Source organism: Hippopotamus amphibius, chromosome 12 (genome assembly GCF_030028045.1).
Source record: "Hippopotamus amphibius kiboko isolate mHipAmp2 chromosome 12, mHipAmp2.hap2, whole genome shotgun sequence".
NCBI lineage: Eukaryota > Metazoa > Chordata > Mammalia > Artiodactyla > Hippopotamidae > Hippopotamus > Hippopotamus amphibius.
In genome coordinates, this window is record NC_080197.1 from 62,884,452 (window position 1) to 62,945,399 (window position 60,948).

A 60,948-nucleotide genomic window follows, 5' to 3' on the forward strand; every position below is an offset into this window, starting at 1 on the left:
GGCTCTAGGTGCACAGGATTCAATAGTTGCAGCACTTGGGCTCATTAGTTGTGACGTGTGGGCCCTAGAGCACACGGGCTTCAGTAGTTACGGCTTGCAGGCTCTAGAGCGCAGACTCAGTAGTTGTGGTGCACAGGCTTAGCTGCTCCAAGGCATGAGGGCTCTTCCTGGACCAGGGATTGAACCTGTGTCCCCTGCATTGGCAGGCAGATTTTTAAGCACTGTGATACTAGGGAAATCCCAATTCCCTCTATTGTAGTTTTCATTTTTTTTTTTTCAACTCTGGCTGGTTCTTTTTTATATTTTCTAGTTTGGGGTTAAAATTCTCACTGGATTAGTCTATTCTTTCCTCAAGTTCAATTAGCATTCTTATTACTATTATTTTGAATACATTATCAGGTAAATTATCTTGGTTTCATTAGGATTTTTTTTCCTTGTTCTTTCATTTGAAATATATTCCTCTGTCTTCTCATTTTAACTTTCTCTGTCTCTATGAAATTAGGAGAACCAGTTAGCCTATCCCATTCTTGAATGTGCATTCTTGTGTGGGAACACCCCTATGCAGTCTGTATGTGCCTAATATGTGGCTTGAATCCCTCAGTACCAGGGAGGATCCCTGAACCTGTGATTTCCCCTCATCTTCTGTATCCCCTGCTAGGGGTGCAGGTCCTGGATAAATCTCTGCTTATCTCTCTCTCTTTTTTTTTTTGGCACACGGGCTTAGTTGCTCCGCGGCATGTGGGATCTTCCTGGAGCAGGGATCGAACTCATGTCCTCTGCATTGGCAGGCAGACTCCCAACCACTGCGCCACTTAGGAAGCCCCTCTGCTTATCTCTTAATACCAGACTTTGTGTGGCTCTTCCTTCATATCTTTGGCTGTATAAAAGCCATCCTGCTAGTCCCCAGGTCAATTTCAGCAAGAGTTGCTCTTTATGTAGTTGTTGTTTTGATGTGTTTGTGATGGGAGGTAGGCCAGTGTCCATCTACTCTGCTATCTTAATCTCTTTTGAACATTTTTATAAATTAAAAATATTTATTTAAAAATAGATGATTCTACCTAAAATGTTTTACTTTAGATCAGTACGTTTGTAGACAGTTATAAACTTTATGATACTTGGTAGTACTAAGTAGAAGGCAAATTTTTTGTCATATATATCATGTAATTTAACATGTGATACACACTACTTATTTTAAATTAATTAAATTAATATTGAGAAAAAAGCATGACCTGTTAAAAAATAAATTCAAAAATGACATTATGTTGTATTTGGCTTCAGAGAGTCATACGTTAAAATGTAGATTGGTGTTTAACTACTATTTGTATTAAAGTGCTAAAATAAGAAAAAACCTGATATAATGTTTGGAAGTTTTACACTTAGAATTTAAAAGAATCTTAAAAATCAATAAACTTAGTATTATACTGTTTGTGTTTTCTTTAGAACTGAAGAAATAAGATAATGGGTTTTATGTCATTATTTGCAGATATTTCTATCTAGAGTGAAAAAGAGCATCTAGATACCATTCTTCATTTTATTCTTTCTTTGCAAGAATTGGTTTTGATACAATGGAATCATAAAATGAGGTACTATGTTGTTGGAGGATGGAGGGAATGAAAAGTGCCCACTGAACTGAGAAGCTGTTTTGAGACTGAAAAACAAGGCAACGTTTTTAAAGAATCAATTCCAATGACGCTTGTTCTTTTTCCCTATAATTTTGTAATTGAAAAAAATATATATTGATCCTTGTAGGAAACAGCACATTAATTTCCAATGGAAAAACAAAACAAAATCAATCATAACCCTACCCAGATGTAACCACTTTAATATTCTAGTTTCGGTCCTTCAGTATTTTATCTAAGTGAATACAACAGTGAACATACATGCCACATCAGTGGAGAGGCAGCTGAGGGTACTGGATAATATCTAGAGCCAGACTGCCTGGATCTGAATCCTGGCTCTGACACAAGCTGTGTGACCTTGCACAAGTTACTTGATTTCTCTGTGCTTTAATGCCCACATCTTCCAAGTTAGAATAAGATTATTTATGTCATAAAGTTTTATGATGACTAAATGAATTGGCAAATCTAAAACTTCTAAAACTGTGTCTGGACTATAGAAAGTAGTATATAATGTGTATATTTTTTATTATCTCCAATTATATATAGTTTGACAAAAATGATATCACATTGTATGTAAAATATTAGGGCTTGTGTTTTTGTAATCTGGTCATAGCCCTCTAGGGCAATCTGCTTCTTCATGCTTTTCTTGTATGTTGGAGTCTTTGAGAGTGCCCAATCAATAAATACCAATGAATATCAGTGGCCCCCCCCATCCTAACTGTGAACTGATTGAAAAATAAGAGACACGTATGACACACGGAGTCTAAAACAGCACTTCTAGCACTGACCAAGCTGATGTGAGAGAACGTGACTTTTTCCTGTTGGCAAGCAGGCTTTCTTACAGTTAACCTCCAAATAGATCAACCTTCCCACGTAATCACTGGACCATGTCAGCCTTCTCTATGTGGAGGGAGTGGGGGTATGGAGAGGAAAGACATGTCATGCTCATCAAATTCCATCTATATAGAAGGAAATAAGAAGAATGAAGAATAATAATATTATCCTTTTCCCTTTTTCTCCTTCCACAATGGAAAAATTTTCCTTCTGACTTTAATGTACTGTTTTTACTCTGCTTGCTGAAGCATTTTAGTGGTAAATTGAGACTATGTATCTGGAATTTCTTTGGATATTTTCCCCACATATACCTTAAATAAAGCTGGATATACCTTGGTAAGTGAAGATTTGGTGACAATGGCTGTGTTCAGCTAATACAAAAGTAGTTGGTTAATATATGTGGCCAGTTAAAAATCAGTTGATTTGATGACAAAATCTCGTTTGGTATCACATAGAGATTGCAGGGTCTGCATATGTAATGTTGAGAGCTGGCCAATTACGCAAACTAGTTAAATCTCCTGAATCTTCTATTACTGAGAATAAAAAGAACATTAAGGATTGAAGGTATAATATCAATAACATCAATAGCTACCCTTCACTGGATGTTGATTGTATGTTAGCATCATATTACACATTGACTATGTATGATCTTATTTAATTTTATTGCAACTGATTGTGGTTGTGTTGGTTGCTTGCATCTGTCTCTCCCGAATCCTCTGATCCATTCTGTTCTCCATGTGACTGACTTTGGAAAACTAAAATTTCCAGGTTCCCTTGCATCTAATTTCCAGTTAGGTTGTCAATGGGAAGTATTGGAGTGAGACTGGGGTTGTAGAGTGGAAAAGCCATTTTCCTGCTCCCTACGTTAAGTGGTGCCCCTGGCAGTGGCTGTGTGTCCCTAAGGGCTCAAGCTCCTACAACTCAGCCCTCTTCCTTTCCTAATACATCTCAGGAGTGAGAGAGACTTGCCACTGACATAAATCTCTGGGTTGCCCACCATCTGCCCAGCTTGACTTTTTAACTCTTCTGATGCTCCTAGAACTAGCTTCCCATAATCAAACCCTGAGTTGAACTACTTATCATAGGTTCTGTATTGTTGTCTGAACCTTGACTTATACAGAGATCATCTTCATTGTATGGGTAGATTAAATGACTTGTACAAAATCACACAGCTAGTTTAAAAACAGGCTTTCAAACCAGTAGTGTCTTGTTTCAAAGCCCAAGTCCTCAAAGTACTATGCTGTATCCAAATGATATTCCAAATGAATGACCAAGTAAATAGTTTTTATGAATTGCTTATTTTTATCACTTAGCTCAAATTGTCTGCATGATGGCACTAAGCACTATTACTATCATTTAATTGTCTGCTCCCCCATTAGCTTGTGAGATTGCTTGAGAGCAAGTACATATGTTATTCATCTTTGTATTCCTAGCACCAACTACTGTGCTTGGAATGTAGTAGAGCCTTAATAAATATTTGTGGAATGAATGAATAATAATAATAATAATCACTGCCATTTACAGAGTGACTATTTCATTCCAGCAAGCATGCTAGGGGGTCTTATGTAAATTTTATAACTCAATCTTCATAACAATCTTCCAAGGTAGGCATAAATATTCCAACATCATAGACAAGGGAAAGTAGGCTCAGAGTTTATAAACAATTCACAACTAAACTAGAATTAAACTCAAGCTAACTGGGCTTTAAAGTCTGACCTTTTGACTATACCTAGCTGCTTCCATTAATGTGAAGGAACAAATATATAAATAATTGGGTTGGAAAAAAATCTAAACATGTTATTGGATTTCCAGTTATTAGGGGAGCTTCATAAACAGATGAAGTCGTATCACTGTGAGAAAAAGGAGGAGTTCAGTATTTTCTTGCCATAATTAAATGAAGGAACAAGTTTTTGTATCTAAAGCTATGCCTACACAGGCAAAAGGAAGAGAAATTGGGATAATAATCTGAAATATGAAACAAGTTTCAATTGCCAATGTGGAAAACATTGGCTACTCCCATAATTATCTAATCGTTCTCTAGAGTTACTTGGCATGAGATATAACACTGATGATATTCAAAACCAACTCTCCTAAAGACTTACAAGTCAGGTTTTAGCTTTACTTTCCCATGTCTTGGTTTATTATCGAGCGTTAGACAGTAAGTTATCCAGAGTGACTGTGTAGGTTTTTTTATTGCTGACTTGCTGATGATGGTTTTTCCTTGCGTTTCTGTGTGTTCCATCCTTTGCTTTGCATGGTAAAATCACATGCATGAGTCTATGACCCAGTTCATTTTCTCCCTTAGTTTTACCAGAGTGATACATAACTGGCACCTCCTCTGAGCTTGGACTTAAAATTATACCTGTATTTGTAAGGCTGATTTGCAGAATCCATTGTCTTTTTCTTTGATTTCTGATGAAAAGGAGCCAAAAGAAGCAAAATAATCTGGAAGGCAGCACACAAAGAGTCATTGTTGATTCTCCACGTGCTTCTTTGGCACATACTTGCTTGGTTTGGTATTGGTTGAAATTATTTCAGCTGGATACCACCAAGAGGCTGCTCTTTTCTTGCAGAGCCATTTGAAGATTCTGGAAATAAACAATTTTCATACAATTTTTGCTGGTGTGGACCCTGTCTTTTATCCCAAGGAAAGGATGTTCTTCTAAATCTTCTTCATGTATGTACTACTAGTTTTGCCATGATAAAGTAAAGCCTTTATTCTGTTAATTCAATAGTATAGAATAATATAAAATTAAATGTATACATTTTTCCCAGGTGATGTATAATAATAAAAGCTCTGTCTATGTACTTAACACTAGGAAAAGAACACAACAAAACCACTTATTTGTTTTATAAAAAATTGTATTCTCTTGTGGTTGGGACATGTCATTAAGGGCTGGAAACCAAGAGGTGTCAAAAATCCCAGAGTGTTGCTGTGCCATGGGTGTAGAGTTTTAGTCACGCAAGATGAAAGAGTTCTAGGAATCCGCTAACCCAAAATGTGCAGGGAGTGAACAAATCTGTAATGTGCTTTTACCACAACTAAAACAAAATAAAAAGCAAACACAAAAAGCAGTCGTGACCAGTAGAAGTGGAAGAAACTCAACTACATTTGTGAAGAATTACCTGCTCCCATCTGAATGCTAAGAAGGAGTTAGAGAAATAAACTGAGTCTCTACTTAATAAAACTGCAGCAAGGCGTTTTCATTAGCAGTGATGATTGATGGGGATTTGTCGGTGATGCTGTGGTCCCAGGAGCAGAAGTCACTGTGTAAACAAAGCTGTGCTGACAAAAGGCAACTGTTCACACGGCTGGCACTAGCACAGCCTTGATATGAAGAAGCAATGTGTGCATTCTTCGATTTGGGGTCAAAGTGCTCAACAGTGATTGTGACATTAACTATTGGAATTTACAAATTTTGTTAAGTAAAAAGATCTTATTCATTCATTCATTTTCCTCCACTTAAATTTTTCAAAACTGTCTGAAAAGCTAATATGTTTTCACTGTTCAAGGTGACAAATTAGGGAAAGTTCAGTGTTAATTGAATCACATTTAATTCTTTGCAAGTGCTTGGCTTTAAACACTACATTTTGTCCCAGTTAAGACAATTGTTTAAAAACTTCTTTCAAGGCTGGAAACACATTTTGAAACAAATCTTTGAGGCATGATGATAAAACCTGCACAATATCACAATGCGTAGAAGGAAAAACAGAATTCCCCTATGTGGTGATTTTCTGTGATACCAACTCCAACTTCAATGCTTCCTCAGCTATATAGGAAAAATAGACATTTTGAATAGACATGTTTTCAGTCACTAAGATGAGTGAAGACAACTTTGATACCAAGAGAAATAAGTTCTCTTCCTCTCTTATTATTTGATTGGGTGGCTATATTGAGCTCTAACATATTGAAATATAAGCAAGGGGAAAAAAGAAAAAAACATAAGGGAGAGAGATTGAGTTCTAAATGTATGAGAAGGGAAAAATGAGGGCAGTTGAGAGGTTTATGATAAAACCAGAGGTATTAGAGATGAAAACCAAAGAAGAGCAGTTTCCACTCTTTTGAAAAATGATCCCATTCGATGGGTTTTTCTAAAACTAGTGTCATGTACTTGCAGTATTCTTAAGGTGACTTGGAATTTTAGGGGAGGGACTTCAACGTGAGTTCATTTGTCTTTGTCATTCAGAATCGCCAAGGGTGGTCTCTCGTAATTTTCACCCATGACCTATGGATTTTTTTCACCATTTACATACCAAACAATTTGTATTTGATCCCACAGTGTCCAGTTCTATTTGAATGTGTTTTATTGAAAAGTAAACTTTCCAACAAAAGTATAAGCTCCTTGGGATCGGGGTCCAAGTACCTTCTATGGAGCCTTATGCTTCTCTCCCTAGTTTATATTGTCTTCAGGACAACTCTGCCTTGTTCACTGCTGAAATCCTGTGCTTAGCACAGTGACTGGCATATAGCAGACTTTTGATAGATATTTGTTGTCTTCATAAAAGAATGAGTAAAGAGCATTAAGCTCAGATAAAATTGTTTAGCGGCTCTTGCCTTCATATGTGTAGAGGAGTGGGATTCAGGTTTTTAAAAATTAGTGCCATTTGGGATATTGTTAAAGGGACATATTGTTCAGAGGATTTTAATCAATTAACCCTGGGGATATTATTAAGATAGCGTCTGGCGACTTGAAGTAGAGTTACTAGAATAAATATTGTCAGGGTGAAATACTTCATCTTTGGTACAAAATATTGCCCTAATTTCAAGACACAAAATACACAAAATCTTTGACAAAGGGTTAGTAGAATTTAATATAGTTTAAATCATCTTTTTGTTTTACACATAAACCATTTTACATATAAACCATTTTACATATAAAAACGTGTACCTATATTATTATATATACACATAGACACACATATATCTGTATTTATCATATATGTATATGTTTGATCTTCTCCTAAACCTCACTTCTTAACTTGCAACTGTAGGAGTCTTTTGCAGATCATAGAATTATTTGTTATTTTTACTTAGGCTATTTCCATGATTAAAATTCCATGTCTCCCCAGGTTTCCGTGAATCAGCAGTGCCCCAGAAAGCGTTTCCCTTCCTGAGACTCCAGGGAAGTCTTGGAACGCAAAGAACTCAAAGAGGGAGCCTGGCCAAAAAAGAGATTTTTGAGCCTTTGTAGGCTTGCTAAAGCACATTTTTAGTACAAACACAAATCAAAGTCTCTGCGTTCCTAAAAGCAGCATTTTCATGTAAGTCCAAGGAGCTCACTTTAGTTTTATTTGTTTTGGCTAAAGAAATGAAAAGCTTTGTTTTAACCACGTGGGCAATATTTTGCAAGGGGACCATAACAAATTATTCTAATCTTTAATCTCACTAAAGAGTAACTGAAGTGATTTGATGTAACTTTTTCAATGGAAAATTAACAACTAAAGCTTCTCTAACGTCATTGTTTTCTGGATCTGCATCAGAAGCTTCCTAGGTATTTTTGTAACACAATGGATTCTGATTCTGTTATTCAGATTCAGTGTTTTCTTCAAAAGAATGACGCTTTATGACTTTGTCAGCAATTTAATAGATTTTTGTCTTCTTAAAGAATAGAAGTAAGAAATATCAAGATTGAAAACTTAAATACCTTGGAACACTCAGAAGAGCAACATGGGAGAAACTAAGAAAAGAATTGAAACTCATAGAATAAGATGTCTTTCCAAGTTGAAGGTATGGACTTGCTTTGTGTAGATATATCTATAGTTACCGTACATTTTTCTTAAACCTAGACCTTGTAAAGTTGCTTATATCTTCTTGTAGTGATTTAATAATAATGTCATACTACCTGATATATTGATAATTTCTTGCTGTAATGAAGGTGGTTTGTAACTGAGGACATGTCTAAATGGGATTATTGATTCAGGCAATTTAATTAGAAATAGTTTTGAGGGATTTAAATGGAAGATGGTATCTTAAACATTTTCAAGCACATGTTATATATTACAGTAGGATTTACTTTCCTGAATCAAAGGGCAATTTAATATTCACCCTTCTGGGGCTTCTAGGTCAGAGGAGTCTGGAGGTCTCTCCTGGAAAACGGTTCATTGGACAGAAATGCTTTGTTGATCTGTATTCAGTGATGACTTCACAATGACCCACTAAAACAAATGTTTACTTCAAGCTTTGGCAACATATCAATCATTCTCTATAAGAAAAATGTCCATTTTGTTAGCTGTTTCTGGTAGTCTTGACTATTTCAGAGCAAATTCTTTTTGCACAGCCTCAAAGCTATTTTGCCTTCAAACAAAAGTTGAATTTATTTTAAACCAAGCAATCTGGATAATTGCCTTGGTTCCACAGCTACTGCCTGCAAGTGGTTTCCAAACTGTGACACTGCCACCAGTTTCCTTCTTATCAAAAGTTTGTTTTCTCTTTATACGTGTGTAGGAAAAACCTACACATGTTACAGAAAAGGGGAGAAATATGATATAGATCTAGAAAACTACTTTTGCCTGAAATGTCTGCTAATAATACATTTTAAAAATCCCCTCAAATTATTCCTTAATTCTCACACCCAACTCCTAAAACTGAGGGGTTAAAAATAAGGATTGAGGCTCAGGCTTCATAGGTTTATATCAAGTTCAACTGCTTACTTGCTGTGTGACCTTGGACAATACTGTTATCTCATAGAATGTTTTTCTTTTTACATCCTTCAAACAATGACTGGAATATTGTAAACATTCAATAAATATTAGCTATTATTATTAATAGTATTTGTGGATAAAAGTCAAGTATTATTTATAAACAATGTCTTTAATTTTTTATGACTGGAATTTGGCAGAATTAGATATTGATCTGAATAAGATAGCAAAGTATTACAAGCACAAGTTTGTCAAGTAAAAGTAAGAGACAATTGTGTCATAATCAGCTGGATTTCTCTGTTTCTCTGACCTTAGAAATAGGTTCATTAAGCAAACAGTTTTAGGAAGTATCAAAGGAGTGTCTTCAACAAACTTGCTTCAGACTCTGGGGCATCATTAAAAGCTGGTAGGACTAGCTTTACAAATATAGAGGTTATTTTGCAGTAGACATGAATGGAATAGCTACTGACTGTTCTCACTCTATGAAGAAAATCATACAGGTTAGGAAGCCCATCTAGATGTTTCAGGAAAAGAGCATTGTGATCATGATTTATCTAATTTCCTTTCTAAAATATTAAATAAAAGAAATTATTCTCTCAAATATGATTTGTACTTTATTGGTAGACTTTGCTTGCTTTTAAATGTAAGGTCCGAATTACAAAAACATGTGAAAATTGCTTGCTCTCAACAGTGTGCTCTGCAAAGAGTCACAGTGTGATGAGAGGCAGAATTTCTACAACTGGTATTTAATATAAAAGGATAAATAGCTAGAGATATAGATATACTATCTTGGCAGCTATGTAATGATATGAATTTTGACTCATATTGAGCATGATGCTTGAATTTCCCAGGTCTTTCTTCACATACATTTCTATTCAGATTTCCTCAAACTAATTGGTTCAGGTAACTTTTGGCTTAGGTGTATTTAATCCTATTGAATTTCATCTTAGATTCAGCTTACTTTCAGCTCTGACTCCTTCATCAAGATATTTTTGAGTACTGCTTCTATTATTCATTCAATAAACTTGTCTGGGTGCCTACGGTTTGAGGCATTTACTAGACACCAAAGATACAAAGGTAAATAATATATGGATCCTATCACTGAGTGACTCACAATATAGTGAGGGAGGAGGTTATAGGCATCCAAACACATAAATAATGTGCACTGTGGGGAATTCCCTGGGGGCCCAGTGGTTAGGACTCTGCACTTCCACTGTAGGGGGCACAGGTTCAATTCCTGGTAGGGGAACTAAGATCACACGTGCCACGCGGCACGGCCAAAAGCATAAAGTCCTTTTAAAAAACTAAAATGTACTGTGCTGAGGGCTGTAATAGAGGCAGGCACACAGCACAGTGGGAAGATAAGGAGTGAGTGGTCAAGGCTACCTGGGAAGTAGAAAAACAAGGAAGACTCCACAATAGAGATAATGAAAGAGTTGAGTTTTAAATATTGAGCATATAGTTATCAGATGCACAAGGTGAAGAAAAATATTACAAGTGGAGGACCACCTGTAAAAGGCACTAAGATGTAAAGTGGCATGGTGAATTAAAAGAACTATAAGTAGAACATTATGTCTAGGGACAAGCAGCAGGAGATCATAGTGAGGTATAGATGAGGTTTTATTTACCATCTAAAAAGTAGAGATTTTTGTTTATGGGGAGCCACTAAAAAGTTTCAAGAAGTGGAATCACATGCTAAATATGCATTTTATTCATTTGCTTGACAAATATTTATCAAGCTCCAAATTAATGGTGGTGGCAGATGGAAGGGAGATTGGAGGCGGGAAAGACTAGAGGAGACTAAAAAATGATTGCAATTGTCTAAGCTAAACTGTGTATATACATTTGAGAGATTTCAGCATTTGGGTGGTACTTAAAGCCATGGGAATAAGTGAGATTTCCTAGGGAGAGCATATACAGCAAAAAGTGGAGGGTACGAGACAAAAGCCTGACGAGGTTGGCCAAAGAAGAGAAGACTGGATAGAAAGAGTCTAGCAGATAGCTGGAAGTGTAGGTATGCATGGGGTGGAGGGAATTTCACGAAGAAAAGAAAGATTAATGATGTTCAGTGACTCCAAGATATCAAGTTAGCTGAGGGCTGAGACGTATCTATCGGATTTGCAAATCAGGAAGCTGTTTATGACCTTTTATGGAGTAGCTTCAGGAGAGGCTAGACTGTAGTAGGCTGAAGGGTGAATGCAAGGTTTGTATAGGCAATGAATCTAGACTATTCTTCCAAACAGTTTGATGGTAGCTGGAGCAAACATCAGGGATGAGGGAAGATTTTTAGGACAAAAATATCTTGGATATATTTATAAGTTAGTGGGGAGAGAGGCAGTAAAAATATAAGGATGAAAATAGAAGAGGGGGCCAATAACTGATGAATCAGGGTTTCAGCAATGGGAAGAGTGGAATCCAGAGCATGAATGGAAGGATTTTCTTAAACAAGAGGAGGGATCCATCCTTTTAAAATGGGAGGGGAATGGGAGGAGCAGGAAGGGGTAAATTTGAAGGTGAAGTTGCTGAGATCATTTGCTTGTCAAGAAGAGCACAGGGCTGAGTTGGAGACTGAGAAAAAGAAAAGATTGTGAATAATCTTGAAGGGAGGGTACAAAGTACAGTATAAATTGTGAGGTTGGTTCAGGATTGAGAAATTGGAAGATGGAGGGGTGAGGATTTTAGGGGCATGAGTGTACTGGCTGGAGAGTAAACCGAACATTCTCACAGGATGGAAGTGTCATCAGGAAATGAAAAAGCCCTGTGGCACAGGATTGGAGACCACCATTCAGGTTGACATAAATATATTTATCTAGAATTTATTGATTTTGAAGCAGTAATTAATCTACCTAACTTATGATTACCCAGTATACAATGCTCCTTTTTCAAATCCCTTACTAAGATCTAAATCTTTTCACTTCCAATTTAATAAAATTATTAAAACTTTTTTTCACATTTTTAGTAAAACCATACTAGTTTCTGCTGATCACAATGGTTCTATCTGCTAAGTTGTCCTTGATTTTTGTTACAAATTGTGTCAGCCTAACTGCTGTCTGAAATTATATCAATACATAGGAAATGTGATTCCATATGTGGAAATTTGTTGTAGTGTATTCATGTTTGTTTATCATAGCAAGTACCTGTTCATTTTAGAAACATTTCTGTTATGGTTTATAATTAAAATAATTGCTTTAAATAAATTAACTGGCAAGGAGTAGCAATAGAATGTTGTAGAAATTACATATTACTTTGTGTAAGAGAGACCTTAAGCAAATTTGCTGCAGTAATAGTCTTTGTGTAATGCCACATTCCTTTTAAAAAATTAGCATACGTGTATTCTTTCGTACTACAGACAGTCCTGTGGTGCTGAAGATCTATTTAAATCATTTGCTACGTCTTATTTTGAGTGATCGCTTGTTTCTACGTATGTATAAAATGTGCCCGTAAAATGAGGTTGCAAACGACCTACACAATTCAATATCACTAACCAATTAGTTCAACTTTGAATTTTCAAAGAGCGAACGTAGCACAGAAGACCAGAAGAAGAGATCACTTTAAATGTTTCTTCCAAATACAAGAGTTACTTGAGCTGGAGACAGTCGGTCTTTTGGTAGATGATATTTCGTCAACAGGTGGCAAATATACAATTTAAAAATAAATTTTTCATATGTTTTCTTGTAATTTTTCCCTCCCTAGATGTTTCTGTTGGCAATAACATGTGCGTATGTATCCAAAACACTATCTGGATCTTATATGAATTCCATGCTCACACAGATAGAGAGACAATTCAACATCCCGACGTCTCTAGTTGGATTTATTAATGGAAGCTTTGAGATTGGTAATGAATTATTTTTGCATTACTTCTTTTTATATGTTATTTTATCTATGGAGCTAGTCTGAATTTTACTCTCCTTATTTGCTGCTTTATACTGTTTAATCTGACTGAATATATTTTCTAAAATGGCTTAAATAGCCTAGCTCACTTTGGAATATATTTAGAAAGAATTCATTTAAATATTATCACCAAATAACACTTAAACATTGCCACATATCCCATTAAAGGACTATTTATTCTAATAGTTAAAAATTTTTTTATTCTAATAATTTTTTGGTTAGCTAGTATGAGTAGCAGAGTGTTTAGAGTACTTATATTTAATCTATTATTTGATAATGCTTAGGGCTTTATCTTCATGTTTAGAAGATACCAAGGGGAAAAAAAGGAATCTATTTTCATAAAAACAAAGCAAGTATTTTCCTCTCCTGTTGTTTCTGGGAGGTTGAGAATTCTTTCTAAGTGCAGAGGGAAGAAGAAACTGCTTTGACGTCTCAAATTTATTTCAGAAACAGCCTTTAGGGAAGAATAAAGTCTATTCTTAGGCTCTGATTTTTGTGGCTGATGGGGAAGATGTGAGGACAGAGAGGAAAAATGAGAAAGGGAAAGATTTCTCCTGTAAACAAAGCTGCATGGAAATACAAATGCCATTCCTTTATAGTTTTGTAACAGCTTTTACTTCCTTCAAGATGAAAGTTGCCTTTAATATTTTTAATCAGTATCTGAAAGTAAAATTAGGATTGAATAGAGACAAAAATGAAACAGGTGTTGCTTGAGCTTATCTGCTAGTGCTCAGCTCTCTCAGACCTCACGTGGTCCCAACCCATGTGCTAGATTCTGGCCATGGAGCCAGAAATCACTCCTTACATAGTCCCTATGTAAACTCAGCTCACAGTCTAATAGAGGGCATAGATGCAAAATAATTTAATTGAATGCAGTAAGTTTGGTGACATAGGTATATGCAAGATCCTGTAGGAACACAGAGGAGGGACACAGCCTCACTTAAGGAAGATAGGCTCTTGAGAGAAAAGTTTTCCAGATGTAAAAACAGGGTTAGATAAGTGTGAAGAGAATTTCAGTAGAAGAAGAAGCATAAGGGTGAAACAGCATGGTAGCTTGTGCAGGGAGCAACTTTCAGCCCAGTGTTATTGACTGGCCAAGCTTCAGGTGGAAATTACCAGAATATAATCCTGGAGAAATGGGCAGGTGTGAGAAATGCGCTATTGGAGAGCTTTGTATGCTTGCTACAGAATTTACCTTTTATCCTCTAGGTAATGGAGAGTCACTAAGAGATTGGCAGGGGTTATTAATATTTCTGTGTCAAGGACCTCTTTGGTAATCTGATGATATATGATCTCAGAATAATATTATAATTGCATAAAATAAAAAACCATAAGGGTACAAAGGAAGCCAATTATATTGAGATAAAATTATCAAAATATTAACAACTTGTGTAATAATATTTGTACTTTTTATCAACACATTAAATAACAATATCTACACAAATTTTGAAGTAATCATCAGTGTCAATAATATTTTGAGGTATCTGCAAAACTGTAATATCATAGGCAAATACCTGTAACTTTTTTTGGTGATAATTGGTGACAAAATCGTACACACTGTACATAATACTACTGTAGTTTGTGTCCACTTTCACTGTCAAAGGAAATACTAATATTAAGTTACTGAAAATACAGATGTATTTTTTTTTTTCTCACTCAAGTTCATGGAACACCTGATTTCTATCCATGGACTCCTTTGGGGTTTATAGATTGCAGGTCAAGAACCTCTGTTAAAAGATGTTGTGAAACAGGGCCCTCCTTCAGGGCAGCGGTTGTGTCTTATTCATCTATTATTTCATGCAGCCCTAGCACCAATCCCAGTATCTGAGATATTTATTACACAATAAATGCTAGATCGTCAATGATTGGATGAGGCTGTTAATTCAGACTTTGTTCATACTTATTGAAATATTCTTTTTTTTTAATCTCAATTTTTTTCTAGGAAATCTTTTGTTGATTATATTCGTGAGTTATTTTGGAACTAAACTGCATAGACCTATAACGATTGGTGTTGGATGTGTGGTTATGGGCCTAGGGTGTTTCTTACAATCACTACCTCATTTCCTGATGGACCGGTAAGTACTGCAATCTGTTGTCGACTTAAAAAAACATATGCACAACGTGAGAGTTGCGAGTTAAGTTTTATTTGGGGCAAAATGAGGACTGCAGCCAGGTAGACAGCATTTCAGATAGCTCTGAGAAACTGCTCTGAGGAGAGAGGAGCCAGGATATATAGGAGTTTTGCAACAAAGGACTGGTTACTTAAAGAAAACCAGATATCTCAACTTAAGGAATTTAGCACTTTTCTATATATGGGAAGATGCAAACTCTGTCACACTGACATCATTCCTTTGCTATGCACCTCAGCTATCTGGGGCCTGTATTTTCACTCTTGAGTTTCCTCAGGGCTCACTGCAGGGAGTGGCTGCAGTCTGATGGCTGCTAGATGGCAGGTATTTTTTTCAGCCCTGAGTTTTCTCAGGTCACTGGATCACATTGGAGGGTTGCAATCACCGATGACTGAGACATCATTTGTTTATTGATATGGCAGGAAATATTCCATTTATAAATATTCCATTTATCACTGTGGTGATTTTTTAGGCCCAACTTTCAGCTACAAGAAATGAGCTTGGATTTCCTTTCTAAGGAACAATGCTCCTAAAGGCAAAGATCACTGTCATAGAAACTGCAAGGTGCAGTTCTGCTCCACTCACCTGTTTTGTGCTCTTGGCTGACTGGCTTCCACTCACATGTCAATTTATTTAAAGATTTTTAAAAAAAAATAAATTTATTTATTTATTTATTTATTTATTTATTTATTTATTTATTGAATGCATTGGGTCTTCATTGCTGTGCACAGGCTTTCTCTAGTTGCCGCAAGTGGGGGCTACTCTTCATTGTGGTGCGTGGGCTTCTCATTGCCATGGCTTCTCTTGTTGTGGAGCATGGGCTCTAGGCTCATGGGCTTCAGTAGTTGTGGCACATGAGCTCACTAGTTGTGGCTTGTGGGCTCTAGAGCGCAGGCTCAGTAGTTGTGACACATGGGCTTTGTTGCTCTGCAGCATGTGGGATCTTCCTGGACCAGGGCTCAAACCCGTGTCCCCTGAATTGGCAGGCGGATTCTTAGCCACTGCACCACCAGGGAAGTCTCTACACGTCAATTTATGAAATAGAGATTTGGGACAACTCTTTTATGGAGTTGAGTCTGATGAAAAGATTTTTAGGACCAGGCAAGATTTGGGATTACTCTTTTCTAGAGACTATTTAGACACTTCTAATTACAGTTGAGTTTGTGTTTAATTATAGGTCACCAAGAGATAGACCAGTCTGAAGGCTGATTTTCATTTTAGATTTTTACTGAAGTAATATGTGTGCAAAGTTGTGAAAAGTAAAATTATATTGAAAAAAGGGTTGCCTCCCACCCCTTCGACATCGCTCATATTACTCCTCTACAGAGGCAACCACTCCCAACTCTTTTAGCTCTTTCTTCTGCTGTTTGCTTCCATATTTCTAAGTAAATGTTTATCCTTTGAATTTTTGATACTTTAGTGTTATATAGTACACATATTGACTTCCTACTATAAAATCATACTCACTATTTCATGTGTATGACTATGTAAATATTTTTCATATTTCAGCTGAACCATGCTGTTATTTTTCCTTTCTTACATCCCTTTTCATCTTCCCTGGATTTAATAATTGCCTCAGTTTATATTTGATTCATTTTCTTTTTTTTTTTGAAAATAAATTTTTTATTAGTTATCTCTTCATACATATGTGTCAACCCCAATCTCCCAAGTCATCCTACTACCCCACCCCCCATTTTCTTTTTATTTCTCACTAATCATCACCAAATTCTCTACCGGTAGGGCAATGTCTTCTCAATATACTCATATGTATCAGAGGGTTTTGTCACCGTCAATTTTCCACCTGCAATCTGAACTGTGAACTCTCCAGGCTTGCTGCATGACAGCTTCCTTGAAATTTTCATTCACCATTCTCCTTGGGAATTTGTTTTGCCTTCTTCTTCCATTCGGTTACTTACTTCCTGGGTATCATATCTTCTGCTTTCCTTTTCATTCTTGCTCTTTTTGTGGAAAACATCATCTAATAGGTTTCTGCGAAAGTGTGTGAGGGAAGTAATGATTTTAAGACCCCGAACATCTGAAAATATTCCTATTCTACTCCCATACCTGATCGACAGTTTGGCTGGTATAAAATTTTGGTTTGAAATTTTTTTCCCTAGGAATTTTGAAGACATTGTTTCCAATATTTTCTAGCTTTCAATGTTACTTTTGAGGATCCTATACCATTCTAATCCCTGTGACTAGTTTCATTTCTCTGGGAGCTATTGGGATTTTCTTTTAAACTCCAGAATTTGAATTCATGATAATTGTCTTGGTATAAACGCTTTTCCTTTATTGTGCTAGGTGCCTTCAATCTGGACGTTTGTAAAAGTTACTTGTATTGTTTCTTTGATAATATACCAGCTACTTCCACCCCTCTACTTTCTTTTTCTAGAACTCCTACTCATTCTTGAATATTGTTTCATCTTGAGTTAAGCTTATAGTTTTCTTATCTTTTCTTTCCAATTTTCTATCTCTTTGCTTTCTTGTTACTTTGGGGGAAGATTTCTAAAGATTTGTGTGTGTGTGTGTGGACCATCCTTAAAGTCTTTTATTGAATTTGTTACAATATTGCTTCTGTTGGTTTTTTGGCCAGGAGGCATGTAGGATCTAAGCTCCCTGACCAGGGATCGAACCCGCACCCCCCAGCATGGGGAGGCAAAGTCTTAGCCACTGGACCACCAGGGAAGTCCCTGGGGAAGATTTATTTTCCAAACCTTTGAATGGATTTATAACTTCTGCTATCATATTTTTACTTTTCAAAGACTCTTGTTCTTTGAATGTATCTTTTTAAGGAACATCTTGCTTTTATTTTAAGAATGCAATGTCTTTTTCCATCTACATTTTCTTCATCTGTCTTTATGTCTCTGTCTCTTTCAAGTGTACAGTTTTTTAATTTGTTTTGTCTCTGTCTTTATGTTATAGGCTTCCTTCATATATCTGGTGGTCCTTGGTTAGCTATTCATATTTAAAAGAGAGGAATAGCGACAACAAGCTAACTGGAAATTCTGTACGTGTGTCGGACTTGGTTGTTGGAGGACTTCTTCACAAAACAGGGACTGGATGTTTTAGAGATGGCTCAGAACTGCCCACAACCTGGCAGCTAAGCCAGACAGGGATTCTCCAATCTGTTGCCTGAGACATGGCAGCTTGGCTACCAGCCAGATGGAAGAGGGAGTCTCATTTTTCAGTATATAGATTTTCCTTAAATTTTTTTTTAAAGTCCCCCATTTTTAATATGGTTGCCTATCCTAAATGTGCCTGTTCTGACTCTCTGCAGTCAAAGGCCATTTCCATTGAAATGGTGGAGGATGTCTATTATAAGTCACCTTATACTGTTCCTTATACGCACTGTTCCTTACACACACTTTAAACCAATCCTCTGATTTTTTGGATCATACCCACTCCCACCTTTAGAAGTATCTTGTATGCTGCCTGAAACTTTTCAGGGATGTGTTGCTTGGTTACTCCCCTGCAGGCACTTACTTAGGCTTGTGTTTCTCATATTTTCTAGTTCAGTGACCACTCACTTAATTGCTTTCCCTTTTTCAAAATCTTATCTTCTTGTCAAATTTTCAAAATCTCTTTCTTCTTATCAAATCTTCCATCCTCTTTACCCTTGTGGCATTATGCCTTTTCCTTTGCCATTTTATAATCCATCAATTGTCATTTTGATGAAGTTTTGGGGATGAATGAACTTTGAGTTATATTGATGAGTTTAATGGATAAGATAAATGAAAAAGATACATTATTTTCTCAGTATTTCTGAAGGGATCAGAAGTTTCAGGCAAAGAATTTTTACTGTTCTTTTATTTCCTATCCTGTCCAAGACAACATCAAGTAATATTCAGCTATTATTTACACTTCTTTCCACCCTCTGCCAAAGGTGTTATTTTTTTGTCTCATGGGATCAAGGGTATGGAGATAGAAGCCTTTGTCCACAGTTCACAGCCAAACTCTGTGGCCATGACTAGACAATTGTTCTAAGAGGAAGGTATTTTGACCCTTTTTATTATGTTCTATAGCATAGAAATTAAAACTGCCAGTGACATCCTAGTATAGCACTCTTTAGCTCATTTGGAACTCAAAAGGGCAAGCCTTTTTTTGTTTCCTTTCATTTTTTTTTTTTTTTTGGCTTTCTCTTATCTAATAGAAATATAGGAACCAGTCCAGCATAATTTCTAACAAAGAGAAACTTAGCTGGACGTATTTTCTGCCATCATTACAGCTTATAATTTACTTTCTGGGAAAGGGAATGGGATCTTGTGGTAATTTGCCTAAGATATATGGTCACAGTTTATTAACCCTATTATTCTTATGAGAAGAGAAAAAGTCATTACACTGCACTGTCACAGTGTTTGAATCTCCAAAGTTCTCTCATTACGATGGGCAAATGTTTTGTTTTTCTTGGGGATAGATGAATGCCTGAAGGGATTATTATTGTCTGAATCTCAGAAAGTGGGGGTTATATTTCTTATGAGCAAACCTCAGAGAATCCAAAGTTGGAGACTTGTTTTGTTGTGCTGTTTTTCTTCCCCAAAGCCTTTATCTTCTTAATTACACTTTGTAGAGTCTATTATTTTTCTTACCTTTTGTTCCTTATCCCACACTAATTGTTTCCAGGAAACGATCACCTACACACCACAAAAGGTTGATGTTAGGTGCTCTAAAGGGTAGATCATACATATGCAGGTAATTGAAAGCTAGCTGCCAGTGAAGTGCACATTTATGCGAATGGCAAGATCTTTTTGATGATATCAATCTGTGACGATTGGGTGGCAAAGATGAAAAGACATCTGCTTTCCTGGGTTTGGATGTTGTATCTTAAGTGAAGCAGGAGCATGTTCGCAGTGCTCATGTTGTCCTTACTGAGTCCTTAACACAAATGTGTTTCCCTGTGTTCATACAGATATGAATATGAATCTACGGTTTCAGTTTCTGGTAATTTGTCCTCAAACAGTTTCCTGTGTATGGAAAATGAAACCCAGATTTTCCAACCAATAGAAGATCCATCAGGTTGTCTACTTCATTTTATTACTTTAGTTAACTTGTAACTGAATGCTTTCTGTGGAGGGGCTTTGAATGAGCTATTGGGTTTGGTTAAGCAAGGTTGATGAACAAAAAGATGTTTTTTTCCCTTAGAATTTTAGAAGGGATCACAGAGGAGAAGAGGAATGGCTAATAATAGAGAATGCTATTTCTCTTATATTTGAATATACTTATTAAGACTGCTTTGTCTATTTTTAAATTGGTTATTAAAAAAAAGTCAAAGACATCCACCCAAGGACCACTGTAGGGTTAATTCCATAGAGGAAAGCATCTTAGAAGGATGGGTTTACACTGATGGTTTGGTCTATACAATTATCTAAATAGGAATTAGAGGTACAAAGTTCAAAGGATTTGTGTTATGTTAGTGATATTCCACAGCAGAGAAAGCAGGCAAGTATGCTATAGTTCTGAATACTCTAGTCTCTTTCTACTAAGCTAGGAACTTGTCTTTTTTGCCTACTTCTCCCTCTTTACCAGAGGCACTACTTCCTAATCCAGCACACTAGTGCACAATAGTGGCGCTTCTTCCAGCTTCTTGCAGTCCCAGGTACCAGCATACCTGCCTCTGCCCCTTCGTGTGCTAAATGACCTATATAATCTGGTGATGCTTAGTCTGGAGGTGACCCTGTTGATTTATTTCAGACCAGAACTTCTTTTCCTGCGATGGGGACATTTTCACCCTGGATTCATGTTAGTGGAAGTTACGGTGGTCCCTTAGGCTGGGAATTTCACTGCCAGCATGGAATAAGAGGGAATCAAAATAATTTAAATGAGTATAAGAATAGCTGTCTCAGAGACTCTAAATCAAAGGAACCCCCTGGGGAAACAAAGAAAAACAGTGACATCAGCAATAGCCTGTGTTCTCTCCTTGAGTTGGCTTTTGCCAACGAATGACTCAGGTCCTATTTCCTATTTTTCTTAATGTGCATTGTAGTAGATAAACAAAACCTTCCCAGTTGGGTGTACCTCCAGGAAAGTGTGTTGATTCCTTGATCACCTGATATTTTCAGTTTTGCCCTAGAGCAAACCTAGAGTTTGCCTATGATCTATAGACATAAATCATTGTGCCCATTATAGATAAAAATATGAATACCCAGAAATGGAGACTATGATTTTCTGGATGGGGAATGACTGAGAGATAGCCTCACAAGAAATTTGGAGACCCAGCTGTGTTCAGGACGCTCACATCTGTGGGTGGCATAGTTTACTAATTATCGAGAAAATGCAAATCAAAATCCACAATGATGTATTATCTTACACCTGCCAGAGTGGCTATGCTTAAAAAGGTAACAAGTAGCAAGTACTGGTGAGGATGTGGAGAAAAGGGAACCCTTGTATGCTGCTGATGGGAATGTAAATTGGTGTGGCCACTATGAAAAATAGTATGGAGGTTCCTCAAAAGATTAAAAAGAGAACTACCATAGGATCCAGCAATTCTACTCCTGGATATATATATCTGAAAAAAACAAAAACACTAATTCAAAAAGATACATGCACCCCAATGTTCATAGTAGCATTATTTATAATAGCCAAGATATGGAAGCAACCTAAGTGTCCATCAATGGATGAATGAATAAAGAAGATGTGGTATATATATACGCAACGGAATATATTAATCAGCCACAGAAAGAAAGAAATTTTGCCATTTGCAACAACATGGATGGACCTGGAGGGTATTATGCTTAGTGAAATAAGTCAGAAAGAGAGAAATACTGTATGTTTTGACTTAAATGTTGAATCTAAAAAATAAAACAAATGAACGAATATAACAAAACAGAAACAGACTCACACATACAGAGAACAAAAAACTAGTAATTACCAGTGGGGAGAAGGATGGGAGGAGGAGGAAATTAGGAGAAGGGGATTAAGAGGTACAAACTACTAGGTATAAAATAAATAGAAGGATGTAATGTACAACACAGGGAATATTGCCAATGTTTTATAATAACTTTATATGTGGTATAATCTATAAAAATATTGAATTACTCTGTTGTACACCTGAAACTAATATAGAATTGTAAATCACTGTACTTCAATTTGAAAAAAAGTTATTTGGTAATAACAGTATACAGTGTGCTCTATAGAGAAAATGTGATTACTACTCAGTTAAATATTTTTCATTTCTGTAAAGTAATTAGAACTGTAGAGAATTAAAAATTCAGTGAGACTCTTACATAAATCTTATGAATATAGTCTCAATTCTAGGGAGATATATTTGTGTTTTTTCCTCTCCCCAAAGTTAGTATATAAATTGGGAGGAACTTCTAACAGCTAAGTTTAGTAGTTGCTGGTAAACTAACTCTCTAGAGGGAAAAAAAAAAAAACCCTGATTTTCAGTGTTTGTCAATTTCCATGGTGTAAATACTCTTATCAAATTACCAGTATGTTATCACTAAATACTGAATTGGGAAGAGATATGTATACTCATCTCTCCTGACCCAGTAGAAAACGGCTCCAGTGTAACACTTATAGTTGGCCATTCCTAAGTGCTCTGTCGGAAAATGCAAGCAGGGTGGCCCAGTGAGTCACCGTTGGCATGGTAAATTATTGGCAGGATGCCATGGTCACATAAGAACTGTGAAATGCTTACCAAAAACTTAGAATTAAGTATCGCTAATATTTCACTATCAAAACACTAATGCAATGTCTTATTTTCTTTTAACGCAGAGTGTGTGAAGGAAGTTAAATCATTAATGTGGGTGTATGTACTAGCTGGAAATATTATACGTGGAATTGGTGAAACTCCCATCATGCCGTTGGGTATTTCCTACATAGAAGATTTTGCCAAATCTGAAAACTCTCCTTTATATATTGGTGAGTTGGAAAAGCTGCCTTAGCCTCTTTTCAGGACAATAAGTTCCTTGAGCATGGATATTAGTTATTGATTTGGACTCTTCTTAGTGATTTTCAGAATGATGAAGAGAGTGCGCTGGCACAATTGGCCGTCAAAGCTTGTTGAATGGAGCAGTTATGGGCTAATTCCAAATAAGTCACTTTGCTAAGTCTGCTTTTTTACTATTGAAAATACCATTAATCTAGTGCCCCTGGAGATCTATTTGACTACTCCATTTTCTGGACACCACTCTATACCCAATCTGTTAAGAGATTTAGCAGTGTTTTCTCTAAAATATCTCATATTCAAAAACCTTTCTCACTATTTTCATTACCTCTATTTTTGTTCCGTTCTTCATTACTTTATCTGTAGGTTATAACATCTATATTGGTCATTTTATCTATAGTATTTATAATCAATTTCTTATAAAAATTCTTGCAGTATAATTTTTCTTAAATGTTTTAAGTGTCTTCTCTCTCACTTTGAGGAAACATACTCATTTTGTATTTATTAAATGTGAGCTCCTCACTTATTACTAGATCTGCACTCAGTTTATCTATTTAGTTTCCTAATAGTTTCTCTTTATCACAACCTATCTATAACAGCCAGGCTGTTTCATATTTTTCACAAATATCTGTCTTCATACTTTTGGTTATGTTTCCTGAAATTTTCTTTTCTAAAATCCATCAGTATCTCCCACAATTGGCAACTTAAGCTCTACTTTTGTATGTTGTCTTTCAATCTCCTAAATACTCTTAATTTATTATGCATAACTTGCTCATATTCCTCGGTTATTCCATCTGTGGTTGGTTATAAAACCATAACTTTGAGCATAGGGACATTTTTCTGTTACTGTAGAAATAACTTTTTAAAACCAGAAAAGTCAAAGTGGGTGAGAGAAAAAAGTAAGAGAGCTACAATTTTAATGAGGAGATTAAAATATTTAGGAACCATTATCCCAAGCAACTTTGGGTGATTTTTGATGACTCACTGATTTTGCAATAATCTTTTTCAGTGTTTTTCTATTCAGTCTTTGAAATCCCTTCACATACTTACATTGAAAGATTACAAAATGCTCACCTACAATAAATTAACAAACACCTTGTTAAAATATGTATTTTTTCTTCAACAAATATCAGGGTATACAATATACAGAAACAACTGATGATCTCTATGCGTATTAAGATGAGTATGACATTGTCCATATAAAGTTTAGTATATAAATAACTACATAATTATAAATCAATGAAATTTGATAAATGCATATATAATTAAATTTGAAAAATTACATTAAATTTAGGAAAAAATAAAAATAAATATGTCTGTGTATAATTAAATATTCATAAATCAATTAGCTATACATCAAGAAAACAGTTCCATGTATGGCTCTGGAGTTTAGGAGAGAACATAAAAGCTAGGCACAGAATTTGAGAATCATCTGTACAGAGACAAAAAGTAAAATCAAGAGGGAGAAATAAGGTTGCCATTGGAGGTCAGATAGTACATAGTGAGAGGTCCTAGGATAAAATGCTAGCAAATGCTTTTACCTAAATATAGAATAGGAGGAAGAAAATTCAAAGAAGGGGTAGTCACAGGGGAAAAACTAAAACAATAAGTGAATGTATAGTTGTATAAGTCTTAGCAGAAAAATGTCAAAAGAAAGTTGACCAGTTAAGAAGATGAAGACAAGAAAAGGACACTGGATAAGTGGCAAAGAGATCTCTGAGGCTACCTGCGAGTATTTTGAGTAGAATGTGAAAGGATTTGAGTGGAGTCAGTAAAGTAGAGGCAGAGTATAATGACAGGAAAGAAATCAGGGTGGATCTGAGATATTGTAGAAATCATTGGATGGAGGAGACTGAAAAAATGCACTAGAGGGAGTATTTGGTTGAGCAAGACGTCAGAAAAAATAGAAAGGGTTACTGTTTCACAGATATAGAGAACAGACTTGTGTTTTCCAAGGGGGAGGGGGTGTAGGGGAGGGAAGGAATGGGAATTATATTATATATAACTGTTATATACAAGATGGGTAAGCCACAAGGTCCTACTGTATAGCACAGGGAACCATATTCAATATCCTGTGACAAACCATAGTGGAAAAGAATGTATATAATCTTGCTGTACGGAAGAAATTAAGGCAACATTGTAAATCAACTATACTTCAATAAAATTAAAAAAAATTTTTGAAAGGGTTAGTGTCAAGAAGTCAGGTGTGTACAGAGTGGACTAGCCCATAGAACTGTGGAGAAGGCAGAAGCAATAGGTGAGGACACATTTTGAAGTAAAGAGGAAGAAAGTTGAAGCAGCTTGAGCCTGGATTTTCAGTAAGCAGGGAGGGCTAAGCTTAGACTCAGAACTGTAGACAAGTCCTGAGATAGCTGATGACAACAGTGCAGATGAGTAAAAAGTCAGGTGAGGCCGGAGGGGACTGATGCAAATGGATGAGAAGAATGTGCAGGGTAAGAAAGAAACGACAGTAAGAGGGAAGACAAGTATCAGTAAAAGTGAGGACAGAGCCAGAGAAAGTTTCAAGTGGTAGATTTGGGAGTGAAGATTTTCTGAAGAACATACTGTAAGATATTTATCATAACATAGTATTACTTTAAAAATCCTCCAAAAATATGACTGTGGAAAGCATCAGAAGAATTTTGCTCTATGTTGTGACTTTGTCAACAGTAAGATGCCAGCGGTAATACTGAAGGAACCATAGACTCAAAATATCCACCCATGATACAGTATTGGTAATTCTGTTCCAATATCAGACACAGTAATGGTTTACACACAAGACACAACAAAACTCACCAAAAAGGGCCACCATGTTAACCAGTCTATAATGCCACAGAGAAAATGGTTTTGAATCATAATATGGACAGTCCCACTAATCTCATCTTTGTCTTACAGATTTACCAAGTCAATCTGAGATCGTGGAGATACGCTGTCATAGAATTTAAAGATTCCCATTTCCTTAGTTTTATTTTGAGATTAAGATTAAGGAATGAAGCCATACATACACACTGATAATTTGAAGTTAGTCTTTCATAAGAGAAAAGGGATATTTTCATCTTGGAGAAGGGCGTTTGCACACAATATGGCCATGCGGCTGCAGCAGGTCACTTCCAACCGCAAATTTTTACCTGTAACTGAGCTTAGAGAAAGTGGCCTCAGATTAAGAGGCCCCTTTTTCGACATTTAAAGAAACATCCTTGTTACTTATGCATACGCCAAGTTTAATTTTCCTACATATTAAACACATAAGGCAAAAATATCTAAGGTAAGAACAATTGGATTTTCAGACTCTTCAAGGGATTAGAACTCTTTATTTGGGTGTATAACTTTATATTTTCCTTTATTTTTAGGGTTTATAGAAACAGGAGCTATCATTGGTCCTTTGATTGGACTTTCGTTAGCGTCATTCTGTGCAAATGTTTATGTGGACACTGGATCGGTGAACACAGGTAACTCCATAAAATCTATTTATACAGTGTCTAGAGCACACAAAGCATCATCAGGTATGTGATCACATTAATTTTTGCTTTACTTGACCCTCAGTTAGACAGAATCTCCGCTTTCCAGGTGTCCGAATAGAAGTCGAGGAGTTTAAATAATTTTTAATATTTCAGACCGGCGGCAGGAGAACAAGATGCAATGCTGATCTTCTGACTCAAAATCCAGTGCTCTTTCTACTGCACTAATCATAGTTTTTGTTTTCAAAAGATTTAAGCACATAGGTTTGAAATATTTTTTAAATCAAGCAATCATTTGAGGATAATGAAATAGAATTTGTAGCTCTTTGATATGTACCAATTTATAAATTCCTTAAATAAGCTAGGTAGTCACACTAGCTTATTACTATACAGTATTATAACACCACATATTGTCAGACAAGATTTATCAATGTCTGAATTATATGCAAATTCTGTACTTGGATAGAACCTGACAATTATAATTGTAATAAGTTTCTATAGTTCATAAAATAATGACTTAAGCTAATAAAAAATGTGTATATCTCGTTACAGATGGTCTGACCATAACTCCCACTGATACTCGTTGGGTTGGTGCATGGTGGTTTGGCTTTTTGGTTTGTGCAGGAGTGAATGTGCTCACTGCCATTCCTTTTTTCTTTTTGCCCAAAACACTTCCAAAGGAAGGACTAGAGGATATTGCTGAGACCATTAGAAATGACAAGGAAGAGAAACAAAGCCAACTCAAGAAGAGACGGGATGGAATCACTAAAGGCAAATATAAACATTTTAAATTCTATGCAATTTACTTTTTATTTTCTATAGTTGTATCTGTGTTACAGTCTATTACAATATGCTAGGCTGAGTGAAGACAATTTGTCATTGGCAGTCAGCAGTCAGTAATGTCTAGCTATGCTATGACAATAATGTCTTCCCATGCTACAACATGGAAATAAATGATATAATTTAGAACCTGACTTAGATAAACATTTGTATAAAATTTTATGTCAATCTGGGTACTCAGTAAATAAATAAGTTAGGTCCCATTTGCCTTAAAAAATCTACTTTACAGAGAGCATAGATCTAACTAAAAAACAAAAGGAGGAAAAAAAATATACACTAATCCAGAGAAGTACTATATAGGTCTGAAATCAAAAATGTTAGCTGAGCTGTGAGCTTCTTGGAAGTTAAGGCAGTAAAGAAAAAAGGCTCCTCAATTATAGGTCATATAATTCTCTATATGTGAGAGCAGAAAGAATAACAATTCTTGAAGAGAAACTGTTGCCCAAGTGACAAGTTGTAAAAAAAAGAAAAAAATTATATGATGTACGATACAGGTAATATTGAGTCACATATCTGTTTTCCAGCAAACGCAGGAGCATATTTCATGTGACAGGTTTTTTTTTTTTTTTTTTTTTTTTGGTATAGATCCTCAATAAAAGCTCAAAGCATAATTTACAGAAGGTGTATCTATGGGAAACTAAGCTAAGGTAATCTATGTATTTAGTATCCAAGAATACTCATTCTTAGACTTGGTCACATATTGGAATCTCCTGGGGAATATTTAAAATTAATGATGCCTGGAAATTTTGTAGTATTCCCCAGAAATCTGATTTAATTAGTATAAGGTATGGCCTAGGCCTTGGAATTCTTTTTTTTTTCTTTAAGAACTTTTATTGAGATACAATTGACATACAATAAACTGCATATATTTAAAGTGTACAATTTGATATTTTTTTTCTTATTAGTAATGTATATATGGCAACCCCAATCTCCCAATTCATCCCATCCCAACCCACCCCTGGAATTCTTAGAGTGTTCATATGGAAGGTGATGGGGGGCTCAGTTTCCTTACCTCTAAGATAGGGATCAAATAGTATTTATTATTGTAGAGTTGTTGGGTGAAGGTAAAAGGAGCTCTGACACGTATTACTATTATTATCGCTTACTAGTATTAGTGTTATTATTGTTGATGTTGCCACTTCTGCCATCACAGTAAGTTATAATAACAATTTGCACAGAATTTTTAACAGTTACAAATTCACTTAAACCACAATTGAACATAATTTAATACTTCTCAGATCACTAGCAGCCAATTCAGAATCTTACAAATTCTCAGAGTCCTTAAGATTATATTAACAACTCGTCAAAGGGCTGGTATGGACTGGTAGGGGATTTTAACACAGAATATCGTTTGTAGTCTGCAAGATAAACTAGGAAAGGGCTTAACTTAGTAAACGACATATAGAAAAGAAATGGAAACTACTGAGACTCATCTATTAGGACAGGATGTCAAGAAACATGCGCGATTTAAAAAGCTCCAAAGAGCTGTGAACACAAGTCTTTCCCCTCCGTGTACTATATTCATAAATATGAATTCTACAATTAGAATCCATTTCTTTGCTTTAAACTATGCTTCCTCCTCTTCCAATTTGTTTATTGATTGACACTTTGTTCTAGAATGGATTTTAGGCTGTTTATTAAGCAAACCAGGATAATACACAATAAGTAAGGAAATCAAGACAGTGAACATGGAGATAGGAAAAGTGAAAAGAAATTATAAATGAGACTTTGACCCAAAATGGAGACAGCGTGACCCAGAACATTTGCTCGAGCTGGCCACAAACTTGGCTCAAGCTTTGTCTGCCCACACAAACAGGACAACGTTTTAGTTAAATTTACATGGTCTTTAGTATATACCAAATGAATCAGGATCACAGGGCGTGAGACCTGGGGGTTTGTATTTTTAAAGATTGTAAACCATTAGAAGCAGAGAAATGCCTAGTACTTGAGAAATTTTATATGTCATGACTTTCCACATGTGTCTTCATTTTAAATTATTCAGTAATGATTAATCAATATTTGAGTGTGAACTTCTTTATCAAATTGATTTCTTTCCTGACTTTAGAGAACAGAACAAGAGAACAAGCATCTTTCATTCTAGATCATCTCTAGAGAAGAGAGGATATTAGTAGAAGGAAAAGAGAAGGATAAAAAAGGAAATGTTGTGAATTTGGACAATATTTTAGTCACGTTATACTTTTTCCTTGAGTCACGATGGTAACTTAGTGAAGGCAAAACAATTGTGTTCTGATTGATCCTTTTCCAGTCACCTGCCTCACTGTCTTGCAGAAGGTACCAAAACAATGAAATAACTTTAGCTTTCAAGGGGCAAAAAGAGCAAAGAAACACATGTGCATTATAAAACAAAAAAAAACATACTTTAGAGGGGAGGTTGATATTTTAGAAAAAGTCAGTCATAAAATGCAAAGCCAAATTAGTGTGACACTGTTGTCATCTTTTCCTTTCAGATTTTTTACCGTTCATGAAAAGTCTTTTGTGCAACCCAGTTTACATGCTTTTTATACTAATAAGTGTGCTGCAGTTTAATGCATTTGTCAATATGATCTCCTTCATGCCTAAATATCTGGAACAGCACTATGGAAAATCAGCTTCAGATGCAATCTTTCTCATTGGTATGTTAGTTCTTCTCTGCATTTGTAGCCCAACTTTTTTTTTTCCATGAAATGATGAACAGAGTGATGTTGAGTCTAGGAAATTCCTCCATTGAAATCTATTAGACTATTTCTGTCTCTGGGACATCTTCCCCTTCTGCTCTCCAGGGAAATCAAGAGAGGGTAGGGAAGGGAAGAAGCCAGAAGACCCTGGTTTTCTTCTCTCTTTGGCTCTCCTGTCAGAATGCAATTAGAAATATTTGTGGAAATCTTGGGGAATTCACAAGTTAGATACGATTTTCAGATTGTCAATTCATTCATGTGAAAAGTAAGACAGAGTTAACTCATTAGGAGTTGTGTTTCACTCCAGATTTTACTTTTCTGGCTCCAATTCATGAATTCCACAGTTTCTAACTTAATTCCCTGGCTCCCCTGCTGTTTTGAGATGTCTCTGAAGCCCATGCATTCTGATTTTCCTGCAACCAAACTAACCTCCATGGTTCTATTCCACCCTGAGTTTCTCCTGGGATCTTTTTACTGTTTTGAAAAGAGAATTTCCAGATTACATGTATCCATATCACCTAGAGTGTTTGTTAAAAGTTCAGATACCTGGGACCCATCTGAAACATACTAAATTAGACTCTCTGGTATGGACCTCTAGAATGGATATTAAACAAGCTCTACCAAGAATGTGATTCACTAAACAGACACTGGCATTGTAAGGATGCAACCTAGGGCTGTCTTTTCCCTTGGTTTTTTTTTTTTTTTTTTTCCTTTTTTGGGGGAAGGACTGGGGGAGGGAGAATGCTAGTCTGTAGCATCAAGACATGAAATGTAAAGACACTTGACAATCATAGGCTTAGCAAAGTACCTCTAAATTACCTTGAGCTGAGTCAAATTCTTAACAACCAGAGTGGGAATAAGCAGCTGCAGAATCATACAAATTATTCTATATATGATTATATAATACTGTATACTTTATATACAGATCATTATATACATAATCCCATCCAAAGAAATGAAAAGCAATGAATGGCTGGTCGACTTTGACTTGTCACTTCTACCTAGATCCTAAGAAAAGAGATATAGACCATGATCCAGGCATGCAAGAAATTTATAGCCTACTGCTATTGATTAAATGAATGACAATGATAACAGTCTTCCAAAATATACTTCGATGTTGTGGGGCATTTAAAAATCTATCTGTATGTAACACATAACTAAATGATGATAAATTTAAATTAGCCTTCTTCACTATGAGTTGATCCTAAATGGTTTTTTATGTAAGACATATCAGATAAATGTGCATCATGTTTGTTCCTTTGCTAAATCACTTTGTACATAATATTTTACTTGCATTTATAGGTATTTATAACTTACCTCCGATATGCATTGGATATATAGTTGGCGGTTTAATTATGAAGAAGTTCAAGATTACTGTCATACAAGCTGCCCACATAGGATGCTGGTTATCTTTAATTGAGTATCTTCTCTATTTTTTGTGTTTTCTCATGATCTGTGATAATTCTTCAGTTGCTGGCATAACCACCTCTTATGAAGGGTATGTTGTTTTCTAATGAACATTATACTCTTTCAACAGTAAATAACATATTTTCTACAATGATTATCCATGACCAGATTATTTGCTAATTGGAGTTAATGACAGTAATTTGTGGTCTTTCTCCGTCTTATTATAGAGGTTGGGAATATATCACAGAGTTAGTGAGCTTATGATTATGCTTGTGTGTGTGTGTGTGTGTGTGTGTGTGTGTCTTTGTGATATCCTAGTAGGTAGTAAAATGAATAACACGGAAACTACCTATCGTTTTTGGTTGTATTAGGATGTGTTATCCACATATTTTATACAACCATGGGTAAAATTATGGGTAAAATTAAGAGTTGACTATGTAGTCTCAATCACCTTTATATGTTTCCACGAAAGGCTTAACTGAATCCTAATACATGATATATCAATGCTTATATAAATTTATGTATTTTATTTGTATAGGTATGTCTCTATCATTGAATGGTTTCAGATTTGCATTTTGAGGGTTACTGAGGTTCACAGAAAGGTTTTGCATACTAATGAGAATTTTAAAAATTCATTTGTAGGACATATCTAGATAATGGAGAATTAGTTAAAATGAAATGAAGAGCATCCTAAAATGGTCCCTTTAAAATTATCAAGGACTATCCAATTGGAATAATATAAAGTATTTAATCATAAAAGTAATTTTAAATGATTTGTCTTGCAAATTCTATTTAAGATAGCTATTGTTACTTCCATTTTATAGCTGAAGAATTGAGATTCAGAGGGAGCAAATGACAAAGGGAGGTCATGGAAAACCTCTTCAACTCCATCAATATAGAAAAATAGAATTTAAAATTGGTAAAATTTTAAAGATTATCTCCATCTCCAATTATCCTGATTCCCAGAGCAAATGTGTAAAAAGGCATAATCTTGTGAATCAGGACTATAATTCAGTTTCTAGACTCCCATGCTGAGGTTCTTTCCATCATATTACATTAAACATAAGAAAAATGTTCTTGTTAGACCTTTAGATCTTTTTTTAAATTGAAGTATAGTTGTGTTAGTTTCAGGTGTACAGCAAAGTGATTCAGTTACATACATATATATGTATTCTTTTTCAGATTCTTTTCCATTATGGGTTGTTGTAAGATATTGAATATTGTTCCCTGTGCTATACAGTAGATTCTTGTTATCTATTTTATATAAGCTACTTATTTTTTACATAATTCTATTCATTTTTTGTAGTGTGTATCAGTTGATCCCAAACTTCTAATTTATCCCTCCCCTCCTTCCCCTTTGGTAACCATAAATTTGTTTTCTGTGTCCATGAGTCTGCTTCTGTTTTGTAAATAAGTTCATTTGTACCATTTTTTTAGATTCCACATGTAAGTGATATCGTATGATATTGGTCTTTCTCTGTGTTAGAACTTTTGTAAAAAAAAACTTTTTTTCCTGGTTTTACTGAGATATAATTGACAAAAAAAATCATGTAGGTTTAAGGTGTGTACTCTGATGATGTGATACATTATATATTGCAAAATGATTATCACAATAAGGTTAGTTAACACATCCTTCACCCCACATATTTACAATTTTATGTGTGTGTGGTAAATTTTAATATCTACTCTCTTGGAAACTTTAAAACATGTAGTATTGTTAACTCTAGTCACTATGCTGTACATTATATCCCCAGAACTTATTCATCTTATTTCTGAAAGCTTATCCCTTTGACCACATTTACCCATTCCTTTTCCTGCCTCCCAGCAACCACCAATCTACTGTTTCCATGAGTCTGTTTTTTTTAGATTCTACAAATGAGTGAGATAATATAGTATTTTTCTTTCTCTTTCTAACTTACTTCACTTTGCATAATACCCTCAAGGCTCAACCATGTTGTCTCAAATGGCAGGATTTTCTTCTTTCCTATGGTGAGTGATTTTCCATTGTGTATATGGATATATATGGAGATATATACATATAGACAGATAGATAGATAGATGCCACATTTTCTTTATCTACTTATCTGTCAATGGACACAAATGTTGTTTCCATGTCTTGGCTATTATTATGAATAAAGCTTCAACGAACACGGGAATAGAGATACCTCTTCAATAGTCTATGTTTCATTCCGTTGGATAAATAGCCTGAAGTGAATTGCTGGATCATATGGTAGTTCTGTTTTTAATTTCTTGAGGACACTCCATACTGTTTTCCATAGGGGCTATACCAATTTACATTCCCGCCAACAGTGCACAAAGTTTCCCTTTCCTCCACATTCTTGCTAGCATTTGTTATCTCTTGCCTTTGATAATAGACATCCTTTTAAACATCTGATAGGTGTGAGGTGATATCTCATTGTGATTTTGATTTGCATTTCCTTGATACTTAGTGACGTTGAGCATCTTTTCATATACCTTTTTGGCCGTTTGTCTGTCTTCTTTGGAAAAAAATGTCTATTCAGGTCCCCTGCCCATTTTTAAATTAGATCATTTGGTTTTTGTTATTGAGTTGTATGAGTTCTTTATATTTTGGAAATTAACCTCATCAGATATATGATTTGCAAATATTTTCTCCCATTTCATAGGTTGCCTTTTCATTTTGTTGATGGTTTAGCTTTTTGTGGCAGCAGCTTTTTAGTTTAATGTTGTCCCACTCATTTATTTTTCCTTTTGTTACTTGTGCTTTTGTTGTCAAATACAAAAAAGTCATTGCAAATACTGGAGTCAAGGAGCTTACCCCTTAAGTTTTCTTCTAGGAGTTTCATGGTTTCTGGTCTTAAATTTAAATGTTAATCAATTTGAGTTGTTTTTTGTGTAAGATATCACATGGTGTAAGATAAGGATCCAGTTTCATTCTTTTGTATGTAGTTGTCCAGTTTTCCCACCACCATTTATGAAGAGACTTTCCCAATTCCATCATATATATTCCTGGCTCCTTTGTTGTAAATTAACTGACATACAGGCATAGGATTTTTCTGGGCTTTCTATTCTGTTCCATTGATCTATGTGACTGTTTTTATGCCAGTATCATACTGTTTTGATTACTATAGCTTTCTAATATGGTTTGAAACCAGGAATTGTGATATTTACTGCTTTATTCTTCTTTCTCAAGATTCCTTCGACTATTTGACAATTCAGGGTCTTTTGTGGCTGTAGGGTGGGCTCTGTGGCTGCCTAAGTTCTCTGGCTAGGCTTTCTGGATGACTGGAGGCTATGCTTAGCAGTTGGCAGAGCTCTGTGGCCAAGATGGCCCCTTGACTAGGGACCCAAATCAGGCAAAACTGCCAACTGAGTTCTCTGGCCAGTTGGGGCCACCACTCAGCTCTGCAGATGGATAGAAGTATTAGCTGGGATCCCTGTCTGGGTGCTGCTGAAAGCAGGAATGCACTTTACCAAGATCTGAGTGCTGGTTGCTATAAGTCCTGTCCCCCTCTCCTTCTCTGTCTGATCCCCAGTGGTCAAACCTCCCAGATTCTCCCAGTGATCCCCTTGTGGCAAGATCCGAGTGGGCCTCCTGGGAAGCATTCCACAACCTGGAGGCTCTGGACTCTCTTTTCTCACTGGAGAAACCATAGGCCTGGGGGGTTTCTCTTGATGTGGTGTTGTGCTAGCCTGGGGGAGGGATAATCCGATCAGAGTGATACTGCTCCTTTTATCCTTCTAAGATCATCATTCTTGGTCTCTGTGGTTCAGGAGGTGCTCCAGCCTCACTGCTGGGTTCTAGGATTTTCACAATGGTGTCTTATTTATGGATAGCTGCTAATTGGTCTTCTTGATGATCACTGAACTCTTTCTATACTGGAAGAATGTGTTTGTTTACTCAAGTAATTATATTTCTGGCACTAAATGTATTATCTACATTATAAATTGCACTTAAAGATTTTGCTCTTACAGATTTTGAGCCCTTGAGGTTGCTTTTATAAAATATGATCTCTCTTGTTATTTTCTACCATATGGACCAAACACAAGGATTTGTTCATCTTCATTTTTGAGTTCTAATTAATACCTGGAAAAATACTTTCTGATAGTAAATGTTCAGTTAATGCTCATTTATTGGCTTTTGTTTACCTGAAAGAAATCATTGAAAAATTGGCTATGGTCACCAAAGCAAGGTATGTTTTATGCTGAAGTTATAGTATCCAGGTCATATATTGACAGTTGGAAGATTTCTGTTTCTATTTTGGGGAGCAGAAGAAATATAATTGTGAATTGAGGTGAAAAGAAAAAGAAAATGCTCTAATATTCTTTCAATATCCATGGCATTATTTTAAATCATTTCAGAATGCAACAAGATTTACATGTGGGAAATATCATCCTTGGTGACTGCAACATGGATTGTAACTGCCCAACTAAAATATGGGACCCTGTATGTGGAAACGATGGTTTGTCATACATGTCAGCTTGTCTTGCAGGTTGTGAGACATCCTCTGGAACAGGAATAAACATGGTAACACATCCTATTGGCTTTTTTTACAGAACTTTTTTTTTATGCACTGCATTGGCACATTCCAACTATGAACTGGCTCCACGTTTGACAAAAGAAAAATTAAAGTCTTTCCTTAAAACCAAATTAATTTCTTTTTTTTTGTGGAAAAAATGTTACTTTCTATATGCTCACTTGATTTACCTTTTACTTCCTATATCTTGTTTAAAACCTTGACCATGTCTGAGAACCGATCTTTAATTTCACAGCAGTTGACATTATTACTTAATTCCATTTAAATATATTCTAGACTGAGATAAAGTCAGCAATTTTGCTCTCAATTATCTAGCTAATTGCTTTGCTTTTTTTTTTCTTTTTTTCTGTGTATATGTACACATGTGCTTTCTGTGTTTTTTACGTCCTGACAGCTTTTTAAGAAGATGGAATTGGGCATGTTTTCTTGCCTAAAAAACATCACTTATAATGTTGCTTGGTAATCAAATAAAATATAAAATTTGATTCTTATCAAAACCTGGGAACATAAGAATTCAGAAAGGGTTGACTTTTTTCTGTTTGTGAAATAAACTATATTTTTTGAAACAAAGCTTTGTTTATCAGTAAGTATCTAAATATTTCAACTGAGCATTCTGGAACAAATTTCATTGTCATAGTCAGCATGTGGCAAAACAGTATGTGTTCTTAAAAAGTATGACTTTAGGACAGCTAAGCTATTGCAAATTTGCTCAATAAATTTAGAAAGAAATACTCTTCTTTGGTCTGTTTTGTTTCATGGTATAATCCTGAGAGACACCACAAAGGATGTGAGAATAAAGGGAATAAACAGTGTCTATCTTGACCTAATTGGGAATGTAGAAAATATTTGAGATTTGTGTTCAAGAGTTTCCTTCCTAAAACACATGTATTATTTTTTGGCAGGTGTTCCAAAATTGTAGCTGCATTCAAACACCAGGAAATTCATCAGCAGTTCTTGGGCTATGTGACAAGGGGCAGGACTGTTCCATGATGCTACAGTACTTTTTAATCTTGTCGGTGGTCAGCAGCTTCATCTATTCTTTATCTGCCATACCTGGATATATGGTTCTCCTGAGGTATAAGAATTATTTTCTTTATTGAGATTTATTTCTGGTTATTTAGTAAAGGAGCTTTTTCTAAGAAAACCACTTGAAGCCCACAATATCTAAGAACTCGCTGCTCTAATATACTATTTATTAAGATTCTCCCACTAAGCATTGTAGAATTTTACAAATTTTGAAGTTAGTAATAAAAATGTTAATCTGTTGGTATTTCCCTCTCTATCTTTCCTACCTTATTTCTTAAATTAGCAAACCTCTCATTTTTAACACAAGAAGAGACACATTTATATTTTAGGGTAAACCATATGAAATGGTCATTCTCCTAGGTACAGAGTGGTTGCCTCACAGTCATTTCGTATAGTTCAACCTATAAGACAGCGGAGTTTAAAGCTGTCGGAAGTCCCAGTTTCACCAATTACCATCCACAGGGCAAAAGGCAGGTCAATTGATCTTTCTGAATTCCTTTTTTCTTTATTAAAAAATGGGTATAATAATGAATGCTCAAACTGTCTAATAAGGCTATTGTGAGACACAAATGTTGAAGGGCTTACTAAAACTAGGAAATTGCAGAGCTAGGACTCAAACTTAGTTTTATTACATGTGTTCTTTGAATTACAGCATCTTCATGCCTTGTGAACAATTCTAAACATGCCTAGTAAACAAAGTGTGTTGTTTTCTCTTTTCTTCATCTTGAAACAGTTACGTTGATCTTAACTCTCAGTTCATAGTTTGTCCTATGTAGGGTAAGTTTTCCCTATTGTTTTATTTTACTTTACTTTTATTTTTTTCATACCATTTCATTCTCTACTTCCTACCAGCAGTCATCCACACTAATATGATAGACATATGTTCTTAAATATGTATTTTCCTTTGTAAAATATTAGGATTTTTTTGTGTATTGTGTTTTATATTCACATAAATAATGTTGTGCTATAAATTTGCTTTGGTTCAAAAGGCACATGCATACATAAATTCACCAAGTACTGCTAGTATTTATGAGTTATTCTTGTACCATCAATGCATGGGAATTTCTACCTCCTTATACCCTCGCTAACACTTAGAATTATTGAACTTCCTGACTTTCACTCTTCCAATGGGTGTAAAATGGTAGCTCACTGATGTTTTAATATGTGATTTCCTAATTCAATGAATTTAAGAATTTCTTCAAACTTTTTTCTAGCTATTAAATGCTTCTGCTTCAAGGTGCTTATTCATTGTTTTTGCCCATTTTTCATTATAATTCCTGTACTTTTCTTGGTGAATTATAGACATTAATGTAATATTGTTTGCTTGATACAATTATCTTCTCCTGATCTCTCATCTTTTCTTTCAGTTTTTTCATAGTATTTTTTATGAAGTTAAATCCTAAATTTTGTTGTACTGAAATCTAACAATTTTCTTGCCTTAGGATTTGTGTATTGCGGAGTCACATTTCAAAAGGGTTTCCATATTTCTAATTTATAAAAGTATTTCCCTAAATTTTATCCTACCAGCTATACAGCTTTACCTAGTTAAGTAATCACAAGTCTATCTTTATGTGTGGCACAAGGAGAGAGATATTCAGTGTTATTTTTCTCTGAAAAATGAAATAATTTTCCCAACATCATAGCACATATTAGAGGTCTTTTTTACATTGATTTGTGGTGCCATATTTATCATATTTAAAGTTTTTATTTAACATGGGCCATTTTCACTCTTATTCTGTTCCACAGTTTTATTTGTCTGTTCTCATACCCATGACATTGCATATGTTAATGTCTCATACAGTAGCTGCTTCCTCACCCACCCACCACTTTCACCTTCACTCTTCCTGTATTCTTTTCTTCTCAAATTGATTTAGCTATCTATGCATGGATCTTTATATTCACATGTGAACTTTGATTGTATGGGTTCTATATATTAATTGGAGAAACTGACATCAAATATTTGTGAACACGGAATATTTTTCCATTTAATTAAAATTTCCTTTATAGATACTACACACATACACACACATAATATATATTATGTATATATTTTATATATATAGTACCATGTACAATTACAAATATACAGTTTGGATATACAGTTTCCATATTTCTTGGATTGAAGTTAATCACTGTTATCTAAATTTTGTAAATCTATGCTTGTTTTTTGTCGGCTTAATTCAACAGTTTTTTTGGAGATGGGTGTTAAAATCTTTAAAAATTGCTGATGTATTTCTTCCTATAATTCTATCAGCTTTTTAATTAATATATTTGGAGGTTATATTGTAGGATGTAAATGTGTCTTGGATCATTATACTTCTATAATTAGAAGCACTTAATTTTCTTATTTATCTTTTAGTCATTTCTCTCAGGGAATTCTATTTTGTTTCTTACTAAAATTGCAGTACTGGCTTTCTTTTGGTTCATTGCTTCCTATTACATCTTTTTTCTTCCCTTTCTTTTCAGTCTTCATTATTCTGTTTCACTTTATAGACAATATGCTAGATCTGAGTGAGTTTAACCTGCTTATATTTATTGTAGTTATTGTGATAGGGGTCTCTTTGCCTCTTTATTTCATATATTCTATTTATTTGACTCTCTTTTTGCCTTTTTTTTTTTTTTTTTGCTTTCCATTGTATTTATTGGATTTTCTTCTGCTGCTTTAAAAGTCATATCTTTCCAATGGCTAACATGATTATTGAAATTCTTAACTACATTTCTGTTTTACTTATCAATTTCAAAACTTTTCAGTATTAATGTCTACTTTCTATTAAGGTAAATACTTAATCATGCTCTCAGCTCTCTTCATGTCTTTAGTCTCTTCCTCCATCTCTTGCCAAGATCATATTGTTCAGTTCAACATCTGGATTTTTATGGATATACTTATGCTTTTCTCTATTTTTGTGGAATCTCCATGGATCTCCTACCATGATGGTAGAGGGATGCAATGTCTATGCTACTCTGCCAGTTTTTAAGAACTATTTTAATTTCTCTAAGCATTTTCCCATAATTTTCACTTTAATTTTTCTTTCTTATTTCTGAATTCTAGAAATTAATGTTGTTATCAATGTCACATAATGATAGCATTTGGAGAACAGTTTAAACTGTTTACAATTTCCTAGCTATAAGGATTTCATGCTTTTGTGATATCAGGTGGTATGTTAGAGATAGAGGAGAAAGAAAAATTCTTCAGTAAAATTTAAATGCCCCATTTTCTGTATTAAATGGTAACCATGAGAGCAAGAGGGTCATGCTAGGTCTCCTGGTTTTTCTTGCTTCCTTCTCAGTAAAATCATTGATGTTGTCTAAATAACCAATGTGTTAGGTAATGACCAGATCAACTGTATCTCAGTCTATAACGCTGAAGAGTTGTTCAAATTGCTAAAGTACTTACGCCAAGAAAATGCCAATAATATAATGTTTTTGCTAAAAATGTATTACGTCCTTTTGTGAAGGAAGCTGCTTTCATTTTTTCAGCTTTGAGTTAATCAAAGAAGGGAAGGGAATGCAGAGGAACTCTCCAAGTGAATTCTTTGAGCAGGTAGCCATGCTAATGCTGAAGTGAGTGAAGCACAAACAAAAAGTACCATTGGAGAATTATAGTCTTCATTCCTACTTATACGAATTTCAGGCAACAGTGAAAACGTCAGGGAATTTTGGGGGAGAATGGGGGAATCTGTGCCACTCTTGAAAAGATACCAAGTGACTTAAAATGTTTGCTTTGGGTTTTTTTCATCGTTTTCCTTTGAAAATTTTTATTCTGGATTTCTTTTCTCCTTACATTTTCTTTTGTGTATTCTTGACTTTTCCGTATTTTGTTAATACAAATAATTTAAATACACTTAGGGTTGCATTGTTCTTATTTTAGGCTAAAGGTTTAACCATTAGAATCAAGAACTACGATTCAAGAAGAGGATACTGGGGTAGAAATCAACTGATATACAACATTTTCTTCCTTGGTAACTTTATGATAGAAATGAATGAGCAAAAAGTGATGGATAAAATGCCAAGGACCAGAGGTGGGGCTCCTGTGAAGGTTATGAACTGGATAATCAGGCCTTGAACCAAGACCTGAGCATGCAAAAAAAATTTCTAATACTCAGTATGCTACTATCACACAAACAGTTCTTTTAAGAAATTATGGTAGTTTTTAAATGTCTATTTTGTAAATTCATGAATTTATTTTTTAGGTGTATCAAGCCTGAAGAGAAGTCTCTTGGTGTGGGATTACATGCATTTTGCACAAGAGTATTTGGTAAAAATAGTTATTTTTCCCAACATCACATCAGACCACTATTAAATACTAAATAAATGAAATCACTCCCTCACAGTAACATCTAGCAAATATCCCTTCTGCTTTTAAACAGCACTTTGTAATCAGTATGAGATTGAAGAACAAAAAGAAGTGGAGAGCTTCTCTTTTTTATTTGAAAAAGACCTATTTAACCTTAATTCTACTTTTCATCAATTGCTTTTCATCAATGCAATTTGAAAAGCAAAGGAACAGAAAATGCTTTGTGAAAATATAGTGTGCATGTGATTGACCCAAAATATTGCAGAGAAAAAATAAAGAATCATTAATTCAGTGTTTTTCTCTATGGATAATTTTTATTTTGCATTTATCCATCAGATTACTTATTTTTTATAATCTAAAAACTTTACAGTTAAAGTAACTTCCAGATCCTAAAAGTAAAATTTAAAGCAATAGATGTATATTTTGTTAAACTTTATTTGTTCTACAAATAGAGAAAGTTAAAATGTTTCCAAACAAAACAATATATCTTCTTACCTTGCTAATGGGCTTTTCTTTCTCCCTTTTAATCGTAGCTGGAATTCCCGCACCTATATATTTTGGAGCTTTAGTGGACTCCACATGCTTACACTGGGGAACTTTGAAATGTGGTGAGTCAGGGGCATGCAGGATGTATGATTCTACCAACTTCAGGTAAAGATAATAATTTTTTAAATAGCTTTCTAAGACTGTGCATAAAATGGTACCACTCATGTCTAACATTTTCTTTGTCAAATGACCAGACTACTTTTGGCTTTGTTTCCATAATAGATACTGGTACTGTACCTTCATTTCTTATTTATATACTAGAATTTTATTTCCTCAATATTTTCAAAGTACTTGATAAATATAAGCATGGGCGGCTCTCAAAAGCTTCTTCCTTAAATTGGTTGCAGTCAATATATTATTGAAGGTCATGGCTGTATGAAAGCTACCTATCTAAATTATATTACTCTCAAGTATCTGCATTTAATCCTACACCATTTCAGCATCCTACTAGCTTAAATCCTTACTTTCTTTTGCCATCCACTTCTGATTTCTAAAATGGTATTTCTTCCTCCCTTATTAAATTTCACTGACACAATATTTTTCATGTCCCTTAAAGCCTTGTTTTTTGTTAATATAGATTTGATTTTGAACAAACCTCATATGATAAAATTAACCTGTTTTTGAACAATACTCTTCCAATATTCTTTTTATTTTCACATTCTTTTCCATTATGAGTCATGAATTTGGTTTAAATTTATATTAATCTCTTTTTATTAGGCAGTAAGAAAATTCTTTCATTTTCTAAAAATGATTTAGCATTATTTAAAATAGTCTAAGGTCTTCTCTTGATCAGTAAAAGGATATATGTCAAAAACTGTGAAGAGAGTAAACAAAAATAGATTCATGTTTTCATCAGTTCCTCTTTCCCCTAAAGTTCTACATGGGTAATGTGGAGGCGGGCCCAGGTATATACCGTGCATGCAATGGATTTCCATCAGAATTGAGGAAAGCCAAGGATCCCTAGTGTAGGTTGGCCTCATCCTGCTGCTTTGATTCCTGTTGTTAGCAGCCTTGATTAAATGCTATTTCAGACAAAATTATTATATTTGGTACCATCCTCTGATGATCAGGTGAACTAGAATGACCAATGAAGTGTACTCATGAGAAAATTCATTAGAAAATAATACAGTGTAAAAACAAGAGTTACATATTGATAGACAATTCTTCATGGGTTCCTTGAATTTTGGCATACCTTGTTGGCAGAGGTTTTTTTTTTCTGAACTATCTTTTCAAAGATGTTTGAATAGTAAATGACCTTGGAAGATGAAAATGGTCTTTCCCTCTGGAGCAGACTTTTCTGCCCATGATGATAAAGGTAACATCTCCCTCTGGGGCAAATGTTGGCAGATTTGCTTTCAACCCATTTAAATGATTGAGATTTCCTAAACTCAGGATTGCTTAGCTGTGACCCAAACCCAGTGTGTGCACAATATCCACCTGGGTCTCCCGTGTCCTCACTTTGGGACTTGGGGGCTGAAAACTAACCTGAACATGAAGCTTGTGGTGATTGCTATATTGAGAGTAAAAAAGTCCTCTGTCTCTGACCAAGGAGTCTTGTATCTTCTGCCAGCAGCCACGCAACCATGGCAGGCTAATCTGTTACCTTAAAATCCAGGTGAGATCTAGGACTCTTTTATAGTTCTTGAGAACGGAAATACTGATGAACTTAAAAACTGGCCAAAAATGTAAGGATGATCACACGTTTATTACCATCAAATGGAAAGTGGGGAAAGGATTAAGGAAAATTTGATGGAAGTAAGGCATAGGAAAATAAAAGCACACAAAATAATTGAACATATAAGCCTAAATATACCAGATTTCATAATAAATGTAATCCAATTGAACTTGCTTCTTAAAAGATAGTGCCTTTCATATTGGAGTTTTCAAAATTCCAGCCATATGTTCCCAAATTCCACATATCTTACAAGAGATAGCCTAAAAATATATTGCAAAGAAAGGTTGAAGGTAAAGGTCAGAAAAGATAAACCAGACAAGTATTAAATCAAGTTTCTGTGGTTATATTAATGACTGTAAGACAAAATAGAATTTAAAGTGAAAAGAATTAATAGAGTTAAAGGACAGTATTATTTAATCATAAAAAACACTTTACCAAAAATATATAATAATCATGAACCCATATAAATCTATCAATATAACCTCAAATATAAAAAACAAAAATTCACAAAATTACAAGAAAAAATCTACAGAGTGGAAAATTTCAGCACACTTCTGCAAGTGAATATGAAATACAAATGAAAAATTAGTGAGAATATAGAAGATTTGAGCCATCGAACTGTGCAAAAATGATCTATTATAGATATATAGTGATTTTTTTTAATGCAACTAACAGCAACCATAGGAAAATAATACATACTTCATTGTAAAGGAGATTTAAAAAGAAACCCTTTTGCACATTATTGCTGTGATATTAAGGAGGGAATAAGATAGAGATACACCCAAGAACTAGATCAAATGATCTGCTCCCTCTGTAATTATTCCCAGTGTCACTATGAAAAGAACTAGGAAAGACCTCAGAACCTGGAGGATTGGGAAAAGCAAAGGGAAAATGATCAAATTTGAAGAGAAACAGAGCAAAGAAAACCAAAATAAACAAAGAACAACAAAATACTCAAAAAGAGCTTGTAAACTAAAACATTAACATACATGAATAAGAAAGACAAGCACATAAACTACCAATTGAAACATGACTTCATTCCAGATTAAATTTAATCTAATATGAGTCTGACAAAGACTTTAAAATAAGTATGTTTAACTCAATAAGATTAAAAATAATAAGTTGATGGCATAATACCCATTAAAAATGAATAAGAAATTATGAAAAAATTATAGCAGAAATAAGAATATCAAAAAACACTCTTGGGGCTTCCTAGGTGGCGCAGTGGTTAAGAATCCGCCTGCCAATACAGAGGTCATGGGTTCGATCCCAGCTCCAGGAAGATCCCACATGCCGCGGAACAACTAAGCCCGTGTGCCAAAAAAAAAAATAAATAAATAAAAAGATGATCAAAAAAAAAAAACACTCTTGGACATATATACACTACCAACTGTAAAATAGATAGCTAGTGGGAAGCTGCTGCATAACACAGGGAGATCAACTAGATGGTGAGTGATGACTTAGAGGGCTGGGATAGGGAAGGTAGGAAGCAGTCACAGGAGGGAGGGGATATGGGGATAAATGTATAAATACAGCTGATTCACTTTGTTGTACAGCAGAAACTGGCATAACAGTGTAAAGCAATTATATTCCAATAAAGAGCTTAAAAAAGAGCACTCTTGGAAATATTAGAGATTAAATGAATAGCATTGAAGTAAAAGGAATCTTAAATACATAATAAATTTCAAGTCAACATGAGAATTGGTGAACTGGAAGAGAGTACAGAAGAATTTATCTAGAATGTACATCAATAATTTGAACTGATTAAACAAAAATGAACAACCTAAGTAACGTTGAAGACCAATTGACAATTAAAGGATATATCTCAGAAATTTTCTAAAACAGAGAATAGAGGAAATGGTAGAGATAAAGAATTAATGGCTTAGAATTCCCTAGAATTTGATAGAGACTTACATTTTCAGATCAAAAGTGCACTTCAAATGCTAGTGGAATAAATTAAATAGACATATCAGAGTGAAATTACATATGCTCAAGATAAAGAAAAAACATAAACACTACCCAGAGAAATAAGCATGTGGCTTAAAAGAAATAATAATTAGACAATAGCAGATAGGTCTTCAACAACCGTAGACCCTAATATCTTCATTATCCTTATTGCTTTGGGTTTGGGTTGGAACAAAAACACAAACCAGAGAGCAAGAAATGGGCAAATGTGACTGCATATAAAATTAAAAAAAAATTTTGGCAACAGAAAACACTATAGACAATGAAGAATGATAGAACACAAATTGGGAACATCAGGAATTCTCATCCACTGCTGGTGGTCAATAAAAATGATTGAAAAGAACTTTGGGGCAATATTTACTAAGTTGCATCCTCTAAGATGCTTAGACACATTTTAGAGAAGCTCTTGCTCATGTGCACAAGGAGACATGTCATCAAATGTTTATTGCAGTTTTGTTGCTACTATAAAAAATGTGAACAAAATTCTCCAGTAGGAAAATGAATGATAAGCTGTGATGTGTTTGTTACTGAACTCAGGTTTGGCTGCTTACCACTCAAAAGCCAATAATTCAAGAGGCAATGTCAGTGGAAAGGAAAGGTGCTATAGTCAGAAAAGCTGCCAGTCTGGGGAGATGGTGGGCTCATGTCAAGAGACCAACTCCAAAGATTCTGCTCAGCCTTGACAGTATTTAAAGGAAAAAATGGGCATGGGAAGGGAAGAATCGCAGTGAATCCTCGGGGCAGGAGGTTGGGTTCTGCATCTTCCTCCACTGAGTGCCGATTGGCTGACTCTCTCTTCAGATGTTATCTCGCCTGAATGATCTGCGTGCAGAATTGCTAAGGGAGCTGTAGCGGGAAGAGACCACATCATTCTTTAGCTCTTAAATTCTTCATTCCTACTTCTTTTTATCTAGGAAAAGAATCAACAGATTAGACAAAGCATGGTGTGCATTCAAGAAAGCGTAAGTCAGGAGTTAGTTTCAATTTTTTAGTGATTTCATTCCTTAGAGGGGGACTGAAATGGGGAAGCAGGAAAGGGGCAAAAGAGTTGCTTTCAAGTTCGTACATTGCAATGTGGTTCAACAGTTAAAAATAAATGATGTAGACTACATGTATAAGCCTAGTTTTAAAACGGTGGGCTGATAGGAAAAATTTCAGAATAAAAATATAGTATTATGCCAATTATTTAAAATGTAAAAATATATACAATAATTTTATAAATTATGAATGGATACATGCATACTTTGTAAAGCTATAAAAATAAAATAAGAACAAAATCCATAAAATTCAACATAGTGTTACACCTGGGATGGGTTAGAATGTAATAGGATCACAGGAATACACAGGGGAATTAAATGTATTAATATTTTCTTTTGAATTGGAAGCAAAAATGGCAAAATTAAATCATTTAAAACACCTGGATGGTGAGTACAAATATGTTTAACTCTTTTTTTCCACATTCTTGAAATGTTTCCTAATAAGAGAAAATTTTAGAAGTAGAAAAAGGAATATAAGAAGCAGAAATTAATAGACTACATACCAGAGAGGTAACCCCCCAAAAAAGCTGTGTTTTTGAAACGACTAAAATATAATAATAACAATAATCTGGAAAGGCAAATAAAGAAAGTGAAGAGGCACAAATAAACACTATTAAGAATGAAAAAGGAAATATAAGTATAGATACTTAGGAATTTTAGACATAATAATTTGAAAACATTAGTTTTCTAGATAAATATGTATTACCAACTTTTACTATAAATATATAGAAATTTTAAAATGTGAATCAGTCAAAACTTCTCATCTTCCAAAGACATCAAGTCCAGAAGCTTTTAAGGCAAGTTTTACAAACCTTCAATGAACTGATAATGCCTGCATTATATAAATTATTCCTAGAAATGGAAAAAGAGGGAAAATTTCCCAATTCATATTACAGAGCTAGTGCAATCTTGATATTGACATTAGACAAGTTCAGTACAAGGAAAAAAGTATAAGCTGATTTAACTTATACATGCAAAAATTTAACAAATTGAATCTAATAATGTATAAAAACTAACAGAGTTTGTTATATATAGTAATAATAATCTTGAATATTCTGCTAACTACATGCAGAAGAATGATTTGGTGGTATTTTACAAATTCACAACTAAAACTTTGAGCAGAGTCAGAAGAGGAGAAAGAAACTTTCTTAACCCAATTAAGAAAGAAAACTCAGCAGGAAATATAATAAGTAGTGATTCTTTGGAAGCATTCTTACTAAATACTGAAATAAAACTGCTATCACTCTCAGTATTAAATTTAAGTTGGTGAAACTATTCAATGTAAAAAGATAAAATAAAAACAGTAACAAAAGATTAGAAAAGAGGAAAATAAATCTAGATTTTCTGGATAAAAGAATTCCCCAAAGCATTTTAACAAACGTTAGAATTCATAGGCGAATTCATGAGGTTCATTCATAAGATTGACGTGCAAGACAATTAGCTGCTGTTGTCCTAAAGGGAGTAAAATACTAATAATTAAAAATATGCAAAACTAGTTTATATTCACCACATTATCTCTGTAAGTTTTGGTGTGTTTTAATTTTTTTTTTTTGATAGATACATCTACCTTGGATTGCCAGCGGCACTAAGAGGAACCAGCTATATTCCAGCCTTTTTGATCCTCTTTATTTTGAGGAAGTATCGTTTACCCGAGGGAAATGCCTCTTCAGAAACTATGCTGGAGACAAAGTTTACAGGGAAGGAAAATGACAGCAAAGAGATGGACCAAAATTCCAAAGTTTTGAATGATGGTGTATTGAAGACTAAACTATAATGCTCTTTTATATCATGCTTCCCAGAGTTGGAGAACATACTACAACTTAATCATTTTTAAAATCAATAGAAGCACTGAAGGTAACTTTTCCCTGTCTTTAAAAACCTCAACTTTTTTTTTTTTACTCAAGGTAAAAAAATGTTCACCAATGGTATTTCTGAGGCAACAATGGCATTTGAGATTTTCCTCAGAGGGACATTTATAAACAACCTTCAAAACAAGATATTAGACCAGCTTTATTTTTATGTTAAATTGTTAAAACAGCAATTTCTCTTTTAAATCATGCAAAATAAGGGCATATTTCCCACATCTCTTCCAAATGATTCTAAAAATTTCCTATTATGAAAATCTATTTAATTTCATTGAATTTCTGCTTTGATATCAAGATTATTTAGAGAGACTGAAATTCTTATCTTCTTATCTGAATATATAAGTATTTTATTGAAATTTATGACTTCAAATGAAAGAAGACTAAATCTTTTTATTCTATTTTGGAATTGTTCTTTGACTCTTCTGTTCATTCCAGACATGATTCTTTTAAAATAGATTACTCACTAATATGCCATCACTTGCTTTCAATTCATTCCCTGCTTTTTGACTCATGTCATATATTTGCTCATTTTGTTCAGAGTACTGACAAACTTAATCAGGTAATTAAAAATCATGTAGCAAAGATTGTTGGATTTTTTTTTTTCAGCAATTCAAACCTGACAACTAAACTCTCTTAAAAACAAGTGTGTAAGTCAAAGGGTGAAAGGACAGTGTTAGGAAAAACACTAAGTCCTTAAAGGCTGTTTGTATTGCCAGATATTATCAAAAATACAGTTTCCCAGATTCAGGAGGCCTCCTTAGTCTAATGTTTATGTCACCCAAGGTGTCCTAAGTTAGAACACAAACACTAATTTTCCACACATCCTCTTAAAGAATGAAGTGTTTAAAAAGTAGCTTCTGTTATGGAACTGAGATTAGTAAAATTCAAGGTGCACATTTAGAACTAAATCTACTCATTATTATTTTACAGCTTAGGGATACAATAAAAGTATAAAAGGATTTTAGAGACACAGGAGGCCTTATGGATGGTGCGGAGTTTCTGGTTCAAGAGAGTAGAATGAACAGCCATGTTTATCTACGTCTCCCTCCCACCGAAAGGACAGTCAGTATAGATATAATGACAGAATTCCCTTAATGGTAAGGAGGATGTGGAGAGGGAGGATTGGAGAAGTGGATGCCAATATACTCTGGTTATTTATGTGTCATATAAAGGGAACAGGTGTGTCTCCAGGGATGGAGCTGGGTGGCAGGAGCTGTCATGCAGGGTGCACTTAGAAGGAGCCTGGGATGCAGGTAGGAGCCTCTGGGTTGGAAGTTTGAAGAATACAAGTTAGACCAAAAATAGACCACAAGTTAGACAGGAAATAGGCCAGTTAATTGAAGGACTGTTTACATATATTTTGCAGAGCAATAGGATTTCCTGAAAATTGGATGTGTCATTTAAGAAGAAAGCAACAGAGAGGACTGGGTAGAACAGGTTTGGGGGGAAGATTTAAGAGTTAAGTTCTGTGCTCACAAAGTTTGAGACTTCATCTCTGTGCATATTAAAAGCACCACGATTAAGACAGAAACAGTGTTGACACCAGAGACAGGAGCTAAAACCATTGGAAGTGAGGAGTCCCAACTCAGGGGAGGTGTGGCAGCAGCAGTGAAGGACAGTTGCATATTAGGGTCAGATGACATGAAACTTGGAGCTGCTTTATTTGGGAAGGGAGGAAATGGAGAGAAAGTTCTGCAAGCTAGAAGAGGAGCAAGAACTCACCCTATATCAAGAGAAATGAAAAAAAAGTCAACAGCTACCACATGAGATGCTTCTGCGGGGAGCAGTGTCCTCAGAAGAAACCCAGATTTTGGTGAGGCTACGGCTGTGAAGAGTTTGCAGGTACATGAGTTTGAGAATATGGACCGGTTTGGAGATGAGGGACACTGAGTTCCAGGAGACAAACTGAAAGTGGGCAGATTTCAAAAAGTGGAGTCAGAGAAAAAGTCGAGAATTGGAGGTACATGGAAATTAAACAATGAAAATTAGAAGAAGGGAAACGACAGATCATCTGGAATTCTGGGACTTTTGACATAATGAGATTAGTCCTGATGTCCTGATGGGTTTCAAGGCAGAGAGTGTTGGTGAGACTGTGAGTGATGAAATTAGGAGGGATCATGACTGGACTTCCTCGTGACCCCTTGTCATGGGGGCAAACTGAAGAAACAGAATCTTCCTTGGGTACCTGCAGCTCTTTCTTGACTTCTATTGATGGGTTTAAGGTGATGAGAGAAAGTTGGTTTTAACTCTGTGTACAATTCACCCACTTGAATACCCTCAGAGGAGCAGAGTAGGCCCAGAGAGATGTGATTTTGGACCCAGTGTCTTGGGCTCACTCTTATTCCCTGCTAGGAAAGATGGCATTTCACTCTAGGGTCCTCTTTTGACACTTCTCAGTGGAGGAAAGAAAACTGGAGAAAGTGAGTGTTGGAGTGCTTCTGACCTCCGGTGATCAAGTCCATGAGGCCTGGGAATTTGCCCTCCCTCAGGACAGGGTAGATGTAAAGGCATAGCAGATGGAAGTAGAAGAGATAAACAGCAGGAAAACAGGTAATGGGACATCTAAGATCATTCATTGCCTTATTTAATGTTGTGAGGAATCTAAGTTTATGGAATTAGAAATTGTTTAATATATCATTTATAATGCTAAATATAACCAATATTTATGGGAACTTTAAAAGTAAGTACTTAAAAAACCCACAAAAAGTGGGAAAAGACATGTAAAGGGAAGGAGAGGAATTCTTCATATTTTATAGCCTGGAGTTGAAATGTATTTTAAGCTTAATAAATTCAGATAAAATTGGCAAACACATCTCATCAGAACTGCTAAGAAGTGGTTCCCTCTGTAGCACTGGCCGCAGGAAGAGAAACAAAGAACAATGCATTTGCCTTTCATTTTTGTTCCTTTTATGCTGATTTCTTTTCCCCGTGCATGAAAAAAAATAGTATTTCATAAAGAACAATGCATTGGCAAAAATAAAAGAAAGAAAATATGGCATTTTACAGAAAGGGTAGAAACTGTGTCCTCCAATTGTGAGAGTTTTAAAGGTTCTGCAATGGGTGTCTTTTTGTTTTTACAAATTTATTTATTTATTTATTGGCTGTGTTGGGTCTTTGTTGCTCTGCCAGGGCTTTCTCTAGTTGCAGCGAGCAGGGGCTACTCTTTGTTGCAGTGCAAGGGCTTCTTGTTGCAGTGGCTTCTCTTGTTGCAGAGCAGGGCTCTAGGCGCACGGGCTTGAATAGTTCTGGCACACAGGCTCAATAGTTATGGCTTGCAGGCTTAGTAGTTCTGTGGCATGTGGTATCTTCCTCGACCAGGGCTGCAACCTGTGTCCCCTGTATCGGCAGGCAGATTGTTAACCAGTACGCCACCAGGGAAGCCCCCAATGGGTGTTTATTGAACAATTTTTCTTGTTTCTATCCTTGGTTGTAGAGGATATGTGTGTGGGTGTATGTATGTAAGAAAGGCGGTAATGAAAGAAGTTGTAGGCTGTAAAATTCAAGTTGGTGTCATTTTATTAGGGTGAATAAGTATACACAGAAAACAATGACAGAACAACAAATAACAGCACAAAGTAATTTCAGATCCTACGGACACATGGTGAGTCACTAAGTAATCAGAGTATTTTGCAAAAGCTTCCCATTCGGTCTTGAGGGGAAATGATGATTCTGAATTGAGAAAAGAAAGAAAGACTGCATCTTGATTGACAGAAGAGTAAAAGCAAATGTAAGAATATCTCCTTTGCTGCTGGCTACGGTCACAGAGACTACAAGCTTTGATCAGTGAGATACTGGCAGAAGCGTGCTAATTTGGGAAGGGATTTCTTTCCAAAATAAGAAGACAAAGCTTCCTAGGAAGATGTTTTGCCCTTTATCCTTCTTCCCTCTGGAACTGAAGATATTAGGCCCCAAGGAGGAGCAAGAAGTCATCTTGCCACCAAGAGGCAAGAAGCATAGAGATGAAAGATGATGAAATACGGTGTGGCGGGAAGACAGGGAGACCCTGGCCACCAGCAGGGGCAGGTCCAAGTTTTGTGGACTTTTTTTTTTTTTAATTTTTGGCTGCATTGGGCTTCATTGCTGTGCACGGGCTTTCTCTAGTTGTGGCAAGCGGGGGCTGCTCTTCATTGTGGTGCACAGGCTTCTCATTGCATGGCTTCTCTTGTTGTAGAGCACGGGCTCCAGGTGCATGGGCTTCTGTAGTTGCAGTATGTGGGCTCAGTAGTTGCAGCATGAGGACCCTAGAGCTCACGGGCTTCAGCAGCTGTGGCGCATGGGCTTAGTTGCTCCACGGCATGTGGGATATTTCCGGACCAGGGATCCAACCCGTGTGCCCTGCACTGGCAGACGGATTCTTAAACACTGTGCCACCAGGCAAGTCCCAGAGTTTTGTGGACTTTTAAGCTTACAAAATTTGAAAGGAAGGCCTATAAAAAATTCAAAATGATGAATACAAAATAAAGTTAAAAATGAATATTTACTTAGAATGAGAACAAAAATCACAATAAATTCCATGTGATATGCTTTAGGACACAATCATGATTTTTTTTTTTTAAAGCCCTTCTGAAAACATTAAAGTTAAATGGGAAATTTATTTTGAATAAAGCTTTCCTGCTGATGTTCGGAGTGAGAAGTAAATGGCTGCTATGGCAATTTCTATTTAACATTATGTCCTAGTTAGGGAAATGGGAAGAAAAAGAATTAAAATGTGTAAGGATAAGTGAAGAAAAGAAATAAAACTATTGGTGACATATTTGTATTGCAGAAAATCTGCAAGTTGCTACAGATAAACTATCAACATGATTAAGTGAATTTCAACAAAGTTCACTGGTTACAAGAGCAATCCACAAAATCGAATATAGTTGTTCATATATCAATAGCAATTAGGCAATAATGTTAGTAAAGCATACTATTTAGTGTAGCATCAAAAAAAAAAAAAAAAACACACTGAAATCCTAACAATAAATCTCATAACAGGTATCTAAGACCTCTACCCCCAAAACTACAAAGCAGTATTCAAATTAAGACCTATATCATGTTCATTTATTAAAAGATTTAATACTGTAAGGATGTCAGTTCTCCCAAATTTTATCTATAGGTTCAGTGAAATCTCAAACAAAATCCCAGTACTTTTTGAAATGTGGTTATTGACAAGATTACATTGGAAATGTAAAGGGTCAAGAAGAAATCAAAGCAATCCTGAAGAAGAATAAAGTTGGAGAAGCCCACCACCAGATAATAGGACTTATAAAGCTAAAGGAATTCAGCCAGTGTGATATTGATGACCAGTCTCCCATCCCTGGTGCCACCCAATCTGACATTGCTGGTGCCACTCTCTCTTTCTTGCAGAGACCTTCTTTACCCCAAGCAGAGTCCAACACCATGTGGTGCTGGGCTGCTGCTTTCCTACCTGGAAACCCATCTTCCCCTCCTCAGGTGTCAGCACCTCACATCCACCCTTCACTCTGTTCTCCCCCACAGTGATGACTTCTGCACCCATGTCAGGGTGCCCCATGTGTGGTGTCCCCCTTATACTCCTGTGATGGTTGGTGCTATATGTCAACTTGGCTGGGACACAGTATCCAGATACTTGGTCAAACATTATTCTAGATGTTTCTGTGAAGGGCTTTTTTAGGTGCGATTAACGTTTAAATCAGGAGAAATTGAGTAAAATGGATTACCTTCCATGCTGTGGGTGGGCCTCAACCAATCAGTTGAAGGCGTTAATAGAAAAAGACTGACCTCGCCTGTGGAGGAAGAAATTCTCCCAGCAGACTGCCTCTGGACTCATAATGCAACATCAGCCTTTCCCTGGGTCTCCAGGCTTCCCCCTACTATCTATCTATCTTCTATCTATCAATCTATCCATCTATCTATCTATATCTATCTATCTATCATCTATCTATCTATATATCTATCTATCCATCTATCATCTATCTCTCTATCATCTATCTCTCTATCACCTATCTATCATCTTTCTATCTATCTCCTCTTGGTCTTGTTTTTCTGGAAAACCTGGCTAATAGACACTTCCTTGGATTCTCTCACCCCTGTGGACACTCTCCTAACACTGCTTGGACTCTTACATCCCACTCAGGGCCCTATAGTTCCCCTTAAACAGCTACCCTCCACCTGCACCTACCAACACACCTACTTGCTTGTCCTCATCCAATAGCTCAGGGTTGAATTATTCAGGAGGGAAAAAGGACAAGACAAAGGAAGGAGAAGAAAAGAGAAGAACAGGAAAGGAAGGAGGGGGAGAAAACAATTGAATATTTGATAAATTTTAGAAAGTGAATATTAAGTTGGATGATATATATCTAGAGAGTAGATGCATATTGTCAAGTGTATTTTACAAGTTCATCTGTGTCTAGGTAATAAGTGAGAGTAATAAATGCTATTACACAATATTGTGGCCTCGAAATTTACATTGATTTCTTATTACCTCCTGCTCTAGGATGAATAGAAAGAAAGATCTTTTATGGATTGTACATTTTAAATGTTTTTCCATTTGTTCAACCACATAGCAGGCATAGGAAATCTTGGAAGTGATTTTAAAATTTATGAATCACGTATCTAATTTTTAAATTTATCACTCGAGAGATTTGTGGATCCAACAAACACCTGCCTGAGTTGACTGTTTTTATGTTTTTAAACAAGGCACTTACTTTCCTTTTAACTGTTCTCAATGTTGTAGCCTGATATACATGTATATGACTTATAAATGTGATTCATACAGAACACAAATTATGGAAATGGCCCAAGTAGTACTTAGAGCTCTATTACAAACAAAGCTATTGAAGTAAAGCCTTGTGTGTGATAAAAACAAACTGTGAAACTTTTCTTGCAATCAGCCCTAAGAAAAATTCAAGCAAATGTTACTTTAAAATAAGAGGAAGTAAAAAAAGGAAATCACAAGATTCTTAGAGACCTCAGATGTCTGTGACTCCTGTAAGTACGGCTATTAGCGTAGCTGATACCATCTTAGGCACTAACAGTTTCTCCTGCCCCTCTGCTGACACTACCCAGGACTGTACTGTATAGAAAATTACTTCTCTCTTGTCAAGGGCTTTGCAGTTAATAGATACTGTTTAATAATCATTAGTAACAGGTATGCTCTGTTAGTGCCCAAATAGTGATGAAAACCTTCCCTGACGTATTCCCAGCATCCACAAGACTAGTTCCCCACTCACAAATCTTGACTAAGGAATGCCCGTGCTCTTTGCAAGCACCTAAGTCATGTCCTGGGTTAACTAAAATTGTCCCAGTGGCCCCTGGGCAGTGTGAGTGCAGCTGTGAATGCTTCTGAATCCCACCGTGTGAATAAGTTACCCTATAATAAACTGATCCATTGATTACATGGAGCTACCTGCCTTGCTTTTCGGTTTCAAGATGCCTTCTCAGTTCAGTGGGCATTTTTCATTCCTTCCATGCTCCAACACTGTTAAAGTCAATTTCTAAATAAAATAATAATTTAACATATCCTAATGATATGTCAATCTTGGTAGATTCAAAAGACATCCTTCACCAATTCAAAAAGATACCTGCACCCCAACATCTACAGCAGCATTGCTCACAATAGTCAAGATATGGGAACAACCTAAGTATTTATGAATGAATGAATGAATGAATGAATGAAGATGGAATGTTATTGAGACATAAAAAAAGAGTGAAATCTTGTCATTTGTGACAACATGGATGGACCTGGAAGGTATATTATGCTTAGTGAAATAAGGGAGAAAATACTGTGTGTTTTTACTTATGTTAAGAATCTAAACGACAAAACAAGTGAATGACTATAACAGAACAGAAACAGACTCACAGATACAGAGAACAAACTAGTGGTTACCACAGGAGAGAGAGGTGGGAGGAGGGGCAAAATAGGTGAAGGGGATTAAGAGGTACAAATTGCCAGTTATAAAATAAATAAATCAAGGGGACATAGAGCACAGGGAATCTAGTCAATATTTTATAATAACTTTGGCGTGTAATCTATAAAAATATCAAATCGCTATGTTGTACCCCTGAAAGTAGTATAATATTGTAAGTCAACTAAGCTTCAATAAAAAAATACTTTCTTCACCAATATCATTTTTGATAACGAAATGAAATGATAGAAATTATGAAGGGAGGGGAAGCGAGAGATATTCCTCCTCTCAGTAAAGATATACTGTGCTGAGTTTCTTAGAATGGCTAATACTGAGGGAGACATATTTAGGTAGGTTTAATATGTGTGGAAAACCTCATTCTTTTCATAATTCTGTATGTTTCCTTAAGACCTGGGAGAAAAATCACTTGCAGACCCAGTGTAGTATATACCTACTAACATCTAATAACTTTGCCACATTGGAAATATTCTTGTGGTCATTCCAAATATCAGATGTATGTGCAAGATTATATCTTTTCTTCCACCTTTACTCTTTTTTTTTTTTTATCTTTTATTTTATTTTATTTTATTTTTTTGGGGGGGTACACCAGGTTCAATCAACTGTTTTTATACACATATCCCCGTATTCCCTCCCTTCCTTGACGCCCCCCCTCGAGTCCCCCCCACCCTCCCTGCCCCAGTCCTCTAAGGCATCTTCCATCCTCGAGTTGGTCTCCCTTTGTTATACAACAACTTCCCACTGACTATTTTACAGTTGGTAGTATATATATGTCTGTGCTACTCTCTCGCTTCTTCTCAGTTTCCCCTTCACCCCCCGCCCCCTCCCATACCTCGAGTTCTCCAGTCCATTCTCTGTATCTGCTTCCTTGTTCTTGTCACTGAGTTCCTCAGTACCATTTTTAGATTCTGTATATGTGAGTTAGCATACAATATTTGTCCTTCTCTTTCTGACTTACTTCACTATGTATGACAGATTGTAGTTCTATCCACCTCATTGCATATAGCTCCATCTCATCCCTTTTTATAGCTGAGTAATATTCCATTGTATATATATGCCACATCTTCTGTATCCATTCATTTGTTGATGGGCATTTAGGTTGCTTCCATGTCCTGGCTATTGTAAAGAGTGCTGCAATAAACATTATGGTACAAGTTTCTTTTGGGATTATGGTTTTCTTTGGGTATATGCCCAGGAGTGGGATGACTGGATCATATGGTAGTTCTATTTGTAGTTTTTTAAGGAACCTCCAAATTGTTTTCCATAGTGGCTGTACCAACTTACAGTCTCACCAACAGTGCAGGAGAGTTACCTTTTCTCCACACCCTCTCCAACATTTGTTGTTTCCAGACTTTGTGATGATGGCCATTCTGATCGGTGTGAGGTGATACCTCATTGTGGCTTTGACTTGCATTTCTCTGATGATGAGTGATGTTGAGCATCTTTTCATGTGTTTGTTGGCCATCTGGATGTCTTCTTTGGAGAAATGTCTATTTAGGTCTTCTGCCCATTTGTGGATTGGGTTATTTGCTTTTTTGGTATGAAGCTGCATGAGCTGCTTGTATATTTTGGAGGTTAATCCTTTGTCCGTTGTTTCATAGGCAATTATTTTTTCCCATTCTGAGGGTTGCCTTTTAGTCTTGTTTATGGTTTCTTTTGCTGTGCAAAAGCTTTTAAGTTTCATGAGGTCCCATTCGTTTATTCTTGATTTTATTTCCATGATTCTAGGAGGTGGGTCAAAAAGGATGTTGCTTTGATGTATGTCAAAGAGTGTTCTGCCTATGTTTTCCTCTAGGAGTTTGATAGTGTCTGGCCTTACAAGTAGGTCTTTAATCCATTTGGAGTTTATTTTTGTGTATGGTGTTAGGAAGTGTTCGAATTTCATTCTTTTACATGTTGCTGTCCAATTTTCCCAGCACCACTTATTGAAGAGGCTGTCTTTTTTCCATTGTATACGCGTGCCTCCTTTGTCAAAGATAAGGTGCCCATATGTGTTTGGGCTTACTTCTGAGTTCTCTATTCTATTCCATTGATCATCCTTTCTATTTTTGTTCCAGTACCATACTGTCTTGATCACTATGGCCTTGTAGTATAGTTTGAAGTCAGGAAGCCTGATTCCACCAACTCCATGTTTCCTTCTCAAGATTGCTTTGGCTATTCGGGGTCTTTTGCGTTTCCATACAAATCGTAAGATTTCTTGCTCTAGTTCTGTGAAAAATGCCATTGGTAATTTGATCGGGATTGCATTGAATCTGTAAATTGCTTTGGGTAGTACAGTCATTTTCACGATGTTGATTCTTCCAATCCAGGAACATGGTATGTCCCTCCATCTGTTTGTGTCGTCTTTGATTTCTTTCATCAATGTCTTAAAGTTTTCTGCATACAGATCTTTTGCCTCCTTAGGCAGGTTTATTCCTAGGTATTTTATTCTTTTTGTTGCAGTGGTGAATGGGAGAGTTTCCTTAATTTCTCTTTCTGCTCTTCCGTTGTTAGTGTATAGGAATGCAAGAGATTTCTGTGCATTAATTTTGTATCCTGCTACTTTACTAAACTCATCAATTAGTGCTAGCAGTTTTCTGGTAGAGTCTTTAGGGTTTTCTATATATAATATCATGTCATCTGCAAAGAGTGACAATTTTACTTCTTCTTTTCCAATTTGGATTCCTTTTATCTCTTTTTCTTCTCTGATTGCTGTGGCTAATACTTCCAAAACTATGTTGAATAACAGTGGTGAGAGTGGACACCCTTGTCTTGTTCCTGTTCTTAGAGGGAATTCTTCCAGTTTTTCTCCATTGAGAACAATGTTGGCTTTTGGTTTGTCATATATGGCTTTTATGATGTTGAGGTAATTTCCTTCTATGCCCATTTTCTGGAGAGCTTTTATCATAAATGGATGTTGAACTTTGTCAAAAGCTTTTTCTGCATCTATTGAAATGATCATATGGTTTTTATCCTTCAATTTGTTGATATGATGTATCACGTTGATTGATTTGCGTATATTGAAGAATCCTTGCATCCCAGGGATAAACCCCACTTGATCATGGTGTATGATTTTTTTAATGTGCTGTTGCAGTCTGTTAGTGAGTATTTTGTTGAGGATTTTTGCATCTATATTCATCAGTGATATTGGTCTGTAGTTTTCTTTTTTTGTGACATCTTTGCCTGGTTTTGGTATCAGGGTGATGGTAGCCTCGTAGAATGAGTTTGGGAGTGCTCCGCCTTCTGCAATATTTTGGAAGAGTTTGAGAAGGATAGGTGTTAACTCTTCTCAAAATGTTTGATAGAATTCGCCTGTGAATCCATCTGGTCCTGGGCTTTTGTGTGTTCGGAGATTTTTAATCACTGCCTCAATTTCTGTACTTGTGATTGGTCTGTTCATGGTTTCTATTTCTTCCTGGTTCAGTCTTGCAAGATTGTATTTTTCTAAGAATGTATCCATTTCTTCCAGGTTATCCAATTGATTGGCATATAGTTGCTTGTAGTAGTCTCTCATGATGTTTTGTATTTCTGAGGTGTCCGTTGTTATTTCTCCTTTTTCATTTCTAATTCTGTTGATTTGCATCTTCTCCCTTTTTTTCTTGATGAGTCTGGCTAATGGTTTATCAATTTTGTTAATCTTCTCAAAGAACCAGCTTTTAGTTTTATTTATTTTTCTTATGGTTTCTTTCCTTTCTTTTTCATTTATTTCTGCTCTGATCTTTATGATTTCTTTCCTTCTGCTCACTTTGGGGTTTCTTTGTTCTTCTTTCTCTAGTTGTTTTAGGTGTAAGGTTAGGTTGTTTATTCGATCATTTTCTTGTTTCTTAAGGTAGGACTGTATTGCTATAAACTTCCCTCTTAGAACTGCTTTTGCTGCATCCCATAGGTTTTGGGTTGTTGTGGTTTCGTTGTCATTTGTTTCTAGATATTTTTTGATTTCCTCTTTGATTTCTGTAGTGATTCCTTGGTTGTTTAAGAGTGAATTGTTTAGCCTCCATGTGTTTGTATTTTTTGCAGTTTTTTTCCTGTAATTGATATCTAGTCTCATGGCGTTGTGGTCTGAGAAGATGCTTGATATGATTTCAATTTTCTTGAATTTGCTGAGGTTTGATTTGTGACCCAAGATGTGATCTATCCTGGAAAATGTTCCATGTGCATTTGAGAAGAAAGTGTAGTTTGTCGTTTTTGGATGGCATGTCCTATAAATATCAATTAAGTCGAGATGGTCTAATGTGTCATTTAAAGCTTGTGTGTCTTTATTTACTTTCTGTGTGGATGATCTGTCCATTGATGTAAGTGGGGTGTTCAAGTCTCCCACTATAATTGTGTTACTGTCGATGTCCCCTTTTATAGCTGTTAGCATTTGCCTTATGTATTGAGGTGCTCCTATATTGGGGGCATAGATATTTACCATTGTGATATGTTCTTCTTGGATGGATCCCTTGATCATTATGTAGTGCCCTTCCTTGTCTCTTGTAATAGTCTTTACTTTCAAGTCTAATGTGTCTGATATGAGTATTGCTACTCCAGCTTTCTTTTGACTTCCATTTGCATGGAATATCTTTTTCCATCCCTTTACTTTCAGTCTATACGTATCCCTTGGTCTGAAGTGGGTTTCTTGTAGGCAGCATATAGAAGGGTCTTGTTTTTGTATCCATTCAGCCTGTCTGTGTCTTTTGGTTGGAGCATTTAATCCATTTACATTTAAAGTGATTATTGACATGTGTGTTCCAATGACCATTTTCTGAATTGTTTTGGGTTTGTATTTGTAGGTGTTTTCC

The 60,948-nt window shown here is 35.6% G+C and overlaps 1 protein-coding gene across 1 annotated transcript; it reads left to right on the forward strand.

Moving 5' to 3' along the window:
- The first annotated feature begins 7,933 nt into the window (after positions 1-7,933).
- Positions 7,934-48,511, forward strand: SLCO1A2 (solute carrier organic anion transporter family member 1A2). The gene is made up of 15 exons (XM_057701937.1): positions 7,934-7,945; positions 8,060-8,181; positions 12,786-12,927; positions 14,926-15,058; positions 20,019-20,125; positions 22,826-22,972; positions 26,348-26,446; positions 27,008-27,226; positions 29,764-29,928; positions 31,273-31,468; positions 35,719-35,884; positions 36,797-36,969; positions 41,111-41,175; positions 41,748-41,865; positions 47,995-48,511. Exons 2-15 carry the CDS (start codon positions 8,122-8,124, stop codon positions 48,209-48,211), a joined length of 2,007 nt encoding a protein of 668 aa, XP_057557920.1. The 5' UTR covers positions 7,934-7,945; positions 8,060-8,121; the 3' UTR covers positions 48,212-48,511.
- The last annotated feature ends 12,437 nt before the right edge of the window (positions 48,512-60,948 follow it).

Excerpts from the sequence above, each read along its gene's own strand:
- SLCO1A2 (XM_057701937.1), top strand. The coding sequence starts at position 8,122 with ATGGGAGAAACTAAGAAAAGAATTGAAACTCATAGAATAAGATGTCTT. Across the intron at positions 8,182-12,785 it reads GATGTCTTTCCAAGTTGAAG|ATGTTTCTGTTGGCAATAAC; the intron begins GTATGGACTTGC and ends TTCCCTCCCTAG. Across the intron at positions 29,929-31,272 it reads AGATGCAATCTTTCTCATTG|GTATTTATAACTTACCTCCG; the intron begins GTATGTTAGTTC and ends TTGCATTTATAG.